The sequence below is a fragment of the Chionomys nivalis genome, chromosome 3, assembly GCF_950005125.1.
Source record: "Chionomys nivalis chromosome 3, mChiNiv1.1, whole genome shotgun sequence".
Lineage (NCBI taxonomy): Eukaryota > Metazoa > Chordata > Mammalia > Rodentia > Cricetidae > Chionomys > Chionomys nivalis.
Window position 1 is genome coordinate 99,390,988 of NC_080088.1, and position 63,313 is coordinate 99,454,300.

At 50.5% G+C, this 63,313-nt stretch overlaps 1 protein-coding gene across 2 annotated transcripts; it reads left to right on the forward strand.

Annotated features, from left to right (window-relative positions):
- The first annotated feature begins 12,334 nt into the window (after nucleotides 1-12,334).
- On the forward strand, nucleotides 12,335-55,897 carry Eln (elastin). 2 transcript variants are annotated; one of them, XM_057765667.1, is made up of 37 exons: nucleotides 12,335-12,515; nucleotides 20,449-20,511; nucleotides 22,008-22,040; nucleotides 22,888-22,920; nucleotides 26,392-26,421; nucleotides 27,852-27,887; nucleotides 29,128-29,238; nucleotides 29,850-29,987; nucleotides 30,068-30,139; nucleotides 30,792-30,839; nucleotides 32,765-32,836; nucleotides 33,590-33,619; nucleotides 34,456-34,527; nucleotides 35,017-35,058; nucleotides 35,456-35,500; nucleotides 35,779-35,826; nucleotides 38,487-38,576; nucleotides 38,661-38,720; nucleotides 39,813-40,013; nucleotides 41,064-41,117; nucleotides 41,618-41,707; nucleotides 42,347-42,394; nucleotides 42,937-43,038; nucleotides 44,787-44,858; nucleotides 46,328-46,486; nucleotides 46,570-46,629; nucleotides 46,989-47,120; nucleotides 48,208-48,246; nucleotides 50,301-50,408; nucleotides 50,500-50,559; nucleotides 50,728-50,850; nucleotides 51,786-51,824; nucleotides 51,992-52,042; nucleotides 52,663-52,707; nucleotides 53,143-53,172; nucleotides 54,095-54,145; nucleotides 54,924-55,897. In XM_057765667.1, exons 1-37 carry the CDS (start codon nucleotides 12,431-12,433, stop codon nucleotides 54,965-54,967), a joined length of 2,616 nt encoding a protein of 871 aa, XP_057621650.1. In that variant the 5' UTR covers nucleotides 12,335-12,430; the 3' UTR covers nucleotides 54,968-55,897. The 2 variants fall into 2 exon arrangements, with proteins under 2 accessions (XP_057621650.1, XP_057621651.1); XM_057765668.1 differs by having other exon boundaries at nucleotides 42,350-42,394.
- Nucleotides 55,898-63,313: the final 7,416 nt, after the last annotated feature.

Consider the following 63,313-nt stretch of genomic DNA (forward strand, 5'->3'; position numbering starts at 1 on the left):
ATCACCCCCTTTTTCTAGACTTCCTCGAGGACCCAAAGATGGATGGAGTTCAGACGGCAAAAGGAAGTGATGGAGAAACGGCCTGCCTTCCTTGTGCATGTGTGCATGTGTGCTTCTCTCCTCCCACTCCTCCTTCGCCCTTCCTCCTACTCCTCCCCACTCCCCCTTTCATCTCCCCACTCCTTCCCATCCCTGTCCTATCTGCAAACAGTAAGGGGAAGATGCTGGAGCTGGCCTCAGGCTCAACTTCAAGTCCCCTCGGCTTCACTATTTCCTGACTGTGAAGTTTGAGTAAAATCATTTAACCTCTCCAAGCCTTGGCATACTCACTTGAAAGATGGCGGGGTGCTTTGAAATACAGCTTTTGTTTTGGTAGAGCAATGTCAACAGGAGGGGGCACTGAAAAAAAAGTATTGCCATTGAGCTCTTCTGGGCAGAGGCAGGCGGATCTCTGAATTCGAGGCCAAACTGATCTACAGAGAGGGTTCCAGGACAGCCAGAACTACACAGAGAAATCTTATCTTGAGAAACAAAAATAAAGAAATACCACGTGGCCAGAAAGAATGTTTCCACCAAGCTGTGCAGGTGGCAGAGGTCTCTTCTCTAACAGACATTTTGACTGTTAGCCACGGTGTGCATCTCATGAGAGCCACACCTCAGCTGTGCAAGAAGGTGAAGATGTTCAGCTCCCAGGACATGCAGAGGGTGTTGCCATGGCCAGGAAAGGAATCAGAGCCCCACAGTCTTTATCTAGAATGTTCTCAGTACCTGGAGCTGGGAAGGAAGAGGAGCCCCCTTCTCGGGTCCCTAAAAGCTCTCAGTTATGGATTAAATTATGTCCCCCTAAAATTTATTTGTTGACATCCCCAAACTGAGGTATTAGGACATGACTGTATCTCTAAAAGGTAATCAGGCTGAATGAGACGGGAGTGTGGACAGAGATCTCCTGTAACAGGGTGTTTGTTTTGGTTGTGTGTGTGTGTGTGTGTTGTTGGCTTGTTTGTTTGTTTTGAGACAGACAGGGTCTCTCTATGTAGCCCTAACTGTCCTGGAATTCACTACATAGACCAGGTTGGCCTCGAACCAGCATAGAGATCTGCCAGTTTCTGTTGGGATTAAAGACCTGCACCACCACATCCAATGGCTTTTTATTTCTATGTGCATTGGTGTTTTACCTGCATGTATGTCTGTGTGATGGTGTCAGATCCCATGAAACTGAAATTACAGATGGTTATGAGCTGCCATGTGGGGGCTGGGGATTGAATCAAACCTAGGTTCCTCTGGAAGAGAAGCCAGTGCTCCTTACCTCTGAGCCATCTCAGAGGCTTATTAATAGAGTCTTTCAAGGTGGGGGCTGGAGAGGTGGCTTAGAGGTTACCAAGAACCAGGACCTGGTAGATTCTAGGCTAATGCTCTACCACTAAGTCACACCCTAGCCCCTCACTGGGGGAGTCTAGGCAGGTGCTCTACCACTGAGCCACACCCCAGCCCTCAGGCCCCCTTAAATGCCAGGTTACAGCCCATCAGTACAGTGTGGCATTCATGTAACAGCTCACACACAGCAGCTGCCAATCACACGGAACAGAGTCCACTAAGAGTAAACCTAGTCCCAACATAACGATGCCATGACTTGTGGTTTTTTTTTCAACTCTGGAGCTGGGGATGTGGCTCAGTGACAGAGCACTTAGGTAGCTTGTACGAGGAGCTGGATTTCTTCCGTAGCACTACAATGAAATAAAGATAATAACTAAAGTCAGAGATAGGGTTGGGGTAGTGGCTAAGTGGTTAACAGCACTTGCTGCTCATCCAGAGGGCCTGAGTTTGGTTCCTAGGACAACTCACAGTCACCTGTAACTACAACTCCAAGGATATGACACCCACTCTCTGGCCCCAGGTATACCTGCTCACACTTGACACGTGTGAATACACACACACACACACACACACACACACACGCATTAAATTATGGGGCCAGAGAGATGGCTCAACCATTAAGAATGCATACTGCACTTTCAAGAGGACCTGAGTTTGATTCCCAACACCCACATCCAGCAACACACAGCTTCTTATAACTCCAATCCCAGGGGATCCAATGCATTGGCCACCAGTACTCACATGCACATACATATATAATTATTAAAAATAAAAAATTAAAGCTGGGTGTGGCGGTGGACACCTATCGAACCAGCACTTGGAAGTTTAAGGTGGGAGGTCAATGAGTCCAAGGCCAGACTTGGATGTATGGAGAAGTCCAGGCCAGAAGACTGGGGAAATGACTGTTTTAAGAGGTACCTGATGTGCAAGCCTAAGTCCTGAGTTCTGGTCCCAGCCACCAGGTAAAGGCTAGGCATGCTGACACGGTTTGTGATCCCTGCGTTGGGAGGCATGCTGGCCAGCCAGTTTCAGCAGCTGGCGAGCTCCAGGCTCAGCGAAAGACCTTATCTCAAACAATAGGGTGGAGAACAATGGAGAAAGACATGGGACATTCACCGCTGACTTCATGTGCGTGAGAACAAATGTGCACAGATATGTGGATCTGCACTCACATATATACTGCGGACACATATATACACACATACTACAAACAGATACATAGACACACAATAAAACATGATAATAGTAATTTGAAAAGCGTCCCAGGTCCCTAGCTCCGAAAACCAAACAACAGGAGTCACAGCAACAAGACATTGTGGCTATTATTTTTCCTTTACAATAACGTGAAAGCCACATGTCTTTGGTAGAAACTTTGATCTTTTCCAGGTCACTTGTATTGGAAACAATATTGGCAGTCACCTCTGTGATCAGGACAGAGAGCAAGAGCACTCTATGGTGGGCTATGTCCCTAGGCTGGACCATTCTATAGGTTACTTGCATCAAATGCCTTTTCCACTTATGGTGTTTTCTGTTTATAGTGGGCCCACTGTGGTGAAATTCAAGAAGGCCAGGAGAACCTGCACACAGCAGGTTGAGTGACCTGCACACAGCAGGGCAGTGCACACGGCTGAGTAACCTGCACACAGCACTGCGGTGCACCCGGCTCTGTAACCTGCATACAGTGATGTGGTGTGCGTGGCTCTGTAAGTGCACACAGCTCTATAACATGCACACAGTAGTGCAGTGCACCTGGCTCTATAACCTGCACACAGTAGTGCGGTACACACGTCTCTATTCAGGGCTGAGCCTTGCACCTGGTGCCTGAGTTCACCTGCTCACATGCGTCCACTACACTGAAATAAGGTGTTTTCTATTTGTATGTGCCTATGTGTATGTGTTGGATGTGCTTGCGTGTGTGGGTGCACATGTGGGTAGATGCATGGGTGTGTATGCATATGTGTGTTTGTGCATGTGGGGCTAGGGTGTAGCTCAATGGCAGAGTTCAGCCTCAGTTTACGGAGCGCTGGCCCAGTATGTAAATCCCTGAGCTCCTTCCACACATACAAGAGAGATTCGGAAAGGAGAGAGAAAGACAGACAGACAGACAGACAGACAGACAGACAGACAGACAGACTAGAGCCCTGAAGGCCCTTCACTAAATCCGTGGGCACAATCTGCATAGAGCAGCAAGTCCTCAAGGCAGTAACTCAGAAAGGGAGACACGATCAGCTCCTAGGAAGCTGCGGCAGTGCACCTTGGTTGGCCTGAGGGCAAAGCCTCCCACCCCCCACCCCCCATCCCTCACTAGGTGAAGGCTGCCTTCAGCTGCCTACTTTTGAATAAAGCAAATCCCAAATTCCGTTAGGAACCAGGAATAGCAAGATTTGGCTCTGGGGTCCCCTCTTCCAGGGGGGTTCCTGATAGACTCCAGGGAGTCTCTACCGGTATGGATTCTAACTCTTGGTTCCCAGGTCTCGGGGTTCTTGGGGTCCTCTCTGCCTGTATCTATCTATCTCCCTTCGAAGATAGATCCTGACCAAAGATACTGCTCCGGAATGCGGAACCAGGACCCAGGAGCTCAGCTAAGCTGGAGCTCAATGGGAGCCCCTGGACAGCCTCCCCAGCCTCCTACTCTGCGTCCTGGCAGCTGCCCTTACAACCCCCTGGGACCCGCCTGGCGCCACGGGGATCAGACCAGCTGAGGGTTCCGGGCATGGGTGGAGGGTGCTACCTTGGGCGGGGAGCAGCTAAACGTGATGTGGGGATGGAGACCAGTAAAACGCAGGAGGAAGTGAGCCCCACACCCTGCTGGGCCGAGTTCCCATTCCAGGCCCTTGGAAAGGCTCCTGGGCACGCAGCAGGCTGGGGAGACAGCAAGAGATAAGCACCCTGGGCAAGGGAGAGGGCACGGGTTAGCAAGTGGTCTCCACGTGAACTTCAACCCTACTAGATCCTGGAATCTGCTCTGGGACATCAGGACGTCCACAGCTCAAACTTGAGTCCTCCTAAGTATCTAGGGATGCTAGGCCCATGGTATCCAAGTCCTGAGCAGAGTAATTGTAACCAGAGACTTTGAAGGGTGCTTTTATAGTCGTTAGAGTGGGCGGTGGGCCATTGAAATGAGGCCTCACTACATAGCTCAGACCAGACTGGAATTCAGGATCACCCTATTTCAATCTTCCAGGAGCTGGGATAAAAGGCACAGTGCCTTTGACTGACCTAGAGCTGCTCTGGTCTCTGCTTTCTTATCTGCATAGCCCTTTATATCAGTGTGAGTGTGTGTCCATCCTGAATCCCTTCCTACCCTCTTGGCTCATCTTAAGCAGCACCCCAAGAGGAAAGTCAGAAGCCTGAGACACTGTCTTTCCTATGAATTAAGAACAAGTATCAGAAGGCCAGCCTAGGCTACAAGAGCTAGTTCCAGGACAGGCTTCAAAGCCACAGAGAAACCCTGTCTCAAAAAACAAACAAAAAAAAAAAACCAAACAAACAAACAAAAAGAACACGTATCAGAGGCTGGAGACTTGACTCTGGCTGAGGGCACTTGCTCTTGCAAAGGACCTGGGTTCAGTGCTCAACACCCAGCACTCACACGCTAAGGCAGAGGCTTCAGAAGTCTGAGCCAGCCTGGATGCATAGCAAGACTCCATTTCAAAATAAATAAAACAAAATGGCACAGAGTTGGGCATGGCGGTGCACAGCTGGAATTCCAGCACGCCAGAGGCTAAGGCAGAAGGATCGCAATTCAGAGGCCAGCCTGAACTACACTGTGAGAGTTCTGTCTCAAAAGAAGCGGAAGGGGATCATGGGAAGGTTGAAGTGTGTGAAGTGCTTGCCACACAGCATAAGGACCTGAGTCCAGATCACAAGCACCCACATAGAAAAGCCAGACAAGGTGGTGCCCTTTCTCTCAGCGCTGGGGCGGGCAGAGACAAGAGCATCCCTAGGTCTTGCTGGGCAGCCAAACATAGCCTAATTCATGAGCTCCAGGCTCAGTGATTCAGAAGACATTTGATGCTGATGTCTGACTTCCATATGCATTCCCATACATGTGCACACACACTTGCAGTATATACGCACACATACAAACACATAACACACAATACACAACACACACACTAGTATCCCAAAGGGACATCAAGACCCAAGGGCACATACCCTGGGACTAAAGGCATCCCAGTCTCTTAGAAGTGAGTGCTAATAAGGGTTCTAACCAGAAGTGGTTCAACTGTGAGCTGCCTAACTTCAGCAAGACTAATGTACAAGTTTAATATATATGCAGACCAAAAGTGTGGGAGAGGTCAGAAGGCTGGGGTGTGGCTCATTTGGCAGAGAGCTTGCCTTGAATGCACAATGCCCTGGGTACCATCCTCTGAACAGGGTGTGGAGGCATGCATTTGCAATCCCAGCACTCAGGAGGTGGAAGAAGTCACTACATAGTAAATTCAATACCAGCCTGGGCTTCATGAGACTCTGACCATTGTCCTCGGGGGATGCCTAGATTTGGGATTCAGGAAAAGGGTGCAAGAAACTCAGTAACTGGGATGGAATTTGTTGTCACGCTCCCTCCACATGACAGGGGCTTAGGGTTAAAGCTAAATAGATCTAAGGAGATGGGAACTGAGCTTTTTCTGTGGGTGTGTAGACAGTCCTCCTAACCCCTCTGTTTATAAACTGGGATAATAATATCCCTGATCAAAACTAGAGATGTGTGCTCTGTAAACTGTTAAGTGTCAAACACATGAAAGACGTGCTCTGGACTCCTCCATTCTGGGTCCCTCGGGGGGAGAGGGGGTCACAGAGCCCAGCTCGTTGTGTTCTGCATCCCCAGACAGCAGCAGACAGCTCACGAGGCGATATGAAAACAGCGAGTCCAGGACATCCCCCCCCCACCACCACCACCCCCCCGCCACCGCCCCCAGGCTCACGGCTCACACCGGTCAATGACCCAGACTGACAAATGATTCAGACGCACAAACAGCCCGGTCTGGGAGAAAGTGCTAGGTTGCTGGGTCAGAAACATGCTGTGCAGGAGCCAGGGCATCCCAGGGCAGCAGCAGAGGGAACACAAGTGTCTGGGGAAGGGATTTCCTTCTGTACCTGCCCTTCAACCGGCCACCATCATCTACTTCACTGTGCCAAATGGTGTCATAGACTATACCCACAGACATGACTCTGAGGGTTGATATTTTTCCTTTGTTTTCTGTGACACCAGGGATGGGATCCAGGGCCTAGCATATACTAGGTAGGTGCCCTACCACTAAGCCACATGCACAACCCCTCAGTGAAGATTATAGGCAAGCACTCTGTTGCTGAGCCACATCCAGCTCCTCATTGGGGGATTCTAGGCAGGTGCTCTCCCACTGGGTCACACCCCAGCCCCTCACTGGGGGATTCTAGGCAGGTGCTCTCCTACTGAGTCACACCCCAGTCCCTCACTGGGGGATTCTAGGCGGGTGCTCTCCTACTGAGCCACACTCCAGCCCCTCACTGGGGGATTCTAGGCAGGGGCTCTACCACTGAGTCACACCCCAGCCCCTGACAAGCCCTATCTTGCCTTAAACCCTCACATCAGATCAGCGTTCATATCTTTGCATGTTCCCTCCCACCCACCATAGCTAGGTCGCCCTCATTGTCACCCTTCCCTTCTTAGTCTAAGCCTTCACTTCCTTCTGCCAGGGCCACTGGCCACCTGCAGTTATCAAGCCCTTAAAAGTAGCTAATCCGGGAAAAGATGTACTATAAATGTGAAAGCACAGCAGTTTCGAGAATTAGTACGAAAAAAGAATGCAAAATATCTCATGATTTTATATGAATTACCTGCAAAATGATAATATTTCAAGTGTGTTGGTTTGATGTAGCATATTATTAAAATTAATGTTCACTTTAGGCTTATTTATTTATTTATTTGTTTATTTGAGTGTGTGTGTGTGCATGTGTGTACGTGTGTGTACATGTGTCACATCCTGCAGGTGAAGGGGAATGAATCTCACTTTCCACCTTGTGGGTTCCAGGGATTGAACTCAGGTCCTTGGGATTAACAGCAAGCCCCTTTACCCACTGAGCCATATTACCAGCTCTGAGTTTCTTTTATCTTACGGAGCTACTAGGAGATTTAAAATCAGAGGAAGAGGCTAGCCTTGGTGGTACGGGCCTAGAGTCCCACACTCAAGAGGCTGGGAGAGAACTCAGACTCAAGGCCCGCACAGGCTACATAGTTTAAATGAGTGTCGGGGAGTGGAGAGGGTAACTCAGTTGGTAGTGTTTGCATGAAGCTCTGGATCCTATCCCTAGTACCACAAAAAAAAAAAAGAGTAAATATTCATTAGCACATTAGCAATTAAAATAAAATCAGAGGAGAATGGGTATCTGTGTGCAGTAAGAAGCTGGGGGAAGCAAGCATTCTGCCCTTGGGTTTCCGTCCCTGCTCGTACTTATTTCCTTCCCAAGCCTCTGTTCCGTGCATACGAAAATTCATGTTCTACTAATGTAACCTATTAACTCTGTTTCCTCTGGGATTAGCTTGAGGCAGGGCACTTGCTCACACTAAAGTATGAACAACTGCCAGAGGTCTTAAGTTTCCCAAGGACAAAACAAAATAAGGGTGCTACCTGAATTCAGTTCTGCCCAGGCTCGCCCCCAATATGTCTGTCCCTCACACGATCTTGATAATGCCCTCTGTGGACAAGGAAGGACACCCAAGTATTCCCCAGGGATTGGAGAGATCTGTCTACACCAGCAGTCTCTACCTGCATTTTCTGGAAGTCTCACTGATGCTCTCGGTTCAACACTCTGAAACCAGTGGGTCCTTCTGTCTGCTAGCCATGACCGCAAGCCACTGTTGAGATGAGAAAAGGAAACGGACCCCAAAGGACTCTGTTCTATGGATCTCCAAAGTGGTTCAGGAAACAGGGTGGAAGGAGATAGTCCAGGACCTGAGAACTCACCAATTGTGTAGTACCTCAACTTAGGTAGCAGCTTGGGAGCTGGGGAGCCCAGGCCGGTCAGGGAAGGAGGCTATGGGAGTGGGTTAAGTCAGTCATACAGGGCCTGGGAGGCCAGATTCAGAAGCCTGGATACTGAACTGGCGATGGTAATGCATGCCTGTCGTCCTAGCCATTTAAGAGACTGAGTAGGAGAATCACAAGTTTCGAAGCCAGCCTGTGTTACATAGTAAGCAAGTTCAGAGCTATCCTGTGCCACTTAGCAAGACCCTGGCTTGAAATCGAAGCTAAAGAGGGCTAGGAATGTAGATCAGTAGTGAAGGGTCAGCCTAGAATCTGCCAATAAGTCAAGGGCTGGGGTGTGGCTCAGTGGTAGAGCCCCTGCCTAGAATCCCCCAGTGAGGGGCTGGGGTGTGGCTCAGTGGTAGAGCACCTGCCTAGAATCCCCCAGTGAGGGGGTGGGGTGTGGCTCAGTGGTAGAGTGTTTACCTAACCAATGCAAAGCCCCAGATGTTATCCCCAGGTCTGCAGAAGGAAGGAAGGAAGAAAGGAAGGAGGGAGGGAGGGAGGGAGGGAGGGAGGGAGGGAGGGAGGGAGGGAGGGAGGGAAGGAAGGAGAGAAGGGCTTACAGTTACCTGAATGACTACTGAGGGTCTCTGCACAAATTGCTGATGTTGTTAGAACCAATAGAAGCTAGATTTTGTGTCCCTCCAGAACAGAGCCCTGGAGGAGCAGGAGCCCATCACAGACTTTACCCAAATGACTCTCCTAGACACCCCTCAGCCCACGGCGAGCTGTGCACCCTGCAGGCATTGGAATTTGTCAATGATCTTGGTCAAGGGCACCCAGTCATGCTCAGAGAGTCAGAGTCATTTGGTAAATGAGCTCATTTCATCTGTCCGCTATCCAGGGAGGTGGCACTGAGCAGTTGAGGACTGCTGGATTGCTGGAATGTTCCAACAACTGGCTAATGAATGGATATGTCAGTCCATGACTGGCATTCTTAGCCTTTGCCTGGTCACTGCCGCATTAGCTTGCATGGATGAGGCATGCAAAGGATCCGCCCTGCCCTCCGTTGCAGGTACATGGAGCCTTTTGCAGCAGTATATGAAGCCAGCTGCAGCACTGAGTTCAAGAGATCAAAAACTGGGGCACAAAGCAGGGCCCTGGTCCAACAGCCTGAAACCTATCCTAGCAAGTCCTCTCTCTGTACCTCTCCTGGATCCCCACAGAAAGCCTCTCCTGCTGGCTCCAACCCCTCTCCCAGTCCTGGAATTAATAAAACTCCAAGCAGACTGTGGTTTGCAAGTCTGCAAGCCAGTTCCTGCCCGCGTCACTACTCCAAGAGGAGTGGGGCCCAGCTCCCCACCAGCCCCGCTGCTCTCCTCATCCAGGGCTTGGAGCCTCAGGCCCTGCCCACGGAGTAGTCCCCTATTCCCAGCAAAGGATGGACTGGGGACTTTGGGCTCTTGAATCTTCTGTGCACTCAGGACCCACCCACCCACCCACCCCCCGCCGCAAACACACACACTACACATATGCTGTGCAGTTTCTAGATGGTTCCGTGTTCTCGCTCACTTGAATTTCTCTCTCTCTCTCTCTCTCTCTCCTCTCTCTCTCTCTCTCTCTCTCGATCTCATATATTTTGGTTTGACTTTTAGGGTTTTTTTGTTTGTTTGTTTGTTTTTAAGAGTCCCATGTACCCCAGGCTGGCCTCAAATTCACTGCACAAGAATGATTTTGGACTCCTGGTCCTCCTGCCTCTACCTCCCAAGTGCTGAGATTCCAGGAACATACCACTATACCTATCCAGCCCAGGCTAACCTGGAGCTGTCTATATAGCCCAGGCTGGTAATAAACACTCTGTCCTCACGTTGCAGCCTCCAAGGTGCCATGCCCAGCTTTGAGAGGACTCTCCTATCACGCCCCCCCACTTTCCAAAATGCTGGTGAGTCCATAGCATGGCTGGTAGACCACAGGAAAGGGAAAGACTGCCCAGGATCTCGAGACTCAATCAAGCCATACAGCTACACCACAAACGGAGACAGAGCTTGCAGGATTAGCTTCCGCCACGGCGCTGTCGGCACCAAATGGATACAGCACACTTCTAGGCATGGGACAGAGACACGCACCCACACTTTCTTCGCCTTCACCATCATCTCCAAGTTAAGGGTAATTGACATCAGCTAACACATGAGGCAAGTGAACTCTAGGGAGTTGTCCCCTAGAAAGTGCTAGAACTAGCTGTGTTCAGTGGTGAACACCGGTCATCCCAATACTCAGGAGGCTGAGGCAGGAGGATCAAGGCCAGCATGGGTTATATAGTGAGACAATGACCATGTTGGAGGAAGGGACGATGAGAAGGAAGGGGAGGAGGAGGGGGAAGGAAGAGGGGGGAGGGAGGAAAGAGAGAAGAATTATGGAGGAAGGAATGGAAGGAAGGGAGGGAGAGAGGGAGGGAGGGAGGGAGGGAGGGAGGGAGGGAGGGAGGGAGGGAGGGAGGGAGGGAGGGAGGGAGACAAAAGAAAAGGGGAAAAGGAAAGAAAAACAGAGACCCAAAAATGAGCCCAGATCCACCTAAGCCACCTGCCTTTGGTCTCTTCCCTCCTGGCCATTACTATCAGAGCTGCAGACTCCTCTATGCCCTGTGCTAGACAGATATCTTTAACTTAGCCCTCTGAGCCACTTCCTGCAGGAGAAAGACCCCAGGACAAACGATGGACTTTTTCCTCCGACCAAATATGACCTAGAGCAGGCAATCACCATGGTCTCCTATCCTGTAACACCCACATTTCCTTCATACATGCAGGGGTCTTAGAGTGACATAACCTTCCCTTGACTCACCCCTTCACCTCCCAAAAACCTCCCAGGGTCCCCATATGCTCAAGGACCGGGTGGCCAGGGCACTACACTTTCCTGACGGGACATTTCTGTCGGTTCAGTAAAGGCTGCCCCCTTCTGGTCAACAGAGGAATAGCATCCTCAAGCCTTCCCAGAAGCGCCAAAAGAATGGTTTCAGATCCAGGCTAGAGCTAGTGGTGCTCAGTTTAGGACAGGTGGTGACCAAGCAATAATGAGAATACAGAGCTGATCGTCATCTGCACGGAGCTCCCGCCTCCATGTTCCCCACCAGGCACTTAGGATCCAGTTTGACCTCTGTTGGACACTGGTTTGCTCAGGGATGGTGCAAAGCTATGTTCGTGGCCCGTACAAAACCAACCAACACCTTATGCAAGGAGCATCTTGGAGTCCTAGGGAGACACTAAATATATGACTTTCACTCCCAAGCCATTCACCTGACCTCAGCCCCTTGGTTTCTGCAACCATAGATCCTAGACTTGTCCAACACCCTTTCCCTGGCTTCAGAGACAAGTCTCAACCACAATGAATAGATCATATGTCAGCATCCCCATTCTGTCCCCAAAATGCCCCACGGTGCCATACCCTCTAGTTTTCTCTCCCAGGCAATTCTGCCTACAGACTCTACAGGCAGACCCCCTTTAGACCCATCAACTTTCCCAGCCTAGTTTTGGGTAAGGTCTGTCTTTAGCTAGGCTTGAGGGTGTCGGAGTGTCTGCAGGGCCAGGGTGGGAGCTGAGGCGCGGGACAGCTGGCCTGTGTCCCCACACTGGGCCTGGGGCCCAGGCAGAGGGGCGGGGGGGGGGGGGCTGGCTACTCCAGCCTTGGCTAGGGCTGGGATTTTTTGGCCGGGCTGCCTGGGCCCTCCCTCCTGCTTCCTCTCCAGAGGACTGTCCTGGCAAAGGCCCCCTCGCACTTTCTGGCGGGAACAGGGCCAGGAGCAAGCAAACAGCTACAGAGGGAAAGCCGCGCACGCGTGTGTGTGTGTGTGTGTGTGTGTGTGTGTGTGTGTGTGTGTGTGTGTGTGTGTGTGTGCAGGAAAATAGACCCATGGTCCAGGCAGATTCAGCCTAGGAGGCCTTTCGTAATTGCCCCCTCCCCCGCGACCCCCTCTCCCAGCTCCCCCTCCTCCCGCCCTCCTCCCACCCGCCCTCTATCCCTCCCTCCCTCCCTCACAGCAGCCTACCAGGCAGCAATTACGCTTTGGGGATAAAACGAGGCGCAGAGAGCAGGCTGGGGCAGTCCTCCCCGAGATGGCGAGTCTGACAGCGGCAGTCCCGCAGCCTGGCGTTTTGCTGATCTTCTTGCTCAACCTCCTCCATCCCGCGCAGCCTGGAGGTAAGGGGCCCCTCGCCGGTCCCACACTGCCCCTCGCCGGTCCCATACTGCCCACATCTGCGGGACCCAGCCGGCCAGGAGACAAGACTGATGGGGGATCCCGGAGATGGATGAGCCCTTCGCCTCCAGATCTCCCCCCTCCTTCTTCCAGGCAGGGTCCTGGGAACTGTCTCCTCTAGAGAGCTAGCTCCGCGGAGGGGGATCCTGTCAAACATACATTCCACAAATCAGGATGGTTCCTAGCCTCTGTCCAAGCTCGAGAGGGGGGCGGTCCTCGGAGCCACCTGGGTGCTTGTCCAGTGGAGGCGGTTTGCACACCTGTACACATACCAGCCTGGGGAGAGACTATCCTGGTTGCTTGGGGGATGCTGGGAGTGTGTGTGTGTGTGTGTGTGTGTGTGTGTGTGTGTGTGTGTGTGGTGTTTCACACTGTGTTGCACAGGTGTCAATGTGAGGATCTGACCGATCATGTCCCTGAAGGAGGAGTATCTGGGAAAGGTATGGTCTGTTGACGAGTCCATCCCTAGACAGGTGGAAGTGGAGGGAGGCAACCATGAAGTTGTCTGGTGGGACCTGCCAAAGTCCAACACACAGTTGGGCGTGGTGAGCCACACCTGTGTTTCCAGTATGTAAGTTCAAAGCCAACTAGACGCCATCTCAAAAAAAAAAAAAAAAAAAAAAAACATGAATGAGGGTTAAGGATGTCTCAGTTGGTAGAGCGCTTGCTAAATATGCACAAAGCCCTGGGTAAACTAGATTGGCATGGTGATGCACACCTGTGTGGTGGCCCCACGATTCAGTGTGTCGTTGGCTACATAGTGAGTTCAAGGCCATAGGGGCTACGTGACACTCTCTCAAAAAAACCAACATCCTGAAAAAGTCTGGTGCCCAGGTGTAGGTTGTCACTGTGTGTGTGAGTCCTTGCCGTAGGAGGGTTTCCTGGGGTGGAGTACAGGCCAGGGGCTGAGCTGGGAAAGGTGTCCATCTCCCGGCAGACAGGGCACAGCTGGTGTCAGAGGCTACACTGAGCCGCCAGTTATCATTCTGGTCCTCTGCTATGTGTCCGGACCAGGCACATTGGGTTATGGGGGAGGAAGGAGACGGCTCGCAGAGGGAAGGTGCATCCGGCCATGGGGAAAGAGGTACAAACCCATGGGCTGAGGTCATCTAAGGTGGAATCTGGTTTCCGTAAGAGCCCTCCTTGTCGTGGGAACCTGAACTTGAACTGGGGACAGGGGACTGCAGGGCAGGGTGGGGCAAGGCAGGGCAGGGTGGGCTGTGGTCAGAGGCTGGGTGGGAGCAGCAGCAGGTCCGTGACACTGACCTGCTCAGGGTAGGAGCCCACTGGAGGACAGGAGTTCCCAGACTGGGACAAGACTGAGGGTTATGGGCACCAGCAGGAGGAACCTGCAGCTTCAGCCAGCCAGTGGTTAAGAGCCGTGACTCTGGATCACCTGACCCTCCTGCCCCAGATGTGGTCACCTAACATCTGCCCACCCTCCTCCCTCGATGGTTATACTAGTTCATCATAAAGAAACTACTGAACATACCTGAGGCAGGAGGCTACCTAGGTGGAGGGCAACCTGAACTAGACAGTGAGATCGTCTCTCAAAAGAATCTAAAAGAAAGGAACGAGATGGAACTCAGCTAATAGAGCACTTGCCTTGCATGCTAGAAGGCCTGGGTTTTATCCCCAGCACCACACAAACCAGGTGTGGTGGTGGCTCCCACCAGTGGTCCCAGCTCTCAGGAGGTGGAGGCAGAAGGATCAGGAGTTCAAGGTCACACTTAGCTATAGAAGGAGTTCAAGGCTAGCCTGGGCTACACAAGACCCTTTCTTGACAGGTACAGAAATAGAGCCTGAGGCAGACTAAGGCCACCGCTGGAAGTTAGTATCAGCCAGCTTTCTTTCTTTCCTGAGTCAAAAAGAGAAAAAGAAAGAGGGGGGTAGGGGAAGTGCCAATACTGGGGAGAGACAGCCCTGGGGCGGAGTCTTCCTATAAGGGCAGAACAAACCCTCCCCCTTGTAGCCTGGGTGACATCACTCAGTACTCCGCTGGCATCATTCCCCTGTGAAGATAAATCTCAACTCTGTCCCAGGTGGCCGGAGTCACTAGGTTCAAGCAAGAGGCATGTGGATTGATGAGGCCTTTCAAGAATTGTTCTGAGTCCACTGAACTCCTAAGAGGTCAGAGATCTGCGCGGGGCTGGACATTGGTCACACCTACCTAGTCTCCCACCTGTCTGGTCCTGGGGGGATCCCGGTCTCCCCAAGAGAAAGATGCCATGGGCACCAGTTCCTCGTCGCTGATGGGGGTGATAATAACATTTCCTCTGACTAATGGCTTGCGTCAGCCCCTGTGTTAGAGGGGATATATAAACCAGGTGTGGCTCAGGAGCTCCCAAGACTAGGACAGCAGGATCACCGTGGATGTGAGTCCTGTGCCACAGAGGGAATTCCAAGCCAGCCCGTGCTAGATGGTGAGACTCTAGCCCCCCAAAACAAAATTAAAATAAAAGGTCACCAAAAGGAGAAAAAAAAATCAAGCATGGTAGTACCCTTGCCTATAGCAGCCTTGCACTTTGGAAAGATGGAGACAGGAGGATCAGGGGTTCATCATCTATAGAGTGAGTTCTAGGCTAGCCTGGGCTACAAGAAACTCTTTCTTCAAAAAAGTACATGTTGGAGGATCGGACATAAAACGAAGTTCTGTGATCTTCCTGACCCCAGAAATGTTTTCTGTATCCCCCCCCCCATTTACACGCTGAAAGTTTATCTCAGGATAAGCCTGATGGGGGCATGATGGTTGCCTGGTCCTATGCTGTGACCTAAGAATTCTTCCTCTCTTTGATCTGTGGAGGCTCTTGTTCAAGGGATTTGAGGGTTGACAGCTCCCCAGGTGCCTCTGATAAGCTGCCAAAGATTTAGTGCCTTGATCCGACTCTGTGCGTCTGGTTGGAACAAGGGATAGCGCACCCAAATGCAGGAGCATGGACAACTTTTGCAAAGGGTCCGGCAAACACACACAACAAGCATCTTGGTGAGGTTTTATCTGCTCAATCCAGGCTGCCCCACTGGGTTTGGGCTTGGTAGAGCCCCCTGCCAGGACCCGCTAGTCCCGCTAACCTCCTAGTGGCAAGGTCAAATGTACATAGATACCAGGCCAAGGTGCTGCATCTGGTTGACTCTCAGTTTCCCTGTCTGCGGAAGGGAAACAACATCCCTATTTTTAGCACCCAGCCCCTAAGCATCCCTGGGGTTTGGGTGCAAGGGTAACAGTAGCAACTTGACAGCTGCCAAAAATATATCCACTGGAGTCATGGGACAGCAAAGCTGTGGAGTGTCTTTGTCTTACAATTTCCTCAGGGTCTGATGAGCCACGAAATTAGCTCCTATCTTTACTTTTCTAAGGTTTTTTAAAATTATTTATTTGTTATTGATTTTGTTATTTTGGACTTTTGTTTGGTTTTTATTGTTTTATTATTGTTGTTTGTTCTTTTTGTTTATTTAGGAAGGGGTTATGCTGGGAACTGAACCCAAAGCTTTGTGCAAGCTGGGCAAGTGTGCTACCTCTGAGCTATAAGCCCAACCTCTAAGATGGGTTTTTTGTTTTGTCTTGCTTTATTTTTTGTTTGTGTGTTTGTTTTTGTTTTATTGAGACAAGGTCATATATTGACCAAGCTGGCCTTGAACTCACTCAATGGTTGAGGGTGACCTTGAACTCCTGATCTTCCCACTTCTACTTCCCGAAAGCTGGAATTACATTTGTGAGCCACTGAGCCTGGATCCAATTTCCTAAGGTTAAAGAATACTTTTGTTTCTTGAATTTCTTGAATATGTAGCTCTGGCTGGCCTGGAACTTGGTAGGTAGGACATATTGTCCTCTCCAGTTTACAACAATCCTCCTGCCTCTGCCTGCCAAGTGCCCATCACTGCCCCTGACCTACCCAGCCCGGTTTCTAAGGCTTAATTCTCCCTAGTGATTGGTGTATAAACAGGTAACCAAAATGGAGAAGACTCAGGGAGGGTTCTCCAGAGAATCTGAGGGGACTCTTGAGAGAAGAACTTAACTGAATATGGGGACCTTTAATCCCCCAGGATTTAGGATGCTGAGACAGGATTGTAAACCCAAATCCAGCCTAAGCTATATACAGAGTTCAAGCTAGCCTGGGCTACAAAGAAGCCCTGTGTTAGAAAAGAGAAGAGAAGAGGAGACAAGAGAAAAGAGAAAAGGAGGGGAGGGAAAAGGAGGGGAGGAGAGGAGAGTTAGGCAAAGGGAGGGGAGAGAGGAAGAGGGGAAGGCAAAACCAAAAACAATCTGAGGCACTGAGGAGCAGGCTGCCGCCCAGGAGCAAGCCGAGTGCGGACCACACAGATGAAAGGGTTGAAGATCTCCCTTCTCGGAGAGTTTACAGGCAGAGGACTAAGGGGTGTTTTCGGGGCTTCTAGCCCAGGTCAGAGGACTGTTTGGATCCCTGGGAGTCGAGGGTCATGATTCACACATGTGAGAGATGAGATTTGCCCCAAGGCTAACAGGAGGAATGAGCCAGACTCACATAAAACAAGACACAAGTATGTTCCAAGCCAGCTGCTTGTGGCTGACCAAGCACTGAAGGCAGGAGAAATTGTGGTGGGCTAGGAGAAGGAACAGCGAAGACTTCCAGCAGGGTCTTGGAGAAGAGGACTTGGTGGGAGGTGAGGATGTTCTCAGGAGGAAACCCTGCTGGCACAAAGGAGAGACAGTGGGAATGAAGACCATGGGGGTGGGGAGATCTCCATAAGCAGTGTATGATTTTTGAGACAAGGGGTTTGCTATGTTTCACAGGCTAGCCTGAACCTTGCTGTGTAGCCCAGGAAAGCCTCCATCTCTCTAGGAAGTGCAACGTGATCTCAGACTCACACTCCTCCTGTCTCTGCCTCTGAGTATGGGAATTACAGGTGTGTGCCGACATGTCCTTTCTACAGAGTCCTTTATTCTTATTATATTTATTGTGTCTATATGTACATATCACTGTGGGGGTGGTCAGAGAACAATGAGGGGGAGTCAACTCTTCCCCTCTGCCACACGGGTTCTGGGGATTGAACTCAAGTCATGAGGCTTGGCAGCCAAGATAAGAGAAGGCAGCTCTCAGTGAAAAACAGGAATCAAAAACTCTAGCCAGGCCTGGTGGCACACGCCTGCCCTCTCAGCGTTCTAGTGGCTGAGGCTGGAGAATCTCATGTTTGAAACCAGTTTATGCTACACAATGAGATCCCGTCTCAAAACAACATTCCAACTATCTGGGGTGTCCCGGGTTGGGTGTGACGCTGGACCAATGTGATTGGGCTATGAAACACGGTTGTGGAAAGCAGAGAGGAGCTGGAGAGAGGGGAAGTAACAGCGCCCTCAAGAGGGAACCTGGTTATAGGCAGGGTGTTGGAGAACAGAACTCTGAGAGGACTTAGGGTTTAGTCAAGTCAGGGGCTCAGCAAGACCACCCCCAGGGGTCTTATGGGGGAGTGAGGAAACAAATCAGACACAACCCAATCTCTCTGCCTCCCTCCCACATCATTTATTGAGTTCCTATTGTATACCTGGGCCTAGCCATGCACTAAGAGAAAACAGGGGACCCAAGATCACCAGCACCTTCTTTTAACAATTATTTCTGTGCGGGGTCTGACTAGGATCTGTCCTTTCGTTTGAATGCTTGCAACCCTGCGAAGCAGCAAACCTCACACCTACATTGTGAGGAAGAAAAAAAAGTGAGGCTTGGCTAAGGAGGTGGTTCCGTTGGCAGGGTGAGTGCCTAGCGAGCATGAAGCCCTGGGTTCTATTCCCAGGCCTGGAACAAACCAGGTGGGGTGTCACAGGTCTGTCATCCCAGCACTGGGGAGATGCAGTTACTTGCCTGAGGTCACACACCGAATGAGCAGCTGGGAGAGAAGCCAGAGGGCAGTGCCCTGGGTCCCCTTGCCGTTCCCACCACATTGTTCCCTTGTTCCTGTTGTTCCCACAGACAGCTCTGGGGCTGGAGACCAGAAAGAACAGGAAGAGAAGGAGAGAAAGTGCAGGAGAGAGGCAGAGACTGGAACTCTCCGCTTGGGGCTCAGAGCTGGAGGCCAGAGCCTGGGAGGGTATCAAAAGCTTGGGGGACCATGTGTGTTTGGCAGCTCAGGACAATGCTAGAAGTCTGTTTCCTGCAGACTCAGATCCCTGGGGCTACCCCTCCCTGAGCCCCCAGGCTCTGAGCAGATCACTCTGGACCATCCAGGCCTGGCTCTCAATCTCTCCAGAGTTGAGAGGGGAGGGGCACAGACCCCAGGAGGTGGTGGCGCCAGGACTTTAGCACAATCTGCCCATGACGGCCAGACATTCCTAGCCCTGCTTAGGCTGACAAGGTCCAGGGACCAGGCAGGCCCAGCTGTGTATTGTCACCCAGTGTCTGAGGCCAGACACACAGACATCTGGCTGAGAAGTCTCCCTGAACCCACTGAAAAGCTACATGACTGGCTGGCACCCACCTTGCATCCCTCACCATATGACTCTCGGGCTCCCTTCAGCAAAGTAGAGTTTGGGTCCTGGTGACAAGGTGACTTGTCAAGGTTAGAGGTCATGGCTCAGTATAGGAGTCTCCATTTGTTGCCATGACAACAACCAGGGCCAGCATCTCCAATGAAAGCTTTGGCTGGTCCCTGGGGACTAAATTCGTGACCTTGGCTTGGAATTAACTGTTCCTTAGGAAACTATTTGATTGGCTCATTCATGGTGTTCCCACCCCCTCCTATCCCTGGCGCCTCCCAAAACAGCCCTGGGTCGGTGGCCAGAACCCCACCCAAAGAGAGTTGCCCAGGGGCCAAGGACACTGACCTTGCACTATCCTACCAGAGTGGGAATAGCTGAAGCCAGACAGCAGCTAACTCCTAACTGATGTCACCACCCAGCCTGCCCTCTTACATTTGACTCCAGCCTTACAGCCCAGCTCTGAGCAAAGTCATGGGTAAAGCAGGTAGGCAGAGTCCCTTGCCCGATGCCCAGTCACAATCACAGGCAGGGTCCCTTCTCGTCAACAGTGTTAAGCCTCCTGCTCAGAGAAGTGGCCTGGGTTTGCTCCAGGCTTCATGTTTACCCAGCTGTGTGACCCCAACCACTTCCCTTAACCTCTCTGGGCCTGATTTCAAGTCTACTGCAACTACAATTCAGAACTTCTGCCCCTCCCGCTTCATTGAGACACTTTGGGAAGAATGAGAAAATGCAAAGTCAGGTGTGGTGGTTCATGCTTATAATCTTGGCTTCTCAGGAGGTTGGGGATGGGGGAAGGGGGTGCAAGATCAAGACCAGTCTAAACCACGTAGTGAGGACCTGTCTCAATAAAACAAGAACTGGGGTCATGTCGGTGGGTAGCGCTCCTTCCTAAAATCCCTCAATGAGGGGCTGGGATGTGGCTCAGTGGGAGAGCCCCTGCCTAGAATCCCCTAGTGAGGGGCTGGGGTGTGGCTCAGTGGTAGAGCCCCTGCCTAGAATCCCCCAGTGAGGGGCTGGGGCATGGCTCAGTGGTAGAGCCCCTGCCTAGAATCCCCTAGTGAGGGGCTGGGGTGTGGTTCAGTGGTAGAGTGCTTGCTAAACACACATACACAAAGGAATCACTATATATATATATATATATATATATATATATATATAGTTTACCCTCAGACATTGATTTATACGCAAACAATACCATAATCATTATCTATATCTTCATTAAAACACGGTTGGTGACAGTCAGTAGTGGTGTATGCCTTTAACCCCAGCCCTTAGGGGGCAGAGGCAGGCAGCTCTCTGTGAGTTTGAGGACAGCCTGGCCTACAGAACAAGCTCCAGGGCAGCCAGGGCTACACAACATAGTGAAACCCTGTCCCCAAAACAAAAAGCCTGAGTGCCTGGCTAATCAGAGTCTACCCTCTTCCTTCTAGGGGTTCCAGGAGCTGTGCCTGGTGGAGTTCCCGGCGGAGTTCCTGGCGGAGTCTATTATCCAGGTAAGTACATGAAGTTTCCACACACCTACTTATGACAGATGGGGATGGATTGCTCATGAGAGATAGAATATTTTTAAGTATTTTTATTACACTTATTTAGGGCTTGCATGTGGAGATCAGAGAACAACTCATTTTGTTTGGGTGTTTCTTTTGGTTTGTTTTGTTTTTTGAGACAGAGTCCCACTGTGTATCCCTGGCTGGACTGGAACTAACAGAGATCCTCTGGGGGACTTGGATTAAAAGCATATGACACCATGCCCAGTTCCATAGGACATTTGGGAATCGAATCTTTGCTACCACCGTGTGGGTCCCAGGGCTGAAACTCAATATGTTAGGCTTGGCAGCAAATGAGCTTTACCCACTGAGCTAGTTCATGGGCCAGAGAAGGTATCACATTTCCATTCCTGCCACTGAGAACCTGCAAATCAGGCCCATTTTCTGAAGAAGTTAACCAGGCTGGGGATGTGGCTCAGTTAGCAGAGTGTTTGCCTAGCATGTGTGAAACCCCAGGTACCATCCCCAGCACTGCTTAAACCAGGTATAGTGGCTGCATACCTATAAATCCCAGCACTGGGAGGACAGACATTCAAGGACATCTCTTGGCTATAGAAGGATCTCAAGCCAGCCTGGGCTGTGAGAGACCCAGCCTCAAAAAAAAAAAAAAAAAAAAAAAAAAAAAAAAAAAAAGCAATCCAATCAGTAGAGCGAGATGTGAAGGCACACATCTGTAACAGTAGCATCCCAGACATAGAAAGTCAAGAGTTCAAAGCCAGCTTGAGCTGTGTAGTCTCCACCCTAAGAAAAGCTGCTAATGGAACATCTATTAAGAGCATAAATATTGTACAAGATGGAGCATAATCCCTGCTGTCAGGAGGCTGGCGCCTTCACACATTCCTGTCATTGGAAGGGTTCGCAGTCCTCAAAGCTTTAATCCCACTCTTGGCAATCCCCCAGAGGAGAATAACAGAGAAGATAAATAGAGCGACTAAGCTGGGGGTGCAGCTTGATGGGTAGAGCGTCTGCCTAGTGTGTGTGAAGCCCCAGCATCTCATAAACCATGGGTCATGGCAAATGCCTGTAATTGTGGAGCGAGCTAGCTATCCACACTGGTGAACTTGGGGTTTGATTGGCACACCCTGCACCAATGAATAAGTGATGGTGGATGACTCTAGACATCAACTTTGGGCCTCCACAGGAATGCACACACACATACACACACACACACATACAAACATGCACACATGCATATACACACTCATACCAGACACACATACATGAAAAATATGGAAAGAAAATAACTGGCATGAAGTCAAAAGTCCCTCTAGTTCCATCCTAGGACAAACTGACACAAGGCTATTGAGTCAGTAAGACAGGAAAAGAAACTGGGTCATAGGAGTTGACTTGCCCGAAGTTCTACAGCTAGAATTTGATGGTGGTGGGGTGTGGCTTGTCTGGATACTAACCTCTGATGTTTCTCTCTCTCAATGCACACACAGGGGCTGGTATCGGAGGACTGGGAGGAGCAGGAGGTAAGCTCAGAAACTAGCCTTAGGCTCCTCAATGAAAGCATCTTGGTGTCATCGTGACCCCCCCCCCAACACACATTAAACCTCAGGTCTTCAAGAGATTCCAGCAACTAATGTTGTACAGGTTGAACATCCCCTGGGAAAGAGACCTACTTAAAAACAAAACCCCGATGGCCCTTTTAGATCCTCATGGCCCCTACCTACTTTTATGTTTTCTTTGATCTCCTCTCTCAACAATCCTGCCAGGTGGAGATTAACTCCTCTTGAGGGAAAAAAAAAACTGAGAAATTGCTGGAGATGTTGGTGCATGCCTATAACCCCAGCACTGAGGAGGTAGAAACTAGGGATCAAGAATTCAGAGTCATCCTTGACTATATAACAAGTTCAAGACCAGCCTGAACAACATGAGACATAATCTCAAAACAAGCCGAGAAGCTGTCACTCAACAAACTCCAGAGGGAAAGATGGGCTCCCAGAGACTCCATGACTAAGCAAGAGAACTTTCTAGGCATCACCTCTAGCACTTGAGGAAGAGACCCACATACAGCCCTCACCCTCTACTGTGGGGCGGGCGTAAGCAATGGATAAGTACTAAGAGATAGGAGGAGGTACATGCCTGTAATACCAGAACTTGGGAGTTAGGGGTAGGAGATTCAGGAGTTCAAAGTCATCCTTGGCTATATCATGGATTTGAGATCAGCCTGGGCTATGATGAGTCCCTGTCTCAGACAGACAGACAGACAGACAGACAGACAGACAGACAGACAGAGACACAGAGAGAAAGACAGACAGAGAAAGGGAAATGAGTCACTTCTTCCCTGCCATTCATCATCATCTCTTCTCTCTGCAGGTCTGGGACCTGGAGGAAAACCACCTAAACCAGGTAAGATCTAAGCAAGGCCCCTGAAATGGGGAAGGTAGGGACTCACAGAGCCATGCCTGGCAAGGGATCCAAAAGGAGGGAGCTGTAGGCAGCAGCTATCAGGTATCAACAGGTATCAACAGGCTAGAGTCAGGCCACAAGTTGGCCGGACACAGGAGGTTGGGGGCAGTTCAGTGGCCTATGTCCAGCATGGGCCCAATGTGCCAGCTTCCTGGAGAGTGTCCTCTGCTCCCAGTCCCAGAAAAAGAAAAACCCTGATGTCTCAGGCAAAGCAGCATCTGAGGTCCCCACGGTCTCCTGTAAGGTAGCACTTAGAATGGAAGACCCCAGATGCTATATCTAGACATTTGACTTCTGACCCAGATGTGAGTTCAACTTTAAAGCTAAACCTGACCCCTGGCCCCAGATGACCTCCCTGCCTGTTCCCAGCCTCTTTCCAACTATGTCTAGATCATGGAATTTTCTAGTAAGGAAAAAAAAATCATAGCTCTGCTTCATCAGCTGTGCTGGGATCTTCCAACAGTGGTCACTCTCAGCTTTGAGGTGGCAAAGTGGTGAGGGGTCTTTCAATGAAATGCTGTGGAATAAGAAGCAGGTGGAGGCCATGGTCTGGTGGCACACACCTGTGATCTTAGCTCCTTAGAAGGTTGAGACAGGAGGGTTCTGAGTAAGAGAGGTCAGCCTCAGATAGATATCAAGACCTGTTTCAGAATAAAAGGTAGAAAGAATACTAAGGATATAGGTCAATGGTAGAGCACCTGCCTAGAATCCCCCAGTGAGGGGCTGGGGTGTGGCTCAGTGGTAGAGACCCTGCCTAGAATCCCCCAGTGAGGGGCTAGGAGTATCACACCAGGGTAAGCAAGTTGGAAACCCTGTGTTGCATCCCTCTTAATAAACACACACACACACACACACACACACGGCACCCTAGTCATATTGATGCCCCTCCCCTGTGTGTGATGCTCTCTATGTGGCATAGGCATCCCCACCCAGTGCCTGCCACCCTGGCTCCAAAGTCACATGCTCCTGGACAGTTGGAGGTCCAACTGCTCTTACAAAACCCTGATGACAGATGACCCAACTACTAACGAATGTGCGAGAAGCTGATTCTCCTTCCCTAAACTCTATGGGAGTTGTGAAACTTCAGGACCAGGGCCAGCAAGGGAGGAAAAGAACGGGGCATCTGGACAAGCTAGGTTCTAGGGGCTGAGAATTTTTAAAGCCAGGAGATTCCATGGCTCGTTAATTCTCTTTGCGGTACCAAAGATGGAACTCAGAGTCTGTTATATGCAAGGCAAGCACTCGACCACGGAGCTACATCCCTGGATCTCTTTTTACATTTCTTCAAAAACTACTTTCATTTATTGGTTTGTATATTTATTTATTATGGGTATAGTATGCATGTACCCCAGTGTGCCTGTAGAGGTCAGAGGGTAACTTTTGAGCATTGATTCTCTTCTTCCACCTTGTAGGTTCCAATAATCGAACTCATGTTGTCAGGCTTAGTGACAAGGGCCTTTACCCACTGAGCCTTATTTTTATTTTGATACAGGCTCTCCCTAAGTTGTCCAGGCTGACCTTGAACTATATAACCCAGACAGGCCTTGATATATAGATCCTGCTGCCTCAGCCTCCTGAGTAGCTGAAACGGTAGGCATGTGCTACCAGGTCCAGTTCCTACGGTCATCTTTCAGCCTCAGGATACATAGACGGAAGTCCGTAAAAGGCTTGGCCAGGCCACCATGAATAACCCGATGAAGGTCCCCACATCCTGGCTAGAGGGATGTCCGGGCCTGCCCAGGCAGGATGGGATGGAGTGTAGGGATTGTACAGATTGTGTTTGGGAACAATTAATCCCCAGGGAGCAGGGGTGGGTGACTTGGCAGCTGCTCCTCCATGTGGGTGCTGTAGGCTGGCCCCTCCCTGCCTGAGCTCTCAGTGGGGGACCAGGCAGCTGGGAACCAGCTCTGCCCACACCCAGAGCACCAGCTGGAGGCCAGCAGGCTGGCCAGCCACTACAAACAAGGGGTATGGGCAACGATGAGAAGGAGGCAGGATGAGTATCCACAGGACACCCATGTAGGCTGCACATAGTAGGTGTTCCCTGCTCACACAGTCAGTGGCCCTAAGAAAGTAGGAATCATGGAAGCCACGAGTAGATGGGCATATTAGCCGAGCACAGGGGCAGAAGCCTGTCGTTCCAGCATTCAAGAGGCAGAGGCCAGAGGACCTTGAGTTCAAGGCTACAGAGTGAGTTAAGTGTTGTGGAAACTGAGGCAGGAAAATCACCAGTTCAAGGCCAGTCTGGGCTATATGCAAGTTCAAAATCAGCCTGAATTATACAGTGAGACCCTAAGTCAAGAAAGCAGAAGATGAGAGATAGATAGATAGATAGATAGATAGATAGATAGATAGATAGATACCAGACATAGTAACACAGGACTTTAACCCTAGCACTTGAGAAGTAGAGACAGGCAGATATCTACGAATTTGAGGCCAGCCTGGTCTACATAGCAAGTTCCAAGCCAGCCAGGGCTACACAGTGAGACCCTTTCTAAAAAAAAAAAAAAAAAGGCTGGGTCTGGGTTTGTGGCAGCTCTGTTGGTTGGTAGAACACTTGCCTAACATGCAGAAATCCTGGTTTCCATCCCTAACACTGCATAATAGAACACGGAGGCCTGTGCCTGTAATCTCAGCAACCAGGATGTACAGACCAGGGGATCAGGAGTTCAAGGTCATCTTGGCTGCCCATTGAGTTTAAAGTCAGCCACAGCTACATGAAACCCTGTCTCGAAAAGGAAAGTAGGGGAGACTAGAGAGATGGCTTGGCAATTACGAGCACTTGATGATCTTGCAGAGGACCCGAGTTCAGTTCCCGGCATGCACATATAACATAGCTCACATGTAGCTCTGGTTCCTGGGAATTAGACTTCCTTTACTGACCCCCCACCAGCACCAGACACACACACGTGATGTACACACATACAAGCAGCCTAAACACTCATACATATAATAGAAATAGATTAAAGATCATCATTTAGGGGACTAGAGAGGTGGCTCAGTGATTAAGAGCATGTACTGCTCTTACAGAGGTCCCAGGCTCATCTCTCAGCACTCACATCAGGCAGCCCACAGTGGTCTGTTATCTCAGCTTTGGGGGATCTGACAGCTGTGACATCTGTGAGAACCTGCACCCATTTGCACATACCCACACACATGACACATACAAATGCACATCATTTAAAAAGATAAAATACATCTTTTTAAAAATTATCATTTTAAAAGTCATCATAAAGATGGGTAAACTGAGGCTCAAGAAATGGTAAGGTGACTCTTTCATCTACAAAGACCATGGGAAGGAGCCCAGGACCTGAGTCTAGAACTTTCTGACCCCGAAAAGAAGGGGACAGGCCCGGAAGGCCCTGGGCTCGTAGCTGTGATCCGACAGTAACTTTTTCTCTGTCTCTTCAGGTGCCGGGCTTCTGGGGGCCTTTGGAGCAGGTGAGTCCGAAAGAGAGGGAGAACAGAGGGTGAGGATAAACTGCGCAAGACTGCTGATAAAGAGGGGCAACCGCAGAGACCAGGCCACTCCCAAACTTCACCCCAATCTTTCTTACTTCCCATCCAGTCTTGTCCTCTCAGCCCCTCCATCAGACAGGAAAGATCTGAGCGTGCCCCCGATCCTCTACAAGCGTAGGAAACAGGGCTAGCTTCAGGGGAGCTGTTGACAGAACTGGGGAGTGACTGGGAGGTGAGACCAGGAAATGATTGAGCCAGGCAGCCCCAGTCCCTGCCCACCACCATATCATACTACATGGCTCATTACAGACCCACCTTACAGATGTCTGCAATATACACACACTTAGAGGACTTTTGCTACATGCTTGGCAATCACTATACTAAGTTATATGCTCAACCCTCTTACAGTTAGAGGATAAGTGGGGAAAGCTAGTCAGAGGAGTGAGAGCCAGGTAGACCCCTCCTTAGCAGCAGACCCTATGCATTGGGGGGAGGGATCACTTAGAGGACTTTGCCCTACAACTCTAGACCCCACAACCAGAGCTGGTGCTGGCAAGAGATTTTTCCCATAATTGGAAACAAGCCTGCCAAGGCAAGCCTCCAAAACTCCAACCTAACTGGGCCCATCGGTCAAGGCCAAGGCCGTGGAATGTCTCCTGAAGGAGGAGAAGGAATGATCGGGCCCAGATGTGGAAAGGAGAGAGCCAGAGGGACCCATTTGGCTTCTCATGAATCTTAGCAAGGAGGATTCTGGATAGAAGGATGACTAGATGCTCTACAGGAAGAACCCCCAGGACAGGGGATGTGGCTCAGATCACACAGCCCTAACCTAGCATGCATAAAGCCTAGGACCACATAAACTGGACTTTCCTATTAACTGCCTAAAATCCCAGCATTTGGGAGGTAGAGCCAGGAGAATCAGAATGTTAAGATACATAGCGAGTTTGAGTCAAGCCTGGGCTACGTGAGACCGACTCAAAACACAAAAAGCAGGAAGTGGTGGAGACACATTTACAGATACAGGGTGAGGGGAGGGGTCTATGTCAGGATGTACAATCAAGGAAGCAGAGAAGATGCCTGGCGTGACAGCTACTAATGGGAGCAAGGCTGGCCTTGGAAGGCTGAGGGTTTGCTTACAGACCACTTCCGCCTTCATAGAAAACCAGCCAGGCATCCTAGGAGACGCACGAGCCAGTCACACTTGTTAGAGATAATCAGTCACCTCCACACAGAGCATTTGATTACTATCTGATGGCTGCAGATTTATCAGAACCATTGCCCTCCACCACCACAGAACTGAAGATATAGGGACCAGCCTAGACACCCACCCCACCCACTCCAGCACTCGTCTTACAAGGAGCCCAGGTGTGAAACCCACATCCTTAACTTCTCTTCCTCTCTCTTCTTCACAGGCCCTGGAGGAATCGCCGGTGCTGGCCCTGGGGCAGGTTAGTGTGAACCCCTGAGCAAGATGCCAGCCTCTCACACCAGCCTGGGGCACCTGCCTGGGATAAACAGCAGTCAGGGCACAGAGTGGAAAGCAGGTGTTGATGAGATGAAGCATAACACCAGTCATCTGCTCCTAAGAAGCCACCCAAGGGGACAATTGTAATAGAGAGATGAGACTAGAGGGAGGCATCTCCTTGCTGGCCCAGCAGATCTGCCCACCAGAAAAGGCATCGGAGCAAACTGGGGACCGGAGATGGTGTGGTGCAACGCTCAGAGTACCAGCGCTTGGCGAACAAAGGCATAATGACATGGGTTCAAGGCCAACCTGGGCTACATAGCAAGTTCAAGGCCAGCCTAGCTATATCGACCTTGTCTCAAAAAAAAAAAAAATTGAGGCTGGGCATGGCAACAGACACCTTTAATCTCAGCACTCAGGAGGCAGAGGCAGAAAGATCTCTGTGAGTTCAAGGCCCGCCTGGTCTGCATAGGGAGTTCCAGTACAGCTAGAGTTCCACAGTGAGATCTTTTCTCAAATGCATATTTATATATGCATTTGTATATGTATACATGCACATGTATATGTATACACACATGTATACATACATGTTGAGACTGGGCTTGCCTGCTCTGGCTTCCATCTCCAGCACTGCATAAACCAGAGGTAGTGAAGTGCCTGTGAACCCAGCACATGGGAGGTGGAGGATCAGGGAGTTCTCCATTATCCTCGGCCTCATAACGATTTCCAGGCCAGCCTGGACTACATACATAGCCAGACTTTGACTCAAGGACTAAGAGATTCACACAGCTTTGTCTGGCCGAGCTGAGCAGCTAGACATAGGAATCCTCTAACACAGTGGTTCTCGACCTTCCTAATGCCAGGACCCTTTGATACAGCTCCTCATGTTGCGGTGACCCCCAGCCATATTATTTCTCATTGTTATTTCATAGCTGTATTGTTGCCGCTTATGAATCATAAAATAAAATCTGTGTTTTCCGATGGTCTTGTACCACTGCTGTGAAAGGGTTATTCCGCCCCCAAATGGTCACAACCCACAGGCTGAGAACCGTTGCTCTAACACATGCTCCTGTCCTGGTGAGCAGGGCCAACCATGTTGAAGGCCTTCAGAGGACACGGAACCTTGAATACTCTCCTGAGTGGAAGGGCCCAGGCTGGGCTGAGGTTCTGCAGCTCCCACTGAGCAGGGCACTTCCGGACCTCATTTATGCTCTCTTCCATAGGTCTCGGGGCCTTTCCAGGGGCAGGAGGTGTGGTGCCTGGTGCAGGAGCCGCAGGAGCTCTGTTGCCCGGAGCGGGGCCAGCTGCAGCTTACAAAGCTGCTGCCAAAGCCGGTGAGTGGAATATTTTTGGGATAGTTCTATCTGCCCCGTGACTTTCCCAGACACTGAAATTCTCAGAGAACGCTCCCTCACCCAGACCCAGGAGACAAGAGTTGTGGGGTGGGGTGGGGAGATCCTACTTCCCTGGGGAGATGATGTGGGCCGCTAGTTGTACCCAGTCTTTGCTTTTTTGGGGGGGCGGGGGGTCGAGGCAGGGTTTTTCTGTAGCTTTGGAGCCTGTCCTGGAACTCTCTCTGTAGACCAGCCTGGCCTCGAACTCACAGAGATCTTCCTTCCTCTGCCTCCCGAGTGCTGGGATTAAAGGTGTGTGCCGCCACCACCACTCGGCTTGTACCCAGTCTTTTTTTTTTTTTTTTTTTTTTTGGTTTTTCGAGACAGGGTTTCTCTGTGGCTTTGGAGCCTGTCCTGGAACTAGCTCTGTAGACCAGGCTGGTCTCGAACTCACAGAGATCCGCCTGCCTCTGCCTCCCGAGTGCTGGGATTAAAGGCGTGCGCCACCAACGCCCGGCTTGTACCCAGTCTTAAAGTGGTTTGGTGACAGGAGAGACCTTAAGGCATGGTCCCTGTCTGATCCCTGAACTCTCCTGCTTCTGGCTATGCAGGGGTCGGGCTTGGTGGAGTCGGTGGCGTTCCTGGTGCTGGAGTTGGTGGAGTTGGTGGAGTCCCTGGTGTCGGAATTGGCGGCGTCCCTGGTGGTGTTGCTGGTCTTGGTGGCATTGGTGGCTTAGGAGTATCAACAGGTATGGTGACCAGACTTGAGTGACTCAAGGTGGTGCCTGCAGACCTGAGTGGAGTCAGCTCTGCAATTCCTTCCATTCAGGTGCCGTGGTACCACAAGTTGGAGCTGGAGCCGCTGGCGTCGGAGTGGGAGCAAAGCCTGGAAAAGTTCCGGGTCAGTGCAGAATCTATGGGGGGGGGGGGGAGGTTAGAGGTCAGAGGTCTAGGAGTCCGCTGAGGTCAGAGCCCTCTCCTGCTCCAACAAGCTGGAAGATGAAGGGAGCAGTACAAACTGGATCCGGGGGCAGCAGATCTGTTTGGGCAATGGGGCTGAGTGACTTGATCCTGGCTTCTAAAAATCTCTATGATCTTGGAGCAAAAAGAGACCTCACAGACGGGCTCTGGATCACAGATGGGGAAACTGAGGTTTTAAATGTTGAGTCAGAACAGAAGGGCCCACAGCTGTTCCCGGTAGAGCTGGAGGGGAGCCCAGCATCCTGCGGCACCCCCATCTGGTGCTCATTTGGCCCCATGCTCTTTAGGAAGTGACTTCAGGTTAAATAAAAGGCAAACATCTGGAAGCCTTTAGACTTGAGGTGGGCTGGCGGGGCTGCGTCAACAGGCTGTGGGCTCCAGAAGACAGTTAAATCGGGCCTTGGAGGATGTGCAGGCTCTCTCTGACATGGAGCAGGGAGTGCTGTGGTCACGCTCTATCTGGCCCAAGCTATCCCAGTGCGCACACTGGCTTGCAAGGCCTGGACCTCTTGTTGCCGCTGTCTGAAGGGACGGCAGAACCTCTACTAAGTTCCTTGTTCTTTTGCCTCCAGGTGTTGGTCTTCCAGGTGTGTACCCAGGCGGAGTGCTCCCGGGCACAGGTGAGAACGAGAAGGATGGACTGGGGATGTAGGTCAGCTGATACAGCGCTTGCTTAGCATGGGTTCCATCCTCAGCATCCCATAAACCAGGTGTGGTGGTGGTACATGCGTTTAACTCCAGCACTTTGAAGGATGGGGCATAAGGATCTTAAGTTTGAGGTCAGCCAGGGCTACATAATGTGACCTGATTTCGAAAAACAAAAAGTGGGGCTAAGGAGATGGCTCAGAGATTAAGAGCACAGGCTGCTCTTCCAGAGGACCCTGGGTTCAATTCCTAGCACACATATGGTTGCTCACAACAGTCTGTTGACTCTTCTGTTCTCCAAGGGCATCGGGCATGCGTGCAGTGTACAGACATGCACCCAGGCCAAACACCATACACATAAAATAAAGATAATTTTTAAAAAGAGTAGGTTGGGGATGATTCAGGGGGTAGAGTACTTGCCTAGCATACACAAAGCCCTGGGTTCCACCCCCGGCACCTCCTAAACCAGATAGGGTGACACACTCTTGAACTGCCAAAGCGCGGAAGGTGGAGACAGAGTTCAAGGTCATCCCTGAACAAGTGTTGGGCCAGCTTGAACTCTATCAGAAAGAAAGAGGAGGGGGGAGGAAGGAAGGAAGGAAGGAAGGAAGGAAGGAAGGAAGGAAGGAAGGAAGGAAGGAAGGAAGGAAGGAAGGAAGAAGTTGGGATCTACCCTCTTGCTCTCCCTCCTAAAACTGAGACTAGCTGAGCCCAGTGGCTGTTTCCCTAAGTGTCCAAGTTCAACTTAATGAACACTGGGTCCTTGGCAACCGAGGTCAGCTTCCCCAGCCCCACCCAGTCCCTCACCCCAGGCCAACACCCTCATCACAGTCTTAAAACCGTCCTCAGAGGACAGATGGACTCCCTAATGTAGCCAGCTTCTTCCCAAAAGTCCTGAGTCACCAGGCATTGGCACGCCCAGGAAATGTGCCCTACAGGAGACCCCCTAAGAACTGTCCCTCACTTCTTTCCCTGCCAGGACCTACCTCCCCACCCAGCAAGGCCTCCTGAAATCCCCCAAAAGCCCAGATTCAGGGATTTGCTGACAGAGCACCCCTTCCTTCCTGGTTGAGGTAGCCAAGCCCCAGGGGAGGCAGGAGAGGAGGGAAAAATCGGGCAGATTCCAATCCATTGTGAGGTAGCCACCAGGAGGCATGGCACACTGGCTGGGCCTCTCCGCGCTTTCTCCCATCCAAGTACTAACTAGCTCCATCCTACTTAGTTTAGCTTCTGCAATCAGACACATTCAGGGTGGTGCGGCTATAGATCTCTCTGTCCCTTTCCTCTTGGTCACGATGGATCTCTAACTTACAGCTGAGGTCCACCGAGGCTGAAATCAGGCTCAGATGAGTTGGGATTAAGAGTCGGATCTTCCAGCCAGGCCTAGTGGCACAGGCCTGCTACCCCAGCCATTTGGAAGGCTGAGATAGGTGAATCAGAAGTTCAAGTCTGGCCTGGATAACTTAACCAGTCTTTGTTTCCAAAAGAAGAGCACTAGGGGTGGGGGCATGTCTTGGCATTAGAGTAGCCACCTAGAATCCCCCAGTGAGGGGCTGGGGTGTGTGTGACTCAGTGGTAGAGCACCTGCCTAGAATCCCCAGTGAGGGGTTAGTACATGTTTGTGACCCTGGGTTCCATTCACAGCACCACCAAAAATAAATAAATAAATAAATAGATAGATAAATAAATAAATAAATAAATAAATAAAATTCTCTGAGCTTGAGCCACACAGGGGAAGGAAGTCCTTACCAACTGGCCTTGCTTTACTTGCCCTGTGAGTCAGTCATGCCTGTGATTGGCCGTCAGTACAGAAACAGATTAGTTAATAGATCTAAGGTGGGCAGGGGTTGCCAAGCAGAGTTTCCCTTCTCTCACTGTCACCCATGTCTTTGCCCATCAGGAGCTCGGTTCCCAGGTGTGGGGGTACTCCCTGGAGTTCCCACTGGCACAGGAGTCAAGGCCAAAGCTCCAGGTATGGATATCCATCTGTGCTGGGGGTCAGGGTAGGATCCTCTGTCAGCCGACAAGCCATGCTGACCTAGGGTGTAAAGGATACCTTGGGATTCTAGGCTTATTTGGGGACTTCTGTGGGGACAGAGGGGCACTTCTTATGTCCCAGCCCTGCTTCTACTGGCTAGGAAGAGCAGAATGCTGTTCAGAAAGCCTGAAGAGTAACCCTGACTTAATCCCAAGCAACTCAGGAGGCTGAGGCAAGAGGTTTAAAAGTTCAAGGCCAGACTGGGCAACCTAGTGGACTGGGCCACTGTTTCAAATGCAAAGTAAAAAGAGGGCTGAGGGGTAAGGCTCAGTAGCAGAGCACTTGCTTGGAAAGCCCTATTGAGTCAGGTAGTGATAGTGTACACCTTTAATCCCAGCTTGGGAGGCAGAGGCAGGTGGATCTCCAATTAACAGGACAATCAGGGCTACTCAGAGAAACCCTGTCTAGAAAAAACAAAGAACAACAACAAAAAAAAAAAAAAAAAACTAGTGAATGAATGGGGCAGGATAAGCTTTATTTAGTCATGGAGGTCCTGCCTAGAATCCTCCAGTGAGGGGTTGGGGTGTGGCTCAGTGGTAGAGCCCCTGCCTAGAATCCCCCAGTGAGGGGCTTGGGCCATTGCTCAGTGGTAGATCTCTTGTCCAGCATAAACAAAGGAATGGAGCCATGGCTCTGTGCCCTGCACCCTCGGCACTGGATTGCAGTAATAGCTCTTTATCTTTGCAGGTGGAGGTGGTGCTTTTGCTGGAATCCCAGGTGAGTTGAAGCTGTTCTCCCTAGGTGAGCTAGACACCCAGGAACCTAGCCATGCCTGCCCCATCTCCCTCATGTCTCTCACTGCAAGGCTTGATGAAGTGTTTAGCACACAAGTATATGGACCTAAACTCCATCCCCAGAACCCACATTCTAAAAATTAATATATATATATATGATATATAAATATATAAGGGATAGATAGATAGATAGATAGATAGATAGATAGATAGATAGATAGATAGATAGATAGATAGGCAGGATTCAACCCAAAGTGTCATCAGTCCCAGGCCACCATAATCCCATAACCCAGTGGTTCTCAACCTGTGGGCCACAACTCCTTTGTGGGTTGAGTGACTCTTCCACGGGGGTCATTTATCAAATATCCTGCATTTCAGATATTTGTGTTACGGTTCACAACAGCAGCAACATGACATTTATGAAGCAGCAATAAAAATATTTCTATGGCTGGGGGTCACCACAATGTGAGAAACTGAATTAAAGAGTCACAGCATTAGGAAGGCTGAGAACCACTGCTCTAAGTCAAACTCCATCGATGTGGATCCAAAATGAACCGAGATACCCAGCAGTGCCCTAAGGCAGCACAGAGGAGTGCAGGAGTGTGACTCTGGGCTCCTGCCAGTCCGTGGTTTACCACTGGGTAGTGCTTATCTGACCCGTGACAAAGGGACAGTGAGGCCCTCTGTGTAGGACGGTTCCAGAGTGCCATGGGGAATAATTTCCCTCCATCTGAATATCGTAGACTGACTGACAAGGGGTTGAAAGAAGGCTGTTACCCCAAGGCCTGGGACTCTAATTTACTTTCTCTATTCTTGCAGGGGTTGGGCCCTTTGGGGGACAGCAGCCTGGTGTCCCACTGGGTTACCCCATCAAAGCACCAAAGCTGCCAGGTAAGCCAGAGTTGGGTTTCAAGATGCTTGACCAGGATGGAGGGAGATGGTCCAGGGGGCAAGCACTTGCTGCACAAGTGTGTGTGTGTGTGTGTATACAAATTTGTACACACACACATACAAATTTGTACACACACACATTTATACAAATTTGTACACACACACATATACAAATTTGTACACACAAGCACATCTATCCATATCATCACTCCTTCTCTTCACCCATTCTCTACATCCATCACTTCTTCTACCCTTTTATCTCCCCATTATCCTACCTTCCTCCTACCTATCCCATTCCATTCATCTATCCATCACTTCTTCCTTATCCCAATTCATCTCTCCATCCATCCCTCCTCTCCTGCATCACACATCCATCCCTCCATCCACCTACACACCCTTACCTACCCCTTCCTCCCACCCCTGTGCCTACCCTAACTATCCATCCATGCTCTGATCTTTTACTCCACCCATCCCTTGCTCTGCTCATAGGTGGCTACGGACTGCCTTATACCAATGGGAAGTCACCCTATGGTAAGTAGGCCCTCATGGATTTGTGGTGTTCTGACCCTTTCCTGTTCTGTGGGCCTGGCAAGGGTACTGAGGCCCCAGCTGTGGACCAAAAGCATACCCAGCTAGACTGGAGTAGGAGCAAGGTGCTAGAATAAAAGTTCTCAAAGAACAAAGACTGGCTCTGGGGGCGTTGCCTAGCATTCAGTCCTGGCCTTATTGCTAATCACAATACCCTAAGCAAGCCATTTTTTTCCTTCTCTAAGCTTCAGTGTCTTTGTAAAATGGGATGGCAGCCCCTACGCATGCTTGTATCTGTTTACACTTTGGTTGTGTTGGGGGGGGACCCCAGATGAATGGAACGGGGGGGGGGCAGAGCATGAAGGTTTGTGTGAGTGACAACCAAGGATCTTCTTCACAGGAGTGGCTGGTGCAGGGGGCAAGGCTGGCTACCCAACAGGGACAGGTAAGGGAGTAAAAACATCTCACCTGCTTACAGCCAAAGGAACACCAGTGCTCCCCCGCCCAAGCTCCAGGGACTATCCCAAACACAAGCTTACCCATCTTGCATGAAGACCTTGGGCCAAGCCGAGACTCTGATCTGGGTCGGGGCAGCTCTTTGGCCTTTATTAGCTATGAAGTCCCCAGCTACATCTGGGTGTCTGTGGGGCTGGGAGCATGGGACTCTGGAGATACCTAGACATCAGCACCATGTTTAGTGTCCCCTCATCTCCCCTCTTCCAGGAGTTGGATCACAGGCGGCGGCGGCGGCAGCTAAAGCAGCCAAGTATGGTGAGTACACTGGAGTCCTTGCCAGCTTCCAGGCCCCCAACTCCCCCATCCGGCGATGGTCAGAAGAATAACAAACCAGGTGGTTTCTGTGTCCCCTTCTTAACCCCCTTTTCAACAAGACCCATACATATGGCTCTCCCTCCTCCCCCCTCTATCCATCTCTCTACCTATCCCTCATCCATTCATACCCTACTCACCCATCAACCCCTCTGTTCTTCAATCACTCTTCTCCACCCATTCATCCATCCTTCTCTCTATCCACACCCCCCTCTTTTCTTTATCCCACCCTCCATCCACCCATGCATCCCTTCACCTCTCTCTTCCATCATCTCTCCTTATCCATCCCTGTATTGTTCCTCCTCTCCCTCCATCCTTCAACCTCCCTCCATCCCCTATTCTTCCTCACTCTATCCATCCATCCACCCATCTAACCTTCTCTTCCTTTTCCCTCCATCCATCTCCTATTCATCTAGCTATCCTACCCATCTTCCTCCCACACCTATCACACACACACACACACACACACATATGCGCACCCATCCCTCCATCCAGCCATCTCTCTTATCCATCTCTCTCTCTCTCTCTTTTTTTTTTTTGTGTTTTTTTTTGAGACAGGGTTTCTCTGTGGTTTTGGATTATCCATCTCTCTTATCCATTCATCTACCCATCCTCCACCCACTCTATGCCTCCTTTTATCCCTCCTCGAGCCTTCCTCCCTCCATCCCCGCATCCTTCCCTTCCTTCATCCATCACCCCTTTCTCCACCCGCCTATCTCAGGGGCTGTGGACAAAGCCCCGCGAGCCATTATTTCTCTGCAGGGAAACTGAGAGAAGCTTATTGGAGAAAGTGACCTGTCATTCAAGGCCTTAACATACAGGGAGAGTTTGCCGTGTGTGTCAGACAGAAAGAACTGAGGGTGGGGACTCAGCATTTAGAAGGGGGCGATGGGGAGATTGGAAGTTTGAGGCCTCCCTTTGCTACATAGCAAGTTTGAGGCTATCCTGGGCTACATGAGGCCCTTCTCAAAACAAAACAAGAGATGAAGAAGGCAGCAGAGCATAAAAGACGAGTTCTTGGTGATTGGAGAGAGAAATATCAGTAGTATCTGTAGAAGAATGTTTTAATGTTATACATCCATTTCACATACAAAAATGTAACCCCCCCCCATCCACACAATCCCTGAGACAGCCTAGCTGTGAATATGGCACGGTGGGAGTGTGGTGTGGTGGTGCCATGTCCTTGCAGTAGACAAAGTGGGCATCTTCTCCCTCTTCAGATAGAGGCCAGCCCACTAGGAAAGGCTTCTCCCCTGTCCCCAGCCCAGGAGACCTTCCTGTTTCCAGGTCAGGGGCAAGAGGTAGGGCAGAGTTAGAGGAAGAACTGATCCTGCCTTGCAGAGGCCCCCGAGCTTTTCTCCAGGCACAGTGGCCCCTTGGTGGATCAGGCTTGGTGGGAATAGCTGGGATATGGGAGCTGGAGAGCCTGGAGAGAGGGGCTGCCAGAGCCGGGCAGCCAGACACTTGGATTATGAATTTGGCTGAGTCTTCGGAACACAGGGAAAGGAAGCCTTCAGCATTCCTTTGGGGGCCCCTCTGGCCCAAGGAACGGAGCTTGTGGTTTCTCAGTATGTAGCAGTGATTAGAGAGGGGTTTGTCTGTGAACATCGGACTCCCTTAATAGGCGTGTGGAAATGGACACTTCTGGGGCAAACGCAAGAACCCTGGGGTAGGAACCTTCCCAAGCAAGCCCATGTGGACATACTGAGGCTTGTTCCTGGGTGAGAGAATGGTGGGTAAAAAGCCAGCACCCCGCCTGGAGGCCATGGCAACAGGACTGAGAGTTCAAGGCCAGCCGGGGCTACCTAGTTGAGACCCTGTCTCATAAAAGAGCAGGCAGTAAGGGGCCTAGGGAGATAACCCAGTTGGTACAGTGCTTGCCACACAAGCATGAGGACCCGAGTCCCATGCCCCATAATCCACATTAGAAAGGCAGGCGAGGTGGCACATATCCGTGATCATAGCGCTGGAGTGGGGGTGACAGCTGGATACCTGGGACTCCCTGGCCAGCCAGGCTAGCTGGCCCAGTCCAGGTCAAGGGAGAAGACCCATCTCAGAAATTAAGGTGGAGACTTGGAGACATCTCCACGGTTAAAGTGCATGCTTTGTAAGCATGAGGACTGGAGTCCGGGTCCCCCAGAAACCCACATAGGTGACCCACCTGTAATTCCAGCCTTGGAAGGCAGAGGTGGGAATTCCTCAGAGTCAAGCAGGCTAGGAAGACGAGCCATATTGATTGGGAGAGCCCCCCCTCAATAAATAAAGTGACGGAACACCAAGGATGAGTCCCTGAAATCAATTTTGGGCCTCTGCATGCATCCACAGACCACAGACAGATGCGTGAACTATGTGTTCCCACATGCATGGAAAAACATGCATATCCACATACATGGGCATGCATGTGAGAAAGGGAAAAAGAAAAAAGTTCCTGAGACAATGTCCTCAAAATTAACTTCTGGCCTTGACACACGTGTACATATACAAGTACACTCACGCACACACACACACACACACACACACAATATGCTGGCACCCCTGGAGCCTTCCTTTCTGGCTCAGGAGAAGCTCAGGGGAGCCACATGGTGCTATCCCTGTCCCAACAGGTGCTGGAGGAGCTGGAGTCCTTCCTGGTGTTGGAGGGGCTGGCATTCCTGGTGGTGCTGGCGCAATTCCTGGGATTGGAGGCATTGCAGGTAATGCTTGTCCCAGCTGGAGGGTGGAGGTGTCCTTGAGGAGCCACCAGGGCACAACCTTACCCTCTGTGCCTGTCTTTTCAGGTGCTGGGACTCCCGCAGCAGCTGCTGCTGCAAAGGCTGCTGCTAAGGCTGCTAAGTATGGTGAGTGTCCCCCAGAAGCAGCAGGTTGGGGCTCTGCATGGACACTGGAACTCCATGAGGAGGGGTAGACTTTGCCTCTGATCACCTCGGGGCACTCTGACCACCCCAGAGGGAGGCTTTTGCCCACACTGGTCGCTTTACCTGGAAGGCAGCTCCTGTTCTGCATGGACTTGGCAGGGGAAGAGATACTACCATACATAACCTGCCTAGAATCCCCAGTGAGGGGCTGGGGTGTGACTCAGTGGTAGAGCCCCTGCCTAGAATCCCCCAATGATGGGCTGGGGTGTGGCTCAGTGGTAGAGCCCCTGCCTAGAATCCCCCAGTGAGGGGCTGGGGTGTGGCTCAGTGGTAGAGCACCTGCCTAGAATCCCCCAGTGAGGGGCTGGGGTGTGGCTCAGTGGTAGAGCCCCTGCCTAGAATCCCCCAATGATGGGCTGGGGTGTGGCTCAGTGGTAGAGCCCCTTCCTAGAATCCCCCAGTGAGGGGCTGGGGTGTGGCTCAGTGGTAGAGCCCCTGCCTAGAATCCCCCAGTGAGGGGCTGGAGTGTGGCTCAGTGGTAGAGCCCCTTCCTAGAATCCCCCAGTGAGGGGCTGGGGTGTGGCTCAGTGGTAGAGCCCCTTCCTAGAATCCCCCAGTGAGGGGCTGGGGTGTGGCTCAGTGGTAGAGCCCCTGCCTAGAATCCCCAGTGAGGGGCTGGAGACATTACTCAGTAGTAGAGTGGTAGTATATGCAAAGTCCTGGTTTCAATTCCCAGTACTGCAAAATAAAACATGATAACAAAAGAACAAAAACAAAACAAACAAACAAAAACTCACAGCCTAGGTGCCTACAACAGACATTTTGATTTTGCCTTGGAATTGATCATGTTCTCCCAGCTACATATCCAAACTAGAGGTCTCTCTGGGCTCCATCTTAGTCCACCCCTACCTCTCTGATGAGTTGGATCCTTGTAGAGGAATCACCAACCCATCTGCTTGTGATCCTGTACTCAGGATAGACTGTGGTCCCAAAGCTGACCTATACATCTGCCCTGGGAGGCCTACAGAGGTTCTCACAAAGCTTAGTCTGAGACAATCCTCTTTCCGTCTACAGGAGCTGCTGGAGGCTTAGTACCTGGTGGACCAGGAGTTAGGGTCCCAGGTGTTGGAATCCCAGGTGTTGGGATCCCAGGTGTTGGTGGTATTCCAGGTGTTGGTGGTATCCCAGGTGTTGGTGGCATCCCAGGTGTTGGTGGTATCCCAGGTGTTGGTGGCATCCCAGGTGTTGGGGGCCCAGGCATTGTGGGTGGACCAGGTAAGTTGGGCTGTGTGTGTGTGTGTGTGTGTGTGTGTGTAAGCAATGTAGAGTATTGCCAAGACTTTGACTGATCCCTTAGTCTTCTTCATTCATCTATACATATTCTTGACCAAGTCCAATCCCCTCCTCTTTGGACTATAACAACTTTCTAACTAGCTTCCAGCAACAGCAGCATCTCCAGCTTCCCTTTTAATTGACAGCAAGCTGCCAAGGCAGGAACCATGCCTTTCGTTAATATGGCCCCACCCTTAGCTAAGTAGGTACTCAGAAAATGGTATATAGATGAGTAAGTGGATAGATTGGTAAATGGTCAAGCGGGTGGCCATAGAAGTGATCAAGTAGATGAGCAGTTAAACTAACCAATGTGAGCACAGTATGAATAGATGCGAGAATTGGTGAATACAGGGACTAAGAGTAGTTGGGAAGATGAATTAGTAGATTGGAAAAAAACAGATGGTTATGCAGGTAGGAAACTACATAAGTGCTTAGAAGAATGGGTGTGTGGATACATGGGTGCATGCATGAATGGTTGCATGGGTGCACGGGTAAGTGCATAGCTAAGATCGATGAATAGACAGACAGGCAGACTGGTAGACAAGTTGATGGGTAGATGGGCAGGTGGGTATGTAAGATATTGATAGATGCACAGTGGGATGGATAATCTGATGGACAGACAGGGTGGTGGGTAGGTAAGCTGATGGGCAGATGGATGCATAATGGATAACTGAGTGATAGGTGTCTGAGTTTCCATCCATTCATTCCTCCATCCTTCCATCTAGCCATACACCCATCACCCATCCATTTATCTGCCTTAATCCACCAATCTACAAATGGGCAGAGAGCTAGTGGGTGGGTGGATGGACAGCGATCTAAGGACAGACAGCAGATGGAGAGACAGAGACAGGAGAGAAGATGAATGGATGAATGGACAAATAGCTCTACAGATGACAAAAAAGATGGAGTAACAGACACGTAGACAGAGGGATATACAGGGACCATCTCTCCTTCATTCTCTCCTGAGAATTCTGTCCCCCTTGATCTCTCCAGGGGCTGTGTCACCAGCTGCTGCTGCTAAAGCTGCTGCCAAAGCTGCCAAATATGGTGAGTGCCCTGACCATCCCTGCTCTGGCTCTTGCTTGCCCTTCATCCTCTTGCTCAGAAGAGAGCAACTTGCTCAGGGAAAACCCCAGACAGAGCTGCTTGGAGCCATTGGACCCCAGAATAAATTGTATCTCTCCAATTGTCTCCCACCTTGAAGCCGTGATATTGCTGAGTGATGGACCCATCCCAGGATGACATTCCCAGTCTATACTGGGAATGTTTTGGCTCTGGCCAAAGTCCTCTCAAAGGGCAGACATAAACCCATTCACTTCTCCATAACAAAGCAATGCTTTCCCATATATCCAGGGAAGAGAACCAGGGAAGACTCACACATCTTGGAGGAGACTGATCAGGGACCCCGGGAATCCCCATTTCTTGTCCTTAAGGACCAACTTAAAGGAAGCACGCATCGCATCCTTTTTCCCAGCCAATGAGCATTCTTCCAGAGTTTGCCCAGCCTCACAGGGGTCTCTTTTTATTGGATTCTTTCTCTTCTACAGGAGCCAGAGGTGGAGTTGGCATTCCAACATATGGAGTTGGTGCTGGGGGCTTTCCTGGCTATGGTGTTGGAGCCGGAGCCGGACTCGGAGGTATCCTTCCCCATGAGCTTATTTCATTTCAAGTCTTGCAGGGAGTTGGGGAGTAGATGTGGGTTTTGGTGTGCTAGGGAAGAGAGAGATAAGCATCATAGCCTTTAGTGGATGGGAAAGCTGTGGTCCTTGCTCAGCAGCAATCCAGGCAAAGGACCACCCATCCATCCATTTCTCCGTCCATCTATCAGTTCATCCATTCATCGCTCTGTCTTGTCCAACTATCTATCAATCCATTATCCGTCCACTCATCTATTTATCCATCCATCTACCCATTAACCTATTGTCTTTTCATCTATTAATCCATCTACCTAGTCATCTCATCTATCCACACATCTATGCATCATTCACCTCCTATTCATCCATATATCTATCCAAGTGTATGCACATACATCTCTCCAGCCATCTGTGTATCCATCCATTTATCTACCCATCTACCCATCTGTATATCCATCCACCAATCTATACATCCATTCATCTATCCATTTACCTACCTGTCCATCAATCCATTCGCACACCCATCCATCCATCTTTCTAACTACGTACCTACTCCCCTGCCTCCCTGACCACCTGCCTTCCCACTGTCCCATTCTTTTAACCCTTCTATCCACGTACCCACCTGTTCTTCTCTTTTCCTAGCAGGTGCAGGCCAAGCAGCTGCTGCCGCCGCCAAAGCTGCTAAATACGGTAAGTCAATTTGCCATGTCTGATGCCATTCTCTCTGTGGAACCCAGGCTCTGAGCAAGGGCAGAGCAGCCTCACCCTTGGGCCTTCAGGGCAAAGATGCAAATCCACAGCCCCCATCTGCCTTCTAATCCATGCCCAACTCTTCCACCTTTTCCATTTGCCATTAAGATTATTGGTACCGCCAGTTGTGGTGGCGCACGCCAGTAGAATTTGCTAAAGGAGGCAGAGGCAGGAGGATCACAAGTTCGAGGCCAGCCTGGGCTACACATAAAAAAAAAAAAAAAAAAAAAAAAAAAAAAAAAAAAAGATTGTTGGTACCTTGTTTACCAGCTCGCTCCAAAAGAGTGAGTTGGAGATGCTGGACAATCCTGCCTCCCTCTCTATTTATCCATGCACACAAACATATATATGTATATGTGTATATATATGCACATGTGATTAGGTGGATGGTGGTGGATGGATGGATGGATGGATGGATGGATGGATGGATGGATGGATGGACAGATAGAGTGAACACAGGTGTTTATGCTTCTCTCCTCCAGGTGCTGGAGGAGCCGGAGGCCTGGGAGGCCTGGTGCCAGGTGTAGGAGCAGGTGGAGTACCAGGAGCAATACCAGGTGTACCAGGCACTGGTGGAGTGCCAGGTAAGCTGTGTTCCCCCATCCTGAGATGAGTTTGTATTGTCTTATGGAAGATGTTTGGGGCTTGACATTTTACAGATAGGAAAACTGACCCCAAAGATGAGTGGGAAGAGGGGACAGTTTCCCCTAAAGCAGTTGAGTGGAGAGGAACACTCTCTAGGGACCCGGTTGCTGATCTCTGGCAAGCCTCTTCCTGCCTGGGGAGACTCAGTCTGCTCTGTGGAGGATCCCCACGTAACCCAGAGTTGAGTGACCTGCCTTTTACTCTGAGGAGTTTCTAGTTTCTTATCAACAGAGGACCCTTCATTCAGGTGACCTTAGGTCCTTTCCCACCAACCAGTCAGAGATAAAAGAAAGATGATTTTTAAAACCTTGGCATTCAAAGACACCCTTTTCAATTGTTGTTTTCCCATTGGAAGATTTCACTTCCGTATCCTTCCCGCCACACCCAGGAGAAAACTGTCCTTCTGTATTTTTTACAGAAAGGAGCTAGGGCTGGGAGGTGCCTGAGTAATAGAGCGCTTGCTGAACGTGCAGAAGAACCTGGGTTCATTTCCAGTATTGCAAAGAAAGAAGGGGCACTCAGTGGGTAGAGGCACTTGCAGCCAAGCCTGACAACCTGAGTTCAAATCCTGAAACCCCACATGTTGAAATGAGAGAAATGACTCCCATAATTGCCTTCTAACCCCCAAATGTGTACTTGGGTGCATGCGAGCATGCACACATACAAATAAGTAAATGAACATGAAATTTTAAAAGGCACAAGAAAGGATGCTTGGGAGATGGTACAGGGATAGAAGCATCTCTGTTGCAGTTAGTGTAGGGACCAGTGGTTGAATCCCCCAGAAACTACATAAAAGCCAGTGGACATGGCAGCCTGCCTGTAATCTTAGCATATAGGAGGGAGAGATGGGGACTCCCCAGAGCAAGATGGCTAGCTAGAACAGCTGAAACAGTGAGCTCTGGGTTCAGCGGAAGATGCTGCCTCAAAGTATAATGTAGGATCAGAAAGAAGACAAGGGTAGCCAGGCAGGGTAGCACACACTTTTAGTCCCAGCACTCAGGAGGCAGAAGTAGGCAGATCTCGGAGTCTGAGACTAGCCTGGTCTACAAAGCAAGTTCCACGGTAGCTGTGCTGTTACACAGAGAAACCCTGTCTTGAAAAACCACCAAGAGAGGGAGGGAGGGAGGGAGGGAGGGAGGGAGGGAGGGAGGGAGGGAGGGAGGGAGGGAGGGAGGGAAGAGGAGGACCTCTGTGAATGGTGTGATTCCTGTACTATTTATAGAAAAAAACCTGTTAGAAATCAAATTTTCTAAAACAAATCTGTATATTCAATACTCCCTTAGTTAAATCCCACCCAAAAAAAGTTGTAAATACGTGTGTGCACATGTGTTTAAAAATAAATAAAACATGAGGAAGGGGTCATTTCCTACAATAGCTTGAGATACAGGTTCTGCTAGGAATTTTTTACTTAAGAGCATCCCAAACAGGGCTGGGATCCCATAGGCTCAGAGCTGCCTCTCAGCTCTTCACTGAAGCCCAAGCAAAACAGGGGCATGCCCAGGTGCCCTGCAGAGGGCAGCAGCAGCACTATGCCTGAAGCCCGGGTCACCCACCTCGGCACCCTTCCCTGTCTCCAGGGTGAGGCCGTGGTACCCAGAAAGGGATACCCATGGGTGGACTCTGGAAGGGATGGGTAACAATGAGGAGGGGTATTGGGTATCATCTTATACTCCATTTATCCAAATAGGAGCAGGTACCCCTGCAGCTGCAGCTGCTGCCGCTGCTGCTGCCAAAGCAGCCGCCAAAGCAGGCCAGTATGGTAAGTTGTCCCTATCTGTATCTGACCTTTGACCCCAGACCATAGCCTTCTCACATCTCCTGCTGAGGAGCTAAGGGCGATCTTGAACTCCTATTCCTCCTGCCTCTCCATCTCATTTGCTGGGATTCCAGGCATGTGCTTTCCCATGCTTTGTGTATGCAGTGCTGGGGGCTAGAACCCAGGGCTTCCTGCATGCTAGGTAAGCACTCTATCAACTGAGTCACACCCCAAGCCCTGAGTATGGGCTTTTCTCATAGCTTTTAGCTTGCCTGCTCCCCTTTAGCAATATAGGTGTGCCAACACCTCCATGGCCTTGCCCTATGCTGAAAGCTCCTGATACCCCAAGTCTAACTATGGCTGGTCCTCTTCTCAATCTCAAGCTAGAATCGAGCCTTATCCGCTTGAGGGGCTGCATTGCTCCTGCTTTCTCTTGATAGAGGTCAAGTTGACCCTTAGAGTCCCAAGAATGTATACATTTCCTGAATATGATTAACGGTGGATGCTCTACTTGTAGGAGTTAAGCAGGGGTCCAGTCATATGCTGGGGCAGGGGCTTGGTAAAACTTGGCCTTAATGAATTTGGTAGCCAGGCCTAGTGGCACTGGTTTGTAATATCAGCTACTCAGAGAGCTGAGCAAGGACATTGAAAGTTCAAGGCCAGCCTGAGAAATCTAGTGAGACCCTGTCTCAAAGTAAATAATAAAATAGTGATGAAAAATCTGGGACCTTAGCCGGGCGGTGGTGGCGCACGCCTTTAATCCCAGCACTCGGGAGGCAGAGGCAGGCAGATCTCTGTGAGTTCGAGGCCAGCCTGGTCTACAAGAGCTAGTTCCAGGACAGGAACCAAAAAAAAATCTGGGACCTTTTCACCCTTAGTCATAGAGCCCCTGCCTAGAATCCCCCAGTGAGGGTCTGAGGTGTGACTCAGTGGTAGAGCCCCTGCCTAGAATCCCCCAGTGAGGGGCTGGGGTGTGGCTCAGTGGTAGAGCCCCTGCCTAGAATCCCCCAGTGAGGGGCTGGGGTGTGGCTCAGTGGTAGAGCCTCTGCCTAGAATCCCCCAGTGAGGAGCTGGGGTGTGGCTCAGTGGTAGAGCACTTGGATAGCATGTTCAAGGCCTCCCAATAATTCTCCAGTACTAAAAAAGGAAAAAGGAAAACTAACAAACAACCAAAAAAAAAAAAAACCCTGCTTGTCCTCTGTCATCCTCAAGCCTCCAAGGTGCCCCTGTCCTTCAAAAGGTTACAAACTACTAAATTTACATCTGACTTTTATTACATAGGAGCAAAAAGAGGCCCTGCAAGGGATAGTATCTGCCCCAAGATCACACAGCAAGTCTTTGCCAGGGCTGAGAAGAGAACCCACAGCTCCTAACTCCTAGCTGTGTGTTCTTTTTTCAGCTCCTGCCTTCTTTGTTTGAGCCTTGATTATAGCTAAACTACACGATTATAGAAACTACTCCTTTTCTTATAGGTTTGGGCCCTGGCGTTGGTGGGGTTCCTGGCGGAGTTGGTGTTGGTGGGGTTCCTGGCGGAGTTGGTGTTGGTGGGGTTCCCGGCGGAGTTGGCCCTGGTGGTGTTACTGGCATTGGAGCTGGTCCCGGCATCGGCCTTGTACCTGGTGGTATTGGAGGTGAGCTCTGGTGGGTGAGTAGGTCCAAGAGTTCCCTGGAACCTCCACGGGTACCACCTTTAATGTCCTTCCTCTCTCTTCAGGAGCAGGGACGCCAGCTGCCGCCAAGTCTGCTGCTAAGGCAGCCGCCAAAGCCCAGTACAGTAAGTGCATCGTGACTGCCCTCTCCTGTCCCCACCCACCTGGCCAGGGCACACTGTCCAAGCGCTGCCACAGGAAACAACCTTGCAGATACATCCTTACCATCTTTAGCTCCCCATGGTACCTAGAACAGGGCACAGAAGCTACATAGTAAGAACCTGTCTCAAAAATGATAAATAATAATAACAAAAAAACTCGTGGACTCTGGGGTGAGTTAGTAGAGGAGGACAAGGCTGGGTAGGAGGCTGCCACTGCCTCGGGGGCCCCCTTTCTTTGAGGCCTGACTCAGCTCCTGAGTCTGAGCAGCACTACAGGGGCACAGGCCTACTAACTACAACCACTTCCTACCTCTTTTCTTCAGGGGCTGCTGCCGGACTTGGGGCTGGTGTCCCTGGATTTGGGGCAGGTGCTGGTGTCCCCGGATTTGGGGCAGGTGCTGGTGTCCCCGGATTTGGGGCAGGTGCTGGTGTCCCCGGATTTGGGGCTGGAGCAGGTAAGGAAAATTCTAGAAACTGGATAGAAAGTGCCCTTAAGAAAGAGGGCCTGCCTCCTCCCAGGATTCTGTCCCTGTATCTCCACACAGCACTCATTAGATTTTCCTAAGCAGGCAAAAGCAAATGGGTACTAGGTAGATAAGGCAGGCCTGTGATCTAAGACACTCAGGAGACTGAGACTGAGGTTTACAAGTCCAAGCACAGCCTACTCTACAGAAAGCCTGCATAACTTTGTGAGGTGCTATCTTTGATTGATTGATTGATATAACCAGGGGCTAAAACTGCAGCTCAGTGGTAGAGCATCTTCCTAGAATTCCTCAATAAGAGGTTGGCCAGGTGGCTCAGGGGTAGAACACCTGCCTAGCACAGGTGTAGTAACAAGAAGAGGTGGAGCAAGTCAGATAATAATAGGTGAGGGACAGACTAGCCAAGCAATGCCAGGGTATGAGATTCTAGAGGGAGGCATAAGAAGGCTGCAGCCTGACCGAAAGCCCCCTAACACCCACAGACAAGAAAGTAGAAGTCTCTTCCTCTGGGCCAGATAGCCTTCCAGAAGGCCCCAGGACAGTGCTTCTCAACCTGTGGGCCGCAACCCCTTTGGCAAATCTCTATCTTCAAAACTATTTACATTGCGATTCCTAACAGTAGCAACATTACAGTTACGAAGTAGCAACGGAATAGTCTTATGATTGCGGGGTCACCACAACATGAGGAACTGTATTCAAGGATGGTTGGGAACCCCTGCTCTAGGTAAAGGGGACCGCTAAGAACCCCATCTGAACTTCACTCTGTACCCAGCCTCAAGCATGCAATGGTGGACATGAAGCGGGGGACAAGAAGGGACAGATGAAGGGAAGAGGCACAAGCTGTCGCCCCTCCAGGAGTCCTAAGTGACCAACATCAAGGCTAAATGCTAGAGCCCCGCACTTGCAAGTAGGGCCTCCTGACTGGAGTGCCATGGAGTTTCAGGGCTTTAGAAGAAACATGATCTAAGTAGAGGAAGTCAGGGTGGGCTTTCTGGAAGAGGCAGCAGCACTTCCAGGTTACAGAGCTCAGCAGCTGACCTCTCTTTCCCTTTTCCCGCAGTCCCTGGATCCCTGGCTGCATCCAAAGCTGCTAAATATGGTGAGTGTGGCATGCCACCTGGTCCCCTTGTCACCCCACCAGCCTTGACAGAATAGGATTGAGGTGCTCAGCACAGAGAAAGGCTAGCTAGGGGACATCTGAATGACGGTGAAAGACCTAGCGCCTGCCTATTGACCCCTGTGTCCATCAGCTGTCAGGGGCCAGCATGCCAGTAAACACCTATAATCCCTGCTCTTGGAAAGGGGAGGCAGGAGGTCACCTTTGGCTCCACGGAGAGTTCAAGGCCAACCTAAGCTATAGGAAACCCTGTGTCACTCATAACAGCTGTCATGTCTCCAAACCTCACTATAACACCGACAGTTTTCTTGGTGCAGGGGGAGGATTATAGCTGTTGGTCCCACAAGGCTCGGCAGCGTCAGCCTCCGCTCCACCCTTTGGTCTGTGGAGTCGTGGATACTCCTTCCTTGCACAGGCATCCCCAGGCCTCCTCCCTCCTTTCCTGCCAGCGTGACTCTGCCTAACACCCGCCAGCCTGGAAGACGTGGCAGACCTGCCTGCCTTGCCACTTGGCACTCTGGCCAGACCCACACTGTCTGTGACCCCCACATTCCTGGGCTCTTCAAGAGCCAGGCAGGGGGGCCTCTACCAGGGATGCGCCAATTGGCTATAGTGTGTCCACTTGAGGCCAGTTTCCACCTCGGAAAATCCCATTCCTCAGCTATACACACACACACACACACACACACACACACGTGCGCACACACACACACACACACAGCCCCTGGTCACTCACAGCTTTCTCTCAAGTTCCTTGCTGGCTGCTCTTGGCCCTAGTCAACAGACATTGCCAGGGAAATACACCAAGGATTCCCTGGAAGATCAGCCATCGGGTCATCTGCCTTAGAACCTTGAACAACAGCATTCTTGTGTATATTCAAAACTTCTTCTTAGCCGGGCGGTGGTGGCGCACGCCTTTAATCCCAGCACTCGGGAGGCAGAGGCAGGCGGATCTCTGTGAGTTCGAGACCAGCCTGGTCTACAGAGCTAGTTCCAGGACAGGCTCCAAAACCACAGAGAAACCCTGTCTCGAAAAAAAAAAAAAGAAAAAAAAAGAAAACTTCTTCTTTGCCTCAACCTTCTCATCTGCAAAACTGGTGTGACTGCCAGGCATGGTGGATCATACCTGTGAGGCCAGCATTTTGAAGGCTGAGGCAGGAGCATCTCAAGTTCAAAGACAGCATGGGCTAAATGGGGAAAGCCTGTCTCAGAAAATAAATAGAGAGATGAGTGCATGGCTCAGAGGTAGAGCCCCTGCCTAGAATCCCCCAGTGAGGGGCTGGGGTGTGGCTCAGTGGTAGAGCCCCTGCCTAGAATCCTCCAGTGAGGGGCTGGGGTGTGGCTCAGTGGTAGAGCCCCTGCCTAGAATCCCCCACAAAGGGCAGAAGACATGTCTCAGTGGGAAAGTGCTTGCCTAGACTCCTCTAGTGAGGGCCTGGAGGTGTGACTCAGGGGTGGAGGATTTGCCTAGAATCCCACAGGCCTCTGTTATGCCTTATGACCTAAGGCATGAACACATCTTTCAGACATAGGGGACTGAAGGCAGGCATGTTGGCACAGACCTGTCACCCCTGCAGTCGTGAGGCTGAGATGGACAAGTAGAGCATGAGTGCAAGGCCAGTCTCTGCCACTTGGTGAGATCCTGTCTCACTAGGAAAAAAGGAAAAACGATAAAAAGGATCCAGGCAGTGGTTGCACACACCTTTAATCCCAGAACTCGAAAGGTGGACACAGATAGATCTCTGTGAGTTTGTGGCCAGTCTTATCTACAGAATGAGTTGCAGGACAGCCAGTGCTATGTATGTTTGTATGTGTACACACACACACACAAACAAATAAAGCCAAGGCCAAAAGAAAAAAGTTCCAGGCATCAGAGCTCATGCCTAGAAATCCCAGCACTTGGATGGTGGAGGCAGGGAAGTCAGTTCACAGTCAGCCTTCAGCCACAGAGAAGCCTAAAGCCAACCTGAGCTCTAAGTAACCTGGTCTCAAATCAACAAAGATATGGGCACTGACCCTCAGTCCTCTCTCCACAGGAGCAGCGGGAGCTGGTGGCCTTGGGGGTGCTGGAGGTCTTGGAGGTGCTGGTGGCCTCGGAGGGCCTGGGGGTCTCGGTGGGGCTGGTGTTCCAGGTGGTGTAGCAGGTATGTTTTTACTCTCCCGACAATGAACTGGCTGGGGATGGAGACTGAGAGCCCTGAAGCAGTCCCTCCTTGAGTCCCTCTGTGTCCCCAGGAGCTGCACCTGCTGCTGCTGCTGCTGCTGCCAAGGCTGCTGCCAAGGCTGCCCAGTATGGTGAGTAAGAATTCAGCCTCCCTGGCCTATCCCTGAACTCCTAGGGCCCAGCCATTTCCTGGTCATTAGGTACCCCAGAAGTGACCTGGGAGCTCAGGGATTCCCTTGGCAACAGGGCCTAATTACAATCTCCTGACCAGTGTGTATAATGCATGGGTCTCTCCCCAGGTCTTGGTGGAGCCGGTGGACTGGGAGCCGGTGGACTGGGGGCCGGTGGACTGGGGGCCGGTGGACTGGGAGCCGGTGGACTGGGGGCTGGTGGAGCAATCCCCGGTGCTGCAGGCCTTGGAGGTAAGGAGTGAATGAGGTATCTGAGCGGGAGAAAGATATACATACTAAAGACAAGTGAGGACAAACAGCTGTCATCCCAGCACTGGGGAGGCTAGGGCGGGAGGATCATTAGTTGGAGGCTAACCTGGGCTACACAGTGAGTTCAAGATCAGCCTAGTCTATATTAGACCCTACTTGAAACAAAGGGGTAGAAAGCTTAAACAGGGAAGAGCCAGGTCTGCCCATTGACGTAGAGGTACCAAAACCCATCTTCTCTATCGTTCAATCCACGAACCACTACAGGTGAGGGCTTATTAGCATAATGACGGTCAGATCCATTTCTCAGACAAGAAAAGTCAAAGACTGGAGAGGAATTACATCCCCAAAATCTCTACCACCATGGTGGATCTCTCTCTCTCTCTGCCCGCTCCCCATGTGTCTCCTACCTAAACAAGCCTTATGCTTAATATAAACTACTGGAGGTCTGGGGAGATAGTTCATTGGTAGAGCCCCTACCTAGAATCCCCAGTGAGGGGCCGGGGTGTGGCTCAGTGGTAGAGCACCTGCCTAGAATCCCCAGTGAGGGGCTGGGGTGTGGCTCAGTGGTAGAACACCTGCCTAGAATCCCCCAGTGAGGGGCTGGGGTGTGGCTCAGTGGTAGAGTGCTTGCCTAGACTCCCCTACTAGTAAGTGGCCAGAAGCATTGTTCAATAATAGAACACTTGCATAGCATGTGTGAGACCCTGGATTCCATCTCTAGCACACACACACACACACACACACACACACACACACGAGGCTATTAGAATGATGGGTGTGTGAAGGAGGAGAGATGATGGAACGGTGGGAACAGGAGGACATGTCATGGGTAGATGCTGATGAATAGATTAGCTAAGACAGCCTGAGTGGCAGGGAGAGGTGGCTTTCCTGAGCCCTCCTGTGTCTGTTTCCCCTAGGTGTATCCCCAGCTGCAGCTGCTAAAGCAGCCAAATATGGTGAGTTTCCTCCATACCCTCCCCCTCCCCAATACAGGTTTTTACCCCCATCACCATCACCGTCACCCACACCTGCCCAGCTCATGGTACTCCCAAAAGGTCTTGTTCAAGATGTCATCCCCACCACCCTTGTGTCTCACCCTGACACCCCTCTGTCCTCTCCTAAGGTGCTGCTGGCCTTGGAGGCGTCCTAGGAGCCAGGCCATTCCCAGGTGGAGGTATGACCAGCTATAGTGTTGTTCTTAGCTCTGCCTGGCTCTAGGAAACAAACAGGGTCCCAGATATCGAATTCACATGAGGGCCCAGGGTCGGAGATGGACAAATCACTCTAGGTCAGGAAACCAATGGGGCAGAGAGAGTGCCTTCCCCACAAGCTGAGGATAGTGCAACCAAGCTTAGAACAAAGGCACAAGACACCACACAGGCAGATAAGACAAGGACAAATTTAACCAAGAAAGTGACTTCCAGGCTCAGTAAAGCACCCACCCTCTCACTGAGTAGGCATGAAGACCTGAGTTCAATCCCCCATCACGGACATAAAATTTGCCAGCTGGGAAGGCAGTGACTGGAGGATCCCTGGGACTTGCTGGTCCAGTTAGTTTTGCCAAACTGGTGAACAGAAAGAATGGTTAGTAAGAGACCCTGCCTCAAAGTGAAAGGTAGAGAGCAAACACACACGCACACACATACTCACATGCACGCATACATGCACCACAAAGAATGTGGCTTCTGTAGAGCACAGCAATGGGAAGGAGCTGGTTCCAGGCATCAAGGCCAGGTGACAAGGCCAGAACGTGGCCTGCCACTATTCATCACCAACCCCAAATCTCTCCTGCAGGAGTGGCAGCAAGACCTGGCTTTGGACTTTCTCCTATTTACCCAGGTATGCCCAAGCGTCCTGCCCTGGGGCCCTGTCCTGGCTCTGCCAGGCCCTTCGCTCTCCTCTGCTCCATTCGCTTAGAAGAGTTGAGCTAATGTCTGCAGGAGACCCCAGGAGGAGGCCAGACCCCGTTCTAACCTTAGGACACTTCTCAGGGCAGGGGACATTGCATCAGCTTTTCTAAAGCATCTTTCACATCTTTTGAGGTCCCTGTGAGTCAGTAGTTTCCCTATCATACTTCTCATGCGGTAAACTGAGGCTCACAGACCGCTAAACACTGTTCCCAGGTCACACAGTGAGCAGAGATAGAGCTGAAGGCTCCTGCTACCCAAGCCCAGGACTCGACCTTTCTTGTGTTACATGTCCTGCTCCCATCGGGGGGCATGGGGGGCTCCCAGAAGTGCGCCCACACTGACAGCTCTTCTTCTTACTTCATAGGTGGTGGTGCTGGGGGCCTGGGAGTTGGTGGTGAGTCTGCAGTAAAAAGATATAAACTAGCCATGTTGGTGGAAGGAATCTTAGCTCTGGTGGGAAAGGGGGGAGGTGCAGATGGGAGTGAAACAGAAGGATCAAAGTTCAAGACTAGCCTGGGCTACAGAGAGAGTTGCAGACGACTTGATCAACTTAGCAAAACTCTGTCTCAAAGTTTTTTATAAACATTTTTTTTTTTTTTGGTTTTTCAAGACAGGGTTTCTCTGTAGCCTGTCTTGTAGACCAGGCTGGCCTTGAACTCATAAACACTTTTTAAAGGGATGATGATGTAAATCAATAATAGAGCAGGTGCTTAGAATCACCTCATAAGAGGCTGGGAGCGGGCTGGAGAGATGGCTTAGTGGTTAAGAGCATTGCTTGCTCTTCCAAAGGTCCTGAGTTCAATTCCCAGCAACCACATGGTGGCTCACAACCATCTGTAAAAGAGGTCTGGCGCCCTCTTCTGGCCTTCAGGCATACAGACAGAATATTGTATACATAATAAATAAATAAATAAATTTTTAAAAAAGAGGCTGGGAGCATTACTCAGTGATAGAGCACCAGCCTAGAATCTCCCAATGAGGAGACAGGGCATGACTCCATGGTAGAGCACCTGCCTAGAATCTCCCAGTGAGGAGCTGGGGTATGACTCAGTGGTAGAGCACCTGCCTAGAATCCCCCAGTGAGGGGCTGAGGTGGGCTCATCTGTAGAGCATTTGCCTAGAATGCACTAGGCCCAGGTTTCATCCCTAGTACTATGTAGTTTGGTTCTGGGGAGTAAGAACCCACCAGGGTGGGTGCGCTGATTGGCAGGGAGGTCTTGGGAGCCTACAAAAACAGGCCAGAGCTAGCACACGGTGAGGATGCTGGGAGAGGTAGGGGAGCCCAAGTTCTCATCCTCTGCTACCAACACCCACAGGAAAACCTCCAAAGCCCTATGGAGGAGCCCTTGGAGCCCTGGGATACCAAGGTAAGTAGAGAATTTGTCCATAGGGAAGAAAGAGGCAAAATCAGAGATCAATTCGCATCCCACCAGCCTGGGCTAGAGTAGAGGTGCCTCTATGCAGATTGTCAGACCCTCCATACTCACCTCCAGTGTGACCTGGACATTTTTATCCATATCACTTTGCTGTGCCTACACCTGCACAGAGGAGCCTAGGACTTAGAGCGACAGAGAGGACTTCCAAGATGGGTCATCTGCTTGGTGCCACCAGGTGGCGCTAAAAGGCCACATCTAGCAGAAACTGCATGATGGCTGTGCACCAACCTGTGGTACCTCCCTACCCCAGGTCATCTATGGTCAGGTTTGTTGAACAGGGCACTCAGGAGGCTGAGGCAGCAGGATTTTGAGTTAGAGGCCAGCATGAACTCCGTAAGGAGACAATCTCAACAGCTCCGCCCCCATACAAAAAGAAAGAGAGAGAGAGAGAGAGAGAGAGAGAGAGAGAGAGAGAGAGAGAGCGCCAGCGAGCTGGCTGAGGATACAGCCCTGTTGATAGAACGCTTGCCTAGCATGAGCTAGGTTTCCTTCTCAGCACAGCATAAAACCAAGCAAGGTGGAGGGTGCCTGTAATTTCAGAACTCAGGAGGTAGGATGTGAGGATCGTGAGTTCAAGGCCATCCTCAGCTCCATACTGAATTCATGGCCAGCTTGAGCTATGAGCCCCTGGAAGCAGAGGAGACAGGGACTCAAAGTAGCCCAAAGGGACCAAGCTGACCATAACTGTTTATGCTTCCTTCCAACCCAGGTGGGGGCTGCTTTGGGAAATCTTGTGGCCGGAAGAGGAAGTGATCTTCTGGAGACCCCTGACTCGCGACCTCATCAACGTTGGTGCTACTGCTTGGTGGAGAATGTAAACCTTCCATGACCGCCCCCTACTCCATCCCTCTGACCCCCACCTGGGAGGGGACAACAGGCCAGTGGCCTTAGAAACCCACAGGACAAGGAATCCAGACAGCAGCGGCCACGTACCCCTAACCAGAAATATCCCCCCCTCCATCAGAGGCCAGGGCGGGTGCCCCATCTCTTCCCACACAGTCTCCATCTCCAAGAGAAATTGGTGCTACATGTTGGTGCTTCTTTTTCGTGGGGGGAGGGAGGAGGGAAGGGGGTCCCAGGGGGACCCTCCCTTTCTTGAAACCCCTCTGTTAAGATGGTGCACACCTTTGTTGGGCAGTCCCACCTCCCCTGCCCATCAGGAGCCATCCCTGGATTCATCCCATTGGTACCCAAGTGCCGAAAGCCTTGACGCTGGATCTGATGACACAGTCCCTCTCTCTCTGGGTCCCTTGGCCCTGTCTCCCTCTACCAGTAGCTATTTCCCACATCTGGGACATCTTGGAGTCGGAAGGCTCCCCACACTGGGAATAGCTCCCTTATTCTAGTGGAATCCACCTACCCCACCCATTCATCAATCCATCCATCCATCCATCCGTCCATCCCAACTGCCTAGGGCCACTAGCTGGCTGGGCACACCTACTATCAACCTGGTTCACCTGTCATGGCAGCCTGTACCCTGTTCCCATGCCCACCACACACCCCAAATGCTGGCCTGGGGTGCGAGGGGTTGTGTGGGCTGGGGCAGGACTATCCTCCCCACATGCAGTACTGTATCCCCCAGTCCCTTCCTGGAGCCACTCCATCACCGAGCATGTCCCACCGCCCCCACCTCTTTGTGTTTCGCTGTGATAGATCAATAAATATTTTATTTTTTGTCCTGGATATTTGGGGATGATGTTTGATTGTTGGTGTGCTTTTGGGTTTTATTTTTATGGTTAATTTGGGGGAAAAAATACTTTTCTAATCTGAGGAGCTGTATCCTCAGGAGAAAATTCATTTTAATCGCTTTGGTATAACTCTGGATGAAACACACATTTTTTTAAAAAACAACAAAAACAAAATAAGAAAAGAAAATTAACTGCTTTAGAAAAGACTAATAAATAAAAACCTTTTAAAGGAAATTGTCTTGGGTTTCTTTGCTTTATGTGTATGTGTTGGTGCGTGTGCAAGTACACACAGGTGTGCATAGAAGCCAGAGGACAACCCTGAGTGTTACCCTCCAGGGGCTGTCCACTCACCAAGCAGGCTAGCTTGTGTTTGCTCCCCCACCCACCCCTACCACCTCCCAAGAGCCCAATTCCAGGGATTGAACTCAGATCATCATGCTTGCACAGCAAGCGTTCTATCAAGTGAGCCATCTCCTCAGCCACCTTTGTGTTTTATCAACTGCTTTCAACTTCTGGCCCAGTGGTAAATTGGTTCTAATGTGAGGAATATCTACTGCCCAGGATATGGTGAGGAGGCTGTTGACCCAATTCAGATGATGTCACCTGGGGATATAAGTAAGCAGTTGAGCTCCTGCCTAGAATCCCCCAGTGAGGGGCTGGGGTGTGGCTCAGTGGTAGAGCCCCTGCCTAGAATTCCCCAGTGAGGGGCTGGAGTATGACTCAGTGGTAGAGCCTCTGCCTAGAATCCCCCAGTGAGGGGCTGGGGTGTGGCTCAGTGGTGGAGCCCCTGCCTAGAATCCCCCAGTGAGGGGCTGGGGTGTGGCTCAGTGGTAGAGCTCCTGCCTAGAATCCCCCAGTGAGGGGCTGGGGTGTGGCTCAGTGGTAGAGCCCCTGCCTAGAATCCCCCAGTGAGGGGATCTGAGTGTCTGCCTGCAGTTTTCCAGTGAGGGGCTGGGACTGGGAAATCAGAGGTGGAGACTCATTCTCAACACTGGGGATAGGGTGGAAGGAGAGCTAACTCAAGAACCCTCAGAAGGCCACTGAAGTTCGTGGATACCTTTCAGGAGAGCTGCAGTGAAGGCGACCCAGCTTCTCCAAGAAAGTGGAAAAGGAGATCCATCCATCCATGCATCTTTCCAGTATTTCAATCCGAAGGAAAAAAAAAATCACTTGTTGGTTTGACATCCTTTGCCCCCAGATTGGCAAGCCCTGACTTCGAGACCTAGGATTCCCTGCCTTGATTTCTCATAAGTTGTTTGCTAGTTTGTTTCATGGTCCTGGAGGTTAAACCTTGGACATCATACATACTAGGCAATGCCCCACCACTGAGCTACAACCCCAGACCAGCTCATGACTTTAAATACCACAGAGGGGCCAGCCAGCTGTCTCACCAGCTTAATGAACTTGCTGTCAAGCCTGACAACACGAGTTCAAATCCCCGAACCCCCATGGTGAAAGGCGGGAATTGACTCTCACGTGTGTGTCTCTGACCCTCAAATTTGTGTGTTACTAAATAAATGGTACATAAATAAATAAGTGTGATAAAAAATACCAGTTGGGCTATGGTCACTCATACCTGTAATCCCAGCACTCGGGAGGAGAGGCAGGTGGATCTCTGTGAGTTTGAGGCCAACCTGGTCTACAAAACAAGTTTCAGGTCAGCCAGAGCTGTTACTCAGGGAACCCCTATCTTGAAAAAGAAAAAGAAAGAGAGAAAAGAAATAGGAAAGGAAAGGAATACCATGTATCTTAATGATTAACTGCCTAGTTGTTAAGTTTAGCATAAGCCCAGGACTTTATACCCAGGTCAGTTCTTTATTCGCTTTTTCGGGACAAGGTCTCCCTCCATAACCCAAGCTGGCCTCAAGCTCACAATCCTATTGTCTCAACTCCAGAGATTATAATCATGTGTGACCATTCCTGGTTTCAAGGCCAGCTCTAACATCCCCATCAGAAATCGCACAGACATGACCTAGCCTACAGTTATTTCCTCTAATTTGAAACATTCCCTCCTAGGAGGCGAAGGGAGTGTTGGGAGAATTCCTTCCCTCCCCCGGGAGATTTAAATGTCTACTCCCTCCTCCCAAAATCCCAATGACAAACCAAAGTGCAATTTCACCAAAATTCACCCTGGGGAACCAATAGGTTTGTGGGACTTACTTACAGAGCGTCAACAGGAGTGGGGCTAATCCCAAAGCTGCCATACTGGGAAGTCTTCCCCCCAAAACAAATGATGGCTTCCACATCACCACACATAGGTGGAGCCCCTGTCAATCCACTTCCCCTAGTCTGTGCACCCTCCCACTTCTAGAGACTGCAATGTCTTGGGAAATGAGGGCAGAATTGTATATACATTCTGGGAAGAGTTGCTGGACCGTCAGGTGAGGGTCCACAGGCTCCGCAGGGATGGATGCCAGCAGGCAGACAGAGCTGATCTCATAAAGATAGTGGCTGCTTTGCTAGGAGAGGAGACTGTGGTGGAGCACCTGCAAGTCGTCTAGGAATTGCAGTCACATAGCTGTCACGAGTGGTCATCCACGTCAGGGTTGGCTAATCAGTGGTACAGCTGCCTGAGTCATCTATGTTCCTAAAAGTGACCCCCTGTGGATTCACCAAGCCAGGCTTGGGTGGAATCGTTTCTCTGATCTGTCATCAATGCCCTGTCTCAGGAGTAAAGGGATATCTGTGCAGATCTATCAAGAAGAAGGCACACAACACAATTAACACCCCAATGGGGACAGGCTCATAGCACCAAAGATGCGTTAGCTGTATGGTCCCTGCTATGAGTGGGTGATAAGCCAGGCAACTGAGATAGAGCCAACCGAGAACAGAGGAGCTGTGGGGGCAACCACAGTAGCTTCCCCTGTATGGAGGTGCACTTCCTTGCTGCACCCGGAAATGAGTGATAAGACCAGAGCCAGGACTGACTTGTCTAAAAGTGGCATATTTTTAGAAGGGCTCCAGGGAGTCCATCTTCCTCTGTATGATATGGGTTAGACACCTCCTTGGTGACAGGGTCTGCCGCGTGGCAATGTATATTCTACAGTAAAGTGCTGCGTGTTATTTGAGTTCAACACTAAACTGGCTCTGAAAGTGAGGTTGTTCCCCAACTTGACACCCAAGCCTGTTTATGTCAAGTGTTCTCTATGACCCCATACCCCCCCCCATCTCTGTGACAGGAAGGGAAGAGAACACGAAAACCAGCCAAGAGTAAAAATATCATGTGCTTGAGAAAAGCCAGAAGGTGACCCATTCCCAACAGAGGTCCCTAGTGCTCACCCCATGATACAAAATTCTCCGCAGTGAGAGAGAGGACCTGGACGCTCAGCCATGAGAAACTCAGCCTTGGGATGTTAAGGGTCAATGCGGATTCCTTCCCGGTCACTGCTGCAGCTTCACCCGACAGTTCCTGCTGGATACCATGACTCGTGGTTTGATTATTTTTATCTTTAGCTGTTGTTATTTGTTCTTTTCCTTGGAAGTGTCACCCAAAGGGACACTCTGCTCTGCCCAGGACTCTCTTTATTGGGAACTCCAGCTGGCAGCCTCCCCATGACTTCCCTAGCTGATTCGTGCTGGGTATTTTGAGTACACAGTTCAATTGTTTTGCTATCTATCTATCTGTCTTATCTGTCACTTGGTATTTATTCTTTTGCTTTGACTTCCTATGCACTTAATAAACTCATTCAAAACCGAAAACATGACTGTCTGAGGTCCCTCTCCAGATAATAACACTGATTAGCACAGGCACGGCCTCTGAACAGTTGAGGAACTACAGGGTACATGGCAGTCTCTGGCAGCGGCACATATGGGAAGGGGCGGTAGGCACCCATAGTGTGGCCATTGCTGTGGGAGATGAGACACGACACCGAGTCTCGGCTGTTTTCCCAGATCAAATTTCCCCGTATAAGGGAAGAATTACAACAGGAGGGAGGCAGGTGGGTGTCCTCCTCTGCATTAGCCTCGAATTTGGCAAGAAATGTGAGGAGAAGGGAAGAGTGAGACAAAGGTGTTGTCTTGCCATTTCCCACAGCTGACAGGAGCCAAGGGAAAGAGAATTCAGTCTGTGCTGAGGAGCTCTTATCCGGATCTAAAAGCTTAGAACCCAGGAAGGAATCAGTGAGGATTAAGAGATAGCAAGTTAGGAGTGAAGGAAGATACCCATCAGGCCCGGTCTTTAATGCCCAAGAAGGGAAAACACTTAATTCAGCATGCCAATGGAGGGGTTCTTAACGGCCAGTACAGGAACCATGATAATTAAGAAGTACTCGGTGTGATAGGTTTTTTTTGGGTTTTTTTTTTTTTTTGGTTTTTTGAGACAGGGTTTCTCTGTAGCTTTTGGTGCCTGTCCTGGAACTAGTTCTTGTAGACCAGGCTGGCCTCGAACTCACAGAGATCCGCCTGCCTCTGCCTCCCGAGTGCTGGGATTAAAGGCGTGCGCCACCATCGCCCGGCTCGGTGTGATAGTTTTGTTGTCTTGACCCAGTGGAGAATCACCAGGAACAGGAGTCCCAAAGAGAGCTTATCTCGACCAGGTTGGTCTACAGGCATGACTGCAGGGGTTGTCTTGATTGAACTGATAGGGAAAGACCCAGCCCACTATGGGCAGCAGCATTCCCTAGGCAGGGGATCCTAAACTATAAAAATACAGAGAGTGAGCTGAGCACCAATGAGCAGATATGCACTCATTTCATGTGGTATGACTGGCTGCTTCAATTTCCTACTACCTTGACTTCCCCACAGTAATGGGCTATCACCCATGAAGTGACATAAACCTTTTATCTCCAAAGTTTCTTTCGTCATATTTAATCACAACAACAGAAAAGAAACTAAAATACCCTGTATCTGAACTACTTGAATTAGAAAAGATTTTTAAAGAGTAATTTAACTCTTTGTGAGTGAGAAGCAGAGTGGGAGGGAGAGACAGAGGTGGAGGGGTGTCCAGAATTATCTTTGATTAGTTTTCAACTTTCTACCCTGAAGCACGGTCTCTCAATCAAGCCCACAGATTGCCAATGTGACTACTCTTATTAGCCAACTAGCTCTAACATGATGGCTCAAAGAGCATAGGCTCTTGCCGCCAAGCCCAAGGACCCGAGTTCAATCCCCGGGGACCCGTCAAAGGAGAGAATTGATCCCCACCAAGTTGTTCTCTGACCTTCATACACTTGGTCTGTCATGTCATGTGAGCACACACACAACACATAGCTAAATAAATGTAACAAAATGTTCAAAGAAAGGAAAATAATACTCCCAGAGTGCTGTGCTTCCAATGTAAAATGTCTCCCATAAGCTCATGAGTTTCAACACTTGGTCTTCAGCTGATGGAGGACACAGAAGGCTGTAGAACTTCTTAAGAGGGGGAATGTTGCTAGAGGAATTTGGTGACTGGAGGCAAGTTTTTTAGCAGCCACTTTCTGCGTCCTGGTCCACCAGTGTTGTGCAGGGAGTCCCAGGAGTGCGATGTTGATGCATCAATACCCTTGTCAGAGTGGGCTTTTGGGGGAGGTCTCTGCAACCACCATGGCAAACAGAGTAATAATCTGCAGGAGGCAAGAAGACTCAGGTGTTTGCACACCTGATCCCCGGCGGCAGCACTGTTTTGGGTGGTTGTAGAATCTCTGAGAACTGGGGCTTAGCTGGTAGGCACACGCCACTAGAGGATGGTCTCAGGGGCTATACCCTGGCCCTGCTTCCAGTCTCCTATCTGTTTTCTGTCCATTGTCATCGTGTGACTGGCTTCCTTATATTCCAGCCACCGTGCAGTAAGTCACTGCCGCCACCATGCCTTCCCCGTCATGATGAACCGTATCCCCACAAACCACGAGCCAAAAGAAATCCTTCCCCACTTAGATTTCTCCTAACGGGCAGTCCAGCACAGTGAAGAAAAACTAATACTCCTAGCTTTCTCATGGCCCCGAGTTTCATCTCCAACGTGGCCAGCCATGGAAGAAGAGCATAGAAAGAGAACATTTGTTGTAAGGAAGCAGAAAAACTGTAGGCCAACAAATGGGAAAAAAAATCTAGATAACATAAGTGCATCTCTACAAACACACAACCTACTAAGAACTATAGGCAATCTGAACAAATCAATGGTGAGTAAGGAGTTGAGTCAGCCCCAAAGAGTCCAACCAAGAAAAGCCCAGGCGCAGATGGCTTCAATGGAGAACTCTGCCAAACATGTGAAGACTTTAACACACATACGCCTGAGGCTCTTCCAAAATAAAATTAAAGAAGAGGGAATATCTCCAAACCCATTTGAAGAAGCTGGCGTTGCCCTAATACTCAAACTAGACAAGGACACGAGGAAAGATTTACAGTGGCAGGACACAGGTGGGCCACACCTAGAATCCTGACAGTCAGGAGGCAGAGGCCGCAGGATCAGAAGCTCAAGATCACCCTCAGTTATGCAACAAGCTTGAGCCCAGCCTGGGATACATGAGACCCCCGTCTCAATAAAAATAAAACAGGGCCAGTGAGAGATTTGGGTGAGAAAAGGGTGTTTGATTTCAAGCCCAGCAACCTGAGTTCAATCCCCAGGACCCATGTAAAAAGGTAGAAGACAAGACCTGACCTTAAGGTTGTCCTCTGACCTCCACATGCATGCAGTCGCACAGCTACCCACCGAGACACTCCATACATACATATACACAATAATAAATAAATATTTCATCATAACAGAATCATTTTTTAAATTATACAAGTTGCTACCCCACAAAAAGTACACTTTTCATGTACTGGAAGGGCATGATTTGTTGTTGTTGTTGTTGTGTGTATTACTGTGTGTTGCAGGGAGGCTGTTTGTTCGTCCTGGCTGCCAAGAACCAAAATAATCACAGTGTCCTGGAACTAGCTCTGTAGACCAGGCTGGTCTCGAACTCACAGAGATCCGTCTGCCTCTGCCTCCCGAGTGCTGGGATTAAAGGCGTGCGCCACAATCGCCCAGCTAGCGCTTGCTTCTTATTGGCTAACTCTTACATATTAATTTAACCCATCTCTATTAATCTGTGTATCGCCATGTGGCAGTGGCTTACTGGCAAAGTTCCGGCATGTCTTACTCTGGCAGTGGCTCCATGGTGTCTCTCTGACTCCACCTTTCTTCCTCCCAGCATACAGTCTAGCTTTGTTCCGTTCCTCTATAGCTTTGCTACAGGCCCAAAGCAGTTCCTTTATTCATTAACCAATAAAAGCAACACATAGACAGAAGGAACTCCCACACCACCTGTGTGTCCATATGTGTGGGCATGTGCACTCAGGTGCCCCTGGAGACCAGAAGAGGATGTCAGATCCCCTGAGGTTGAGTTATAGGCTGTTGGGCATCACCTCTTTTGGGTGCTGGGAACCAAACTGTAGTCCTCTGCAAGAGTAGCAGTCTTAAGCAAAAGCTACCTCTCCTGACACTAGGATCTAA

Coding starts and splice junctions, on each gene's coding strand:
- Eln (XM_057765667.1), top strand. CDS start 12,431: ATGGCGAGTCTGACAGCGGCAGTCCCGCAGCCTGGCGTTTTGCTGATC. Junction 33,620..34,455: donor TGCTTTTGCTGGAATCCCAG/GTGAGTTGAAGC, acceptor CTATTCTTGCAG/GGGTTGGGCCCTTTGGGGGA. Junction 46,487..46,569: donor TGTACCTGGTGGTATTGGAG/GTGAGCTCTGGT, acceptor CTCTCTCTTCAG/GAGCAGGGACGCCAGCTGCC.